Source organism: Lolium perenne, chromosome 3 (genome assembly GCF_019359855.2).
Source record: "Lolium perenne isolate Kyuss_39 chromosome 3, Kyuss_2.0, whole genome shotgun sequence".
In the NCBI taxonomy this organism is placed as follows: domain Eukaryota; kingdom Viridiplantae; phylum Streptophyta; class Magnoliopsida; order Poales; family Poaceae; genus Lolium; species Lolium perenne.
In genome coordinates this window covers 215828409-215899842 of record NC_067246.2, presented here as the reverse complement: position 1 = coordinate 215899842, position 71434 = coordinate 215828409, and the positions used below count along the sequence as shown (strand labels likewise).

General features: G+C 45.2%; 4 protein-coding genes and 1 long non-coding RNA gene across 5 annotated transcripts; 2 read left to right on the top strand and 3 right to left on the bottom strand.

Annotated features, from left to right (window-relative positions):
- Positions 1-318: 318 nt before the first annotated feature.
- On the bottom strand, positions 319-2535 carry LOC127338530 (uncharacterized). Its single transcript, XR_007874402.2, has 4 exons — positions 2133-2535; positions 1809-2044; positions 1623-1712; positions 319-1118 (listed from the first exon to the last, which is right to left on the bottom strand). It is a non-coding gene; the product is annotated as an uncharacterized lncRNA (long non-coding RNA).
- A 49106-nt stretch (positions 2536-51641) lies between these two features.
- LOC139838094 (long chain base biosynthesis protein 1a-like) lies at positions 51642-53193 on the top strand. Its single transcript, XM_071827445.1, has 4 exons — positions 51642-51747; positions 51816-51957; positions 52020-52111; positions 53099-53193. Exons 1-4 carry the CDS (start codon positions 51642-51644, stop codon positions 53191-53193), a joined length of 435 nt encoding a protein of 144 aa, XP_071683546.1.
- Positions 53194-53532: 339 nt separating this feature from the next.
- Positions 53533-55673, top strand: LOC127343339 (large ribosomal subunit protein eL43z). Its single transcript, XM_051369455.2, has 5 exons — positions 53533-53655; positions 54564-54603; positions 54685-54773; positions 55257-55339; positions 55423-55673. Exons 1-5 carry the CDS (start codon positions 53653-53655, stop codon positions 55484-55486), a joined length of 279 nt encoding a protein of 92 aa, XP_051225415.1. The 5' UTR covers positions 53533-53652; the 3' UTR covers positions 55487-55673.
- Positions 55674-56845: 1172 nt separating this feature from the next.
- Positions 56846-58817, bottom strand: LOC127343338 (peroxynitrite isomerase Rv2717c). The gene is made up of 4 exons (XM_051369454.2): positions 58553-58817; positions 58295-58435; positions 57544-57612; positions 56846-57119 (listed from the first exon to the last, which is right to left on the bottom strand). Exons 1-4 carry the CDS (start codon positions 58715-58717, stop codon positions 57000-57002), a joined length of 495 nt encoding a protein of 164 aa, XP_051225414.1. The 5' UTR covers positions 58718-58817; the 3' UTR covers positions 56846-56999.
- Positions 58818-60519: 1702 nt separating this feature from the next.
- LOC127343337 (aspartic proteinase NANA, chloroplast) lies at positions 60520-64644 on the bottom strand. Its single transcript, XM_051369453.2, has 2 exons — positions 63854-64644; positions 60520-61542 (listed from the first exon to the last, which is right to left on the bottom strand). The coding sequence occupies exons 1-2, from the start codon at positions 64396-64398 to the stop codon at positions 60681-60683; spliced, it is 1407 nt and encodes a 468-aa protein (XP_051225413.1). The 5' UTR covers positions 64399-64644; the 3' UTR covers positions 60520-60680.
- Positions 64645-71434: the final 6790 nt, after the last annotated feature.

Sequence of the window (71434 nt, the reverse complement as noted above, 5' to 3'; positions counted from 1 at the left end):
CACACGCCAGTCCTGGACAGCAAAGCACTTTTCTGGCGCCGTTACTACTGCTCATATACATTCATACCACCTGTATTTCACTATCTCTTCGCCGAACTAGTGCACCTATTAGGTGTGTTGGGGACACAAGAGACTTCTTGCTTTGTGGTTGCAGGGTTGCACGAGAGGGATATCTTTGACCTCTTCCTCCCTGAGATCGATAAACCTTGGGTGATCCACTTAAGGGAAACTTGCTGCTGTTCTACAAACCTCTGCTCTTGGAGGCCCAACACTGTCTACAAGAATAGAAGCACCCGTAGACATCAGCCACCTAACTAAGTTAACCCGTTTCGGAGCCCGATCGAAACTCCGACGCGGACTTAGCTGTTGCGAGAACGGCTAAGAGGATCAGAGCCCACTACAGGATGACCTCTTAACAATGCGGACCGCACCTACGAGCGTGCAAGAGACAACGGGGTTACAAGGCACTCACGGCTTCCCCAAAAGTAACATCATATCATCTGACCACAAAGAAACATGCTTGCACGCCCGGGAGAAACAAAACAAACATCCAAACTAGTTGTGGCCACTGGACAAAGATGTAGATTCCGGCAGTGGTCGAGGGGAGACCCGGTAAGCATACCCACGTGTGGTTAGAGCGCTCAGTCTCGGAACAGATAACAAGAACTCGGGGTCCTAGTTTATTTAGGAAACACAAGTGAGCCATCACAAAACAAGCAGCTGACCCACCGATGCCTCCGCTAAACAATTATCAACAACTAAAGTAACCATGATTCTTCCCAACATATAACCCGATAAGATAACAATAACGGTAACGAGATAAAACAGCACTAGCATGCACTACGACTCGCAAGGCAGACCCGATAACCAAACAATAGCTGTAGGAGGTAGTGGTGGCAATATGGGCTGCTTGAGGTAACAAGTGGAAGGGACACATGACAAGAACGCAACTCAAGGATAGCATGAGGGAGAAGGCAAAATAAAATAGGTGAGCGTCTCCTGCAGGGACAGGAGTATAAGGGAAAATGCTTGCCTGTTAAAGCCCGCCGAGGAACCTCCGGAGAACTTGTCGTATCTCACCACACCACTTCGCGATCCTATCCGGGAAGAAGCAAATGCTGGAACACACAACGTATGCAAGTCTTACTACTACGAATAAAGAAGATCCATCATGATCAAGATGATATGCATGACATGGCATAGATGGTGCAATGCATTTTATCCAATTTAATCGGAGTCGGAACCCCGGACACATAAATTAGGTTGGAGTTGCATTTTCTATCGTCAAATTTAAGGGTGGATCAGCATGGTACAACATGGCAAGGGTGCGCTACTTCAAAGTTAAACGGAGCGGGGAAACCATAGTTGGCGTCCGAAATACTCCGCATATTATGTGAGGTGAAATGCACAAGCTATCACGACGCGACATGATGCGAGATGCAAACATATGGATGGATGGCATATTCATGATCCTTGCATTTTTCTGATCAATTTTCATATAAAATACTTTTTATTTCGAGTTACAGATTAAAACTTATTAATTATCCAAGTTTTATGCATTTCTGGAATTTCAGCAAAGACAGAGAAAGGTGTTGGGCCGCATCTGAGGGGTGGCCTGCTACCTGGCGGAAGCGGTGGTGGATAGAAGCTGGGCGCGCGGAGCAACGGCCCGCGGCGTGAAGATCTGGGCCAAGGCCCATCAAGCGCCGGATCTGGATCAAGGAAACATAGATCAAAAATGATGGCTTAAATTAGCCAAAGTGGGGATTTGATCCCAGGATCTGTTGGATAGGCAAACGCGGGGTTACCACTGCGCTACTGATCGATTGTTGTACGGAACTGGGCGCGTCTCCCTTTGAAGCAGATGAAGCGGAGCTTAGGCAGGTCGGCCATGGCGGTCTGAGATCCAATCGACCACGAATCCGACGATTTAAGGCGAGACGGGACGCGCGAGATGGCGCATTCGACGCGCGGGTTCACGGTGATTCTGCTAGTGGTGGTCTTGGCGTCGGGGATGTACCGGAGATGCACCGGCGACGAGCACCTGCGGGGAGAAACGGCCGTCACCGTCGGTGGGACAAACCAGGAAGGGAGGAGGGAGAAGGATGGGTCCAGGGGATGCGCAAGGTTACCAGGAAGGTGGAGGAGGCCTCAAAATGGGCGGAGGAGACGTGACGCGGCCGGAACTTTCGCCGGAGCACCGCAACCATGGTGGAGAAACGGCGATGGTGGAGAAGGCTCTGTGCGCCCCAGCTCGATTCCTTTGGGGAGGATGGAGAGGACGACGAGGCGGTTCTGGAGATGGCCTCAGCTCGGAGAGGGGCGGCCGGGAGCGGCGGCGCCATGGAGGGGAGGGTGCGGGTAGCTCACAGGCATCTCTCGTGGGGTTTTCTCTGTTGGTCGTTTCCCTGGAGCAGAAGAAAAGGGAAAGGAAGGAGAGACGTGAGCGAGGGGAAAAAAGGGGGTGCTGGTCGCGTGGGGCTGCAGCTCGCTCCACAAAAAGCAGAGAAATGGGAGGTTCATCTAGTGAAAGTGGAGCTCACGCCGGGAGGGGAGATGGATACACACATGGTGGTTGAGGACCATGGCTCACGCTCCTCTCGTGGGAGAAGAGGACAAACGAGCGTACCACATCATTAAGAAAAAGGATCGGCTGGACTTGGGCTACAGAAGAAGGGCCGCCGGTTAGAGAACTGGGCCAGAAGGAGAAGGTCTAGGAGGAGAGGATACAGGCCAGAAAAAAAGATGGAGGCCCGGGATTTAGGTTTGGGGTTTTATTAGATGGAAAGGAGAGAGAGGGGTTTATCAAAACCATATGAGAGGGAAAGATGGATACTAGGGTTTATAAAATAATTTTATTTGTTAAAAACATGGATGATATGCTGCATGATGCATGATGATGCATAAATTAAAAACAACAAGCAATTCTATTTAGGGGTGCTACCCTGGGCCGTTACAAGGAGTCTCGACCATGTCTGCATAGTTCACGAACCGTAGGGTGACACACATAAGGTTGATTTCATTTTAAGTAGATATGGAATATGAAATGGAGTTCGAATATTTGTTCGGAGTCTCGGATGGGATCCAGGACATCACGAGGAGGTTCGGAATGGTCCGAAGAATAAGATTCATATATGGGAAGTCATTTTCCGGGGTTCGGAAGAAGTCCGGTGTTTTGATCGGAGCTTCTAGAAGGTTTTGGAAGGACCGGAATAGTCCGGAATATTATGGAAGGTTCCGGAAGTGTCCGGGACGACCCGGGATGTCTAAGGAAGTCCGGAGGGTTCCATAATAGGTGCAACCACGTTGCCTTAAGGGGAAATAAGTCTTTCCTTAATGCAATTTCGGAATTGGCAAAAGAGTCCGAGAAGGAGTAGGTTTTCGGAACCGAAAACCTATCGGAACTCAGTCAAACTTGGGGGCAGGTTTATGGACGACCCAAGGGGCTTGGCCACCTATTTAAAGGGATCAAGGGGCACCCCAAAGGAACCTCAAGTCGCATCCCTAGCTCCCCAAGTCGTAGCACCACCCTGCGCCCAAACCCTAGCCTCTCTCCTCCTCCATCTTCTCCCACAGCGCTTAGGCGAAGTCCTGCCGGAAATCTCCACCACCACCGACACCACACCTTCATGTTGTCTGGATTCCGAGGAGGATCTACTACATCCGCTGCCCGCTGGAACAGGGAGAAGGACGTCGTCATCAACACCGAACGTGTGACCGAGTACGGAGGTGCTGCCCGACTGTGGCACCGTTAAAATCTTCTACGCGCTTTTGAAAGCGGCAAGTGATCGGCTACATCAACAACGAGATCTAATATTGTAGGCTTTGGAAATCTTCGAGGGTTAGTCTCATGATCTTCTCGTTGCTACCATCTACTAGATTAGATCTTGGCTTGTTATATGTTCTTGCGGTAGGAAATTTTTTGTTTTGTATGCTACGAATCCCTACAGTGGTATCAGAGCCGTGTCTATGCATAGATTGGTTGCACGAGTAGAACACAATGTTTTTGTGGGCATTGATGCTTTTGTTGTTTTTAGTTAGTGTACTTTGCATCTTGCGGGATGGTGGGATGAAGCGGCCCGGGCTAACTTTACATGACCGCGTTCATGAGATTTGATCCACGCTCGACATGCAACTTGTATTGCATAAGTGGCTTTGCGGGTGTCTGTCTCTCTCACCATAGTGAAGATTCAATCTACTCTTTCTATTGACAACACTAGTATCACCGTTGTGGTTCATGTTCATAGGTAGATTGGATCTTACTCGAAAACCCTAAACCACGTAAAATATTCAAACCAAATTAGAGGCGTCTAACTTGTTTTTGCAGGGTTTGGTGATGTGGTATGGCCATGATGTGATGATGAATATGTATGAGATGATCATTATTGTATTGTGGCAACGGCAGGAGCCTTATGGTTGTCTTTATATTTCATGTAGTAGTATTATTTCAAAGTAGTTGTAATAGTTGCTACATGTGGTCAACAACCATGAAGACGGCGCCATGGACCTTGACGCTACGCCGACAATGATGGAGATCATGCCCGTTGATGATGGAGATCATGTTCGTGCTTTGGAGATGAAGATCAAAGGCGCAAAGACTAAAGGGCCATATCATATCACATATGAATTGCATGTGATGTTAATCCTTTATGCATCTTATCTTGCTTAGATCGCGACGGTAGCATTATAAGATGACCCCTCACATTAATATCAAGATAATAAAGTGTTCTCCCCTCGTATGCACAATTGCTACAGTTCGTCGTTTTGAAGCATCTCGTGATGATCGGATGCGATAGATTCTACGTTCACATACAACGGGTGTAAGCCATGTTGCACACGCGGAAATACTTGGGTTTGCTTGACGAGCCTAGCATGTACATACATGGCCTCGGAACACAGAAAACCGAAAGGTTGAACACGAGTCATATGGATGATATTATCAACATGTTGATGTTCACCATTGAAGCTACATCATTTCACGTGATGATCGGTTTTGGTGTAGTGGATATGGATCGTGTACCACTAAACAACTATGAGGGATGTTGTATTAAGTGGGAGTTCATTAGTAATTAGATTAAAACATGAACTAATTATCATGAACATAGTCTGAATAGTATTTTGAATTAAATTTGTAGTATTGACATCTGTTATCTACCATGCGCTAGTCTTGTAATTGAGATAGAAATACTGTTAAATTTGACAAGAAACTTTACGGACTGGTACCGTATTGTTAAAGAATCAAGAAATGATTAAGTCCTATTGCAAACTTTTAGTAAACCTCACATTGTTGATTCAAAGAGCAATGGTTTCAATTAGTACCTAAAGTCATCTTGTCTCCGTGAAACTTGAAGTTCAAATCCGTTTGAAAAGTAAGGAGCTGGAAATTTTGTTTTCAGAAATAAGCAAGGTATGAGATATATGTGATATCTAAGACCTTATGGCAAGATGATAGAATATAATTTAGTGAGACTACATAAACTCATAAGTTTTATGGGAATGTATGAAGGTTGAAGACGCCAGGCGTCCCAATCCTCCAACTAGTTGGGCACAAACAATATTCACATATCCATGAAGTGATCGTCCTTAGTATGCACCGTTGCTAAGACTCGTCGTTTCGAAGCATCACGTGATGATCAGGTGTTATAGATTCTACGTGTGCATACAACGGGTGCAAGCCATATTTGCACATGTGAATACTAAGGTTAAACTTTACGAGCCTAGCATGTACAGACATGGTCTCGGAAAGTCGTCATGATTTGATGGATACAAATTATGAATGAAATTGTTCATCACATTAAAAGGCTACTAATAGTGAAATTTGGAACACTTGTCATGTGATGATCAACTTCAAGATAAGAACCTCAAGGTTATTAGTATTTGACCAATGGACCTAGAAGTTATTGAAGGTGAAGTGTTTTCTGAGAATGAGGAAAGCTAAAAGAGAAACTACAAAAGATTTTGGCAAAAGAAAGTAAAGACTAGAAAGTCTAGCTCAGGTGTATATAGATGATATACATGTTATGAATGTATTCTTTGATTGGTCACACAATGAAGTTCTTGGGTATTTGTACCAGATTGGTTGGTATGAGATGTCATACAATACAACGCAGTACAAGAATACGATGGCCTAAGTGACTGATAAGGAATATGGTAATAATGCACGTCTGGAACATAATAAAGTGTTATTATGTTTGTCTTTGGCATTCTACCTAGCCCTTAGGATTTATAATCAAGAACTTAATAATTGTTATTTTGCTCTGGTCAAATGAAAACAATGAGTTGTTCAAATTATGACCTTACTCCATATACGATGGATAAGTTATTATAAATCTTAATGGTGAAACACACATACATAACATTGACGCTAATATGTCGTAAAGCAAATGATTTGAATTCCACTTATTAGTGGAACCGCCATTTAGGTCATGTTAGAAAGGAACGCATGAAGGAACTCCATGTAAATGGATTTTTGGAGTCATTTGATTTTCGAATCATTTGGCGCTTACAAATCTCTTCTAAAGAGAATGACTAAAATACCGTTCATAGGCCAAGAGTTGAACGGACAACTAACTTAGTGGAAACATACATGATGATGTATGTGGTTCACTGGGCATAGTTGTGTGCGGGAGATTCTTCTACTTCATGAAAACTTCTAACAATGAATTGAGTATATATATGTGGATATATTTATTCGATAAGGAAGAAGTTTGAAACATTTGAATGGATTCAGATAAATTTCTGCATGAAGTGGAAATCATCGTAATAGAAAAGTCAAATATCTATGATTGGATCATGGTGGAAATATTTGAATTACGATTTTTAGCGAACATCTAAGAGAGTTATGAAATTGTTCTACAACTCATGTTTCTTGGAGTATCATAGTGATGATAGAGTATCCGAGAGACGTATCCAAACCTTGTTGGATTAATGATGAGATAAAATATATGATGCCATTATATTTTGTGGATTATGCTTTAGAGACTACCGCTTTTACACTAAATAGAGCATCATCATAAATCTGTTGAAATGACACCATATGAGTTATGGCATGGGTATAAACCCTAATACTCCTTTCTTACACGAATAGTTGATCTATTGATCAACGAACAAACACAAGTTCATAGCGGAAGCGTAAAGATAAAGGGACTCTCTAGTCCATAGGCCAACGCTTGACGTTGGAAGACTCCTAGTTGTCGTAGGCGTCCTGCTGGTCATCTCCTTGTTCATCTTCATACTCTGGCCATTTGAATAGCCAGGGACAAAGCTGTGAGTACTTCAAGTACTCGCAAACTAATACTAGTGTAAGTGCTAGACAATTCTAGTAAGGGTGCTAAGCTCTAGTTTATTTGCATAAAGCCAATTTTAGTTCACAAGTATTTGAGAAAAGCCTTATTCATGTGATAACTAACTCAAGTGGGAACATTAGTGTCACTCCCACCATTCAAGTGGTGATTTCAATTCAATTCACCACTTCACCATTCATTTTCAAGAATTTGACATTGGAAACTGTATGGCCTTTCCAACCGTCTGTAACCGTGGACGCGGCTATTCGAATAGATTTACACTCTGCAGAGGTTGCACACTTGTGCCACAACATTTGATTTCATCCGTCGGGATTACCCCGAATCATCGTAACACAGTACGCGGATCATCAGCCATAACCTTTCACTTACAAATCCTAGTATAAGCACCTCTCCCCATGAGCTTGGCCTCCCAGTGAAGACCAACTGTCAACCTGGGAACTGCGCAGGGCTTGGCCGTACAATTCACCTCAATTCACATCATTTCTCAACAACGGAGGCAGCCTCGGCATAACCCCTATGATGTGTGTTCAGAGGGAACTCATACTAAGATGCATAAATTTCCAGTTAAGCCCTACCCATAATCAGGTATTGTGGGGGTACTCAAAATTGGAAAGGTATCGCATTCAAACCAATATCAGTTTTATCAAAAATCACCATCTTCTCTTGGTCATATTCACCTTCAAAATTCATTCAATGGAATGATTCATCATTCCAATGTTTCAAATTCATTTCAAGTCACATGTTCCCATCTAGAGTAGTCAAGTTTTAATAATTAGCACTAGCTCTAATCATGAGGGGTGCTATCTTGCTTTGCTAGTTTGAAACTAACTTTACTACTCTAGTAACCTTCTTTCACTTTGACCAAAGTTAACTATAAAAGTAACTCTTTGAGAAAACAAGTAAAAACTTGTAAGGTAGAAACTTGGGGTAGGCTTATGGTAAGAAAGGTAAGACTAAGAGTGCCTTGCCCCAAAGGGCTTTGCACTTTGCAAGAATATTAGCTTGCCTTGGTAGTTCTCAAAGTTCTCCTCCTCCTCCTCCTCTTGGTAGCAACCTTCTTCCTCCGGGTATTCTCCGGTGCTAGCGTCTAAATTTGAATACGAGTATAATCACTCAACTAATTCAATGGCTATTCCAAACATCACATATATTCACACCAACTATTCTAAGCACACAATTAATATAATTAGGGTGCATTGGTGGTGTTGCTTGAGAAAATTTAATTCCCTCTTATTACATATGTAAATGATAGTTTCCATAGGGTTCTTGAGAAATAATTTCCTCTCATTGAAATCTTCTTAAGATTTAATTTCTCAAACAATCATGCATGAATTTATATTGACCTAAGTCAACCATTCATCATCATCATTTGAGAAAATGATTTAAATGAGGTAGACCACCTCATACTATTTAATAATGCCTATTATGATTTAATATCTCCAAGCATTTCATATGAGATTATTTGACCAGGTGTCCAACTTCATATGAATGCATTTGAGACAAGATTTAAATGAAGTATAACACTTCATATCATTTGCATAATAGTTTTGGACAATATCACTTAAGTAAACTAGCCATATTGCCCACTAATTAAATTAGGGCATGATCATGCAAAGTGACCACACCATTTTATTGCAGAAACAATTAGTGTAAGTTAAATGTGAGCTGCTGGAGTTGGAATTAACTCAATATCTATTTTGGTTGATTTTCAATATTTATTTGAATGTGAAAAAGTCCCTGCCTTCATCTTTTTATCATTTTAATTCTACAACAGATCTCAAGATGAGACCAGTGGCATGTTGTAGATCTTTTTACTAGCTTTCCAACAATATAAAATTTGCTAAATTTGGCCAAGCCAAACAGATTCTATTTAATTTCTAAGTTGGGTCCAGTATTGATTTTGAATTGAAATTATTTAAACTAGATTTGAATTAACAGGCCGGCGGGAAAACGAGGTGGGCCGAAACGGTTCAAAATAGAGCAAAACAGCCCAGCAGCGCATCTCGTGCGAGTGGGCCGCCTGACAGAGTGGGGGCCACTCGTCAGCGACTATTCAAAGCCGAATCGGTATGGATCAACGAGAAGCATTGGATTAGATCCTGATCGGATGAACGACAGTCGTCGTCTTCTCCGACGAGAGCCCGACGCTCTGGCGGCGAGCCTAGGGGGTCGGAGGGCTAACCGTGGGTCCGGCGAGCGGCGGCGGTGTTCCGTTCGAGGTTGTCGATGAAGGGGAAGAAGCCTGTAGCAGTGGCGCAGCTCGAGGAGGCCTGGATCAGTGGCGATTTCACCAGGGCTTCCGCGGCTCCGATCGTCCGAATGGGCTTGCTCCGGCTTCGATTCGATGGGTGGAGTGGTGGTGGAGAAGCAAGGATGGGAGGAGAGGATGGTGCGATGCTTGGATTGCTCAGGGAAGGCCTCTATTTATAGAGACGTAGGTGTGCTGCGGGGCAAAGTGAGGGTCGACATGCGCGCGGCGATTCCGGCGAGTGTTGGGGCTAGGCGATGGTGCAGCAGTGTTCTACATGTCCAGGCGAAGCTAATGGCGGCGACAACTTGGTCGGGCGACGTCTGGAGAGCTCGCTTTTCTTCCGTGTCTGCGGCGGCGTCTACGGGATCTTGCGCGTCGTCTCCGGCGGCGGCGGTCCAGGGTCTGGTCGAGCGCGGGTCTGGTGGCGTCGTGGTGGCGCTGCGGTGCTCAACTCGTTGCTGGAGGGGCCAGAGCGAGGGCGTGCTGGTGGGGTGGCGCGTGGCCAGGGCGTGTCCACGACGTGCATGGGCGCGACGCGAGCGGCATGCTGGCGCGTTTCGGGCGCGCGTTCTCCGGCGTGGCTACGGCATCTACCTCGATGCTGTCGGTGCTAGGCGATGTAGAAGAGCACGGTGGCAAGCTTTGGCACTAGGGCCAGTGGAGGAGAGGAAGGGGAGAAGGAGAAGAAGAACATGGCCGGCATGGTGGCATCATGGCCATGTCTTGGTCTCCCTAGGGTTTCTCTTAGGGGTGCTGTGCTATGGTGAGAGAGAGGGGGGTCAGGGAACCAAATGTAGTGATTTGGGGCAGTAGCTTAGTGTAGATCACTATTTGCTATAGTGTTTCTATTTATTACATATTTGTAATTTGCAACTTTTGCCCAAATTTGAATGAGTTCAAATGGTTGCAAAATTTGGAAAGTGTGGGTTTGGTTGAGTTGTATTTGACCAGAGAGAATGATGGGTGGTGGTGGAATTGTCCAAATCAAAGAATTGCAAAATTTGCTAAGTTGGAGATTGTTCCACTTATTAAAAAGTTCCAACTTTACTTGAGCATAGAATTTGATCTAAGGTGAATTTGGCATGCTGGTCTTTACCAAAGTTGTTCGCCTTGATGTGCTCTTGGATGACGTGCAAAGAATTGAGCAAGTCTAGTTTGAAAATTTTGAATTGCAAGGGCTCAAAGTAGGGATCAGACTATAAATGGCAGATTTGACCATTATCATATGTGATCCCATTTTGAGTTTGAATTTGATTTGATTTGTGCCTCTTTGATTCCAAAAGTTGTAATAAGTGTTTAGTAACATTATTCAACTAATGGTGAAGACCAAAATGGTCTAGGGTAATAATTTATAAAAATGGCATAAGCCATATGTGAGGGTTTTAGGGTTTCAATTCTTATTTGATTTCTTTCTCTTTTTGATTTATTTGGTTTGTGATCTTCACTTGATCATATTAGGGTTTTAGGGTTTATCACATAAGCATAGTAACAATCATCATGGCATATCACTCAAATGCACAAGTCCTATGCAGGGTACTATATGCAAATAAAAGTTTTTATTGGCTCTGAATTTTAAATTCTGGAATTCTTCTAACTTTCTTTTTATCGAAATTTGGATGTTACAAACCCTTCCCCCTTACAAAAGATCTCGTCTCGAGATCTAATAGAAAGTTAGGTACTAAAGAGATCTGGGTACTCCTTCTTCATGAAGTCTTCGCGTTCCCAGGTGGCATCATCTTCAGTATGATTGCTCCACTGTATCTTCAGAAACTTGATGCTTCGGGTGTGGGTGGTTCGGTAAGTTTCCTCCAGGATGCGAATCGGCATTTCGCGGTACGCCAGATCCTTGTTGATATCCACTGATCGGTGATCGATGTTCTTGAACACTTCGGTCTTCTTAGGGACTTCAAGGCACTTCCGGAGGAGTGAGATGTGAAACACGTCGTGCACAGCCGACATCTCTTCAGGTAGCTCCAGTTGATAAGATACTTCGCCTCGGCGACTCAGAACTTTGAAGGGTCCGACATATCTGGGTGCGAGCTTTCCTTTCAGCTGAAATCTCTGCATTCCTTTCAAGGGGGATACCTTGAGATAGACGAAGTCTCCGATCTCAAAAGTCATCTCCCGGCGTCTCTTGTCGGCGTAGCTCTTCTGTCTTGACTGCGCCGTCTTGAGGTACTCGCGGATCTTGTGTACCTTCTCTTCGGCTTCACGAAGAACATCTGGGCCAAAAACTTGGCTCTCTCCGACTTCCGACCAATTCAGAGGGGTACGGCATTTCCTTCCGTACAAGGCTTCAAAAGGGGCCATCTGTAGGCTGGCTTGATAGCTGTTGTTGTAAGAGAATTCTGCATAAGGCAGGCAGTCTTCCCACTTGGATCCATATTCCAGTACACATGCTCTCAGCATGTCCTCCAGTATCTGGCTGACTCTCTCAGTCTGTCCGTCAGTCTGAGGGTGATAGGCGGTGCTGAAATTCAGACGGGTTCCCAGTCCTTCGTGCACTTTCTGCCAAAATCTTGAGGTGAATTGTGATCCTCTATCTGACACTATCGACTTCGGGGTTCCGTGCAGGGCGACTATTCTGGAGATGTACAGTTCAGCTAACTTCGGGCCTTGGTATGTGGTCTTGACGGCGATGAAATGGGCTACCTTGGTCAGTCTATCGACTACTACCCATATTGAGTCATTGCCTTTGCTGGATTTGGGCAAACCTGTGATAAAGTCCATTCCTACGGAGTCCCACTTCCATTCTGGTATCTGCAGTGGCTGTAGCAGTCCTGCGGGTCGCTGATGTTCTGCCTTGACTCTCTGACAGATGTCACACTTGGCGATGTAGCTGCCGATTTCTCTCTTCATTCCATGCCACCAGAATTGCTCCTTCAAGTCTTGATACATCTTGGTACCTCCGGGGTGAATCGAGTAAAGGGTGTCATGGGCTTCTTGCAGGATGACTTGCTTCAAGTCTGAGTCCGATGGTACGCAAAGGTGTTCTTTGTACCAAAGAACTCCGGCTTCATCTACGGTGAATCCGGGGGCTTTTCCTGCGGCTATCTGTTTCTTGATTCCGTCGATGCTAGCGTTGTCTTTCTAGGCTTCCTTGATTTGGCTAACCAAGGTGGGTTGAAGCTCTATGCTGGCTAGGAATCCTTCACTAACAAGTTCAAGTTGAAACTGTTCAAACTCCTGATACAGACTGGGCTGCTCGATTGCGATCATGGAGTTCAACTGACACGGCAGTTGACTCAAAGCATCCGCTACCACATTGGCCTTGCCGGGGTGGTAGTGAATCTCCATGTCGTAATCCTTGATCAATTCTATCCATCGGCATTGTCTCATGTTCAGCTCCTTCTGGGTGAAGATATATTTCAGGCTCTTGTGGTCGGAGTAGATCTCGCATCGATTACCCATGAGGTAATGACGCCAAACTTTCAAGGCTAGGACAACGGCTGCGAGCTCAAGGTCATGGGTTGGGTAGTTCTGCTCATGTTGCTTCAACTGTCTTGAAAGGTAAGATATAACTTTGCCTTCTTGCATAAGTACACATGCAAGACCAATCTTGGAGGTGTCGCAATATACGTCAAAGGGCTTGGTGATGTGAGGCATGATCAGGATTGGGGCTGAGGTCAGTCTACTCTTGAGCTATTGAAAGCTCTCTTCACATTTGTTAGTCCACTCGAACTTCTTGTCCTTCTTCAGCAGTTGGGTCATTGGTCGAGCGATGCTCGAAAAGCCTTCTACAAATTTGCGGTAGTATCCGGCTAATCCAAGAAAAGCGCGGACCTCGGTTTGGGTGGTTGGGGCTTGCCATTCCATAACAGTTTTGATCTTGGCGGGATCTACGGCAATTCCTCCTGCAGACAAGATATGTCCCAGGAATCCTACTTCCTCCAACCAAAACTCACACTTGCTGAACTTGGCATACAACTGGTGGTGTCTAAGGGTTTCTAGGACAGTCTCCAAATGCTGTTCATGTTCCTCTTCGGACTTGGAGTAGATAAGAATGTCGTCGATGAAGACAACGACAAACTTGTCCAAAAAGTTCATGAAGATCTTATTCATGAGATTCATGAAATAAGCGGGGGCATTGGTTAATCCAAACGACATGACGTTGTACTCATACAACCCATATCTGGTGGTAAAGGCAGTCTTTGGAATGTCGGTGGCGCGAATCTTCAGCTGATGATAACCAGTCCTAAGGTCTATCTTTGAGAAAACTTTGGCTCCTGTCAACTGATCAAACAGGTCTTCTATTTTGGGTAGGGGGTATTTGTTTTTGACGGTGACATCGTTAAGCTTACGGTAGTCCGTACATAAACGAGTGGCACCATCCTTCTTGTCCACAAACAAAACTGGTGATCTCCAGGGGGATGCACTAGGTCGGATTAAACCTTTGGCTAACATATCATCTATCTGCTTCTTCAGCTCCACAAGCTCTGTTGGGTTCATGCTATAGGCTCTCTGCGCTATAGGTCCAGTTCCGGGGATTAACTCGATGATAAACTCGATATCCCGATCTGGGGGCATACCGGCTAGATCATCCGGAAACACATCAGGATATCAACAGACGACCCTGATTTGATCCAGAGTTGGCTTGGATACACTTTGGTTGCAGGTGAATTTTCTGGGTAGTCTTTTAGAGACATGTTCTACTAGGATACCGGTGCTGCTAGTCATGGTGATGGCTTTCTTGGCACAGTCAATCAATCCATGGTGTTTTGACATCCAGTCCATTCCTAGTACGACTTCCAAACCTTTGGTTCCCAAAATGATTAGATTGGCATAGAAATCTACATCATGGATTTTGATGGGTACATTTTTGCAAAATTTTCTGGCTTTGGTGGTTGATCCGGGGATTTGAACTATCATAACATGCTTCAAACTGATAGGTTGAATTTTACTTGTTGATGCAAAGTCTTCAGTGACAAAAGAATGAGATGCTCCGGAATCAAACAATACTCTGGCAGGGATGTGGTTGACAGAAAACATACCCAGTACAACATCTGGTGCTTCCTGGGCTTCTTCGGCGTTCATGTGGTAGAGACGGCCGTTGCGGTTATTGGGGTTGTTGGGGGCGAACTTCTTGCCTGTGGAGACACGGCGTTGCTGCTGAGCAGGTGCAGCGGTGTTGCCTGCGAGCTTGGCGAGCCTCTTGGGACACTCGTTGGAGTAGTGCCCCACTACACCACACTCATAACAAGTGATGGTGGCCTTGTCCTTGGTCGCAACGGGGATGGCGTTGCTTCCGGTTCTGGGGGCGGTGTTGGTGTTGTTGTTGGGGGCTCGGGGCGGAGCGCGGTTGAAGTTGTTTTTGTGGTTGTAGTTGTTGTTGTTGTAGCCTCCTGGCTTGGAGTTTCCTCCACTCCGGTTCTGATAACCGGGGCGCGAGTTCTGCATCTGGGACTTGTTGCTATTTCTCGGAGTGAAACCTCCGCTTGAGCTGGGGCGATATTTCGGGGCGTTGCTAGGCCCACTCTGGTGCATCATTCGGCGCTTGCGGTTCTCATTGGCTTGGTTTAGCTTGCCCTCCATCTGGATGGCGGAGTCTACAAGGGCTTCAAGGTCGGCGAAGGGGATGTTGACGAGGACAGTCTGCATCTCATCATGCAGTCCGTTCAGGAATCTCTCCTGCCTCTTCTCGGTGGTGTCGGTCTCATGGGGGGCGTACCTTGACAGTGTAAGGAACCTGTCACGGTATTCTACCACCGTCAAGCGACCTTGCTTCAGTTCACGGAACTCATCCCTCATCTTCTTGATAAGACCCGGGGGTACATGGTACTTGCTAAACTTGAGCTTGAAGTCTGCCCAAGTCATGAATTGACCTCCGTTCATGGCACGGGTGCTTGTCCACCAAGCGCGGGCTGGTCCAGCAAGATAGTGGGTTGCAAACAAGACCATCTCGTTGGCTTCCACTCCGGCTACCTCCAGGTTGTTCTCCATAGTCTGGAGCCAGTCGTCGGCGTCGAGTGGTTCTTCAGTCTTGCTAAACACCGGAGGATTGGTGTTCTGGAAGTTCTTGAGCTTGGATCCGGGATGATCATGATTGCCATGGCCTTGGTTGGCAAGGTTTTGCAGTGCTGCGATGTTGGCTTGGCGTTCAACTCTTTCAGTCTCCCTGTCAGCAAGCAGGGTTTGCAGCAGTTGCATCATCGCATCGTTGTTGGTGCGATTGGGAGGGGCCATCTGAATATAGAGAAGATCATGAGATAAGAGGGGAATTTATATGGTTTATTTTGAGTAAGTTCATAAAATTTGAAACTTGAAGTCTTTTCATGACAAACACAACATTCATTCATTCATTCATTCAACACACATTACAAACTAACACACTCATACTCCAATGGTTTTAAGAACCATTCTCATGCTACGATAGAAAGGGCGGGATACAACTCACACCTACATAAGTGAAACTAGTGCAACTACTCCTCATCCTCGACGTCGATCGGGACGTAGTCGTCAGGTCCTGCCTCCAGGAACTCGTAGTCCTCCTCCTCGGTGAACTCGTCCTCCTGAAAGTCGTCGTCGTCGCTCAGGAAGGCTCCCCCTCCCTGAAGGTCGATACCTTCGTCGTCCTCCTCCATCTCTCTCAGCTGATCCTCCTAGGCCTTGACAGTGGCCTCAAGAGATGCTATCTTGGCGCGAAGGCGCACAATCGTAGCGTCCTTCTTGGCACGCTGCTGGCGAAGGGCCTTGCGGTCGTTGTTGAGGAGCTTGATCGCCTCACCCTGCTCGATGATGTGAGCGTGGGTCTGGTTCGCGTAAACGCGAGTGGCGTCGAGGTCCTTCTGAGTCTGGTAGAGCATGAAGTCAAGGTGCTCAGCATGGTGCCTCAACTGCGGGTGCGGCTGCAGCTCCATGGGCACTCCCATGGCATCACGCCTCACGAGATGCGCGAAGCGAGAGGCGAGGATGCGCACCACGTTCTGTCCACAGAGACGCGCAAGTGCCTCTTGAAGGCCACGTGCGAGTCCGTCGAGCCAGTTGCTCTCGCGGAAGGAGAAGAGGATCCTCTCTGAGGTGGGAGGCTCCATCTTGCCCCTCAAGTCGGTAGTGATGATCCACTGCAACTCTCCTCCAGGCGTGTCGTCCACCTGAATTCCGTGGAACTCAGGGTGTGGGCGCTCGAGGAAGTCCGAGATGGCGTTGAGGTCGTGCTCGAAGATCAAGCTTCCCCCATTCCCAAGCTGGTAGAACTTGGTGTTGATGGGTTCATTCGGCTCCATCTGAAAGCGAAATGGATGAGTAAGTTAGAGAGTGAACAAGTGTGGCAAAATTTTAAGTAGATTCAAATAAGAAAGAGCATGATTCATCAAATTTTGAAAAAGTCTCAAAGACAAGAGTGTAAGTAGCTATTCACAAATATTCTCTTCATTTGATTTCAAAGTTAAGTTTTTTCTGAACGTCCATTCTAACTAGGGTCTTCTAAGGTAAAACAATGGCTCTGATACCAACTTGTCAACACCCAGATTTTTAAGTCTGGATGCCTATTATGTCATACATCGCAATCCCAGGAATATTGTTGTTGCGAGGCATAATAGTTAAGTATCACCGTCATCTTTCATTACAAATCATAATGTCTTACAATTGGAATCACATGATCCATATTACACGAATAGTTGATCTATTGATCAACGAACAAACACAAGTTCATAGCGGAAGCGTAAAGATAAAGGGACTCTCTAGTCCACAGGCCAACACTTGACGTTGGAAGACTCCTAGTTGTCGTAGGCGTCCTGCTGGTCATCTCCTTGTTCATCTTCATACTCTGGCCATTTGAATAGCCAGGGACAAAGCCGTGAGTACTTCAACTACTCGCAAACTAATACTAGTGTAAGTGCTAGACAATTCTAGTAAGGGTGCTAAGCTCTAGTTTATTTGCATAAAGCCAATTTTAGTTCACAAGTATTTGAGAAAAGCCTTATTCATGTGTTAACTAACTCAAGTGGGAACATTAGTGTCACTCCCACCATTCAAGTGGTGATTTCAATTCAATTCACCACTTCACCATTCATTTTCAAGAATTTGACATTGGAAACTGTATGGCCTTTCCAACCGTCCGTAACCGTGGACGCGGCTATTCAAATAGATTTACACTCTGCAGAGGTTGCACACTTGTGCCACAACATTTGATTTCATCCGTCGGGATTACCCCGAATCATCGTAACACAGTACACGGATCATCAACCATAACCTTTCACTTACAAATCCTAGTATGAGCACCTCTCCCCATGATCTTGGCCTCCCAGTGAAGACCAACTGCTAACCTGGGAACTGCACAGGGCTTGGCCGTACAATTCACCTCAATTCACATCATTTCTCAACAACGGAGGCAGCCTCGGCATAACCCCTATGATGTGTGTTCAGAGGGAACTCATACTAAGATGCATAAATTTCCAGTTAAGCCCTACCCATAATCAGGTATTGTGGGGGCACTCAAAATTGGAAAGGTATCGCATTCAAACCAATATCCGTTTTATCAAAAATCACCATCTTCTCTTGGTCATATTCACCTTCAAAATTCATTCAATGGAATGATTCATCATTCCAAGGTTTCAAATTCATTTCAAGTCACATGTTCCCATCTAGAGTAGTCAAGTTTTAATAATTAGCACTAGCTCTAATCATGAGGGGTGCTATCTTGCTTTGCTAGTTTGAAACTAACTTTACTACTCTAGTAACCTTCTTTCACTTTGACCAAAGTTAACTATAAAAGTAACTCTTTGAGAAAACAAGTAAAAACTTGTAAGGTAGAAACTTGGGGTAGGCTTATGGTAAGAAAGGTAAGACTAAGGGTGCCTTGCCCCAAAGGGCTTTGCACTTTGCAAGAATATTAGCTTGCCTTGGTAGTTCTCAAAGTTCTCCTCTTCCTCCTCTTGGTAGCAACCTTCTTCCTCCGGGTATTCTCCGGTGCTAGCGTCTAAATTTGAATACGAGTATAATCACTCAACTAATTCAATGGCTATTCCAAACATCACATATATTCACACCAACTATTCTAAGCACACAATTAATATAATTAGGGTGCATTGGTGGTGTTGCTTGAGAAAATTTAATTCCCTCTTATTACATATGTAAATGATAGTTTCCATAGGGTTCTTGATAAATAATTTTCTCTCATTGAAATCTTCTTAAGATTTAATTTCTCAAACAATCATGCATGAATTTATATTGACCTAAGTCAACCATTCATCATCATCATTTGAGAAAATGATTTAAATGAGGTAGACCACCTCATACTATTTAATAATGCCTATTATGATTTAATATCTCCAAGCATTTCATATGAGATTATTTGACCAGGTGTCCAACTTCATATGAATGCATTTGAGACAAGATTTAAATGAAGTATAACACTTCATATCATTTGCATAATAGTTTTGGACAATATCACTTAAGTAAACTAGCCATATTGCCCACTAATTAAATTAGGGCATGATCATGCAAAGTGACCACACCATTTTATTGCAGAAACAATTAGTGTAAGTTAAATGTGAGCTGCTGGAGTTGGAATTAACTCAATATCTATTTTGGTTGATTTTCAATATTTATTTGAATGTGAAAAAGTCCCTGCCTTCATCTTTTTATCATTTTAATTCTACAACAGATCTCAAGATGAGACCAGTGGCATGTTGTAGATCTTTTTACTAGCTTTCCAACAATATAAAATTTGCTAAATTTGGCCAAGCCAAACAGATTCTATTTAATTTCTAAGTTGGGTCCAGTATTGATTTTGAATTGAAATTATTTAAACTGGATTTGAATTAACAGGCCGGCGGGAAAATGAGGTGGGCCGAAACGGTTCAAAATAGAGCAAAACGGCCCAGCAGCGCATCTCGTGCGAGTGGGCCGCCTGACAGAGTGGGGGCCACTCGTCAGTGACTATTCAAAGCCGAATCGGTATGGATCAACGAGAAGCGTTGGATTAGATCCTGATCGGACGAACGACAGTCGTCATCTTCTCCGACGAGAGCCCGACGCTCTGGCGGCGAGCCTAGGGGGTCGGAGGGCTAACCGTGGGTCCGACGAGCGGCGGCGGTGTTCCGTTCGAGGTTGTTGATGAAGGGGAAGAAGCCTGTAGCAGTGGCGCGGCTCGAGGAGGCCTGGATCGGTGGCGATTTCACCAGGGCTTCCGCGGCTCCGATCGTCCGAATGGGCTTGCTCCGGCTTCGATTCGATGGGTGGAGTGGTGGTGGAGAAGCAAGGATGGGAGGAGAGGATGGTGCGATGCTTGGATTGCTCAGGGAAGGCCTCTATTTATAGAGACGTAGGTGTGCTACGGGGCAGAGTGAGGGTCGACATGCGCGCGGCGATTCCGGCGAGTGTTGGGGCTAGGCGATGGTGCAGCAGTGTTCTACATGTCCAGGCGAAGCTAATGGCGGCGACAACTTGGTCGGGCGATGTCTGGAGAGCTCGCTTTTCTTCCGTGTCTGCGGCGGCGTCTATGGGATCTTGCGCGTCGTCTCCGGCGGCGGCGGTCCAGGGTCTGGTCGAGCGCGGGTCTGGTGGCGTCGTGGTGGCGCTGCGGTGCTCAACTCGTTGCTGGAGGGGCCAGAGCGAGGGCGTGCTGGTGGGGTGGCGCGTGGCCAGGGCGTGTCCACGACGTGCATGGGCGCGACGCGAGCGGCATGCTGGCGCGTTTCGGGCGCGCGTTCTCCGACGTGGCTACGGCATCTACCTCGATGCTGTCGGTGCTAGGCGATGTAGAAGAGCACGGTGGCATGCTTTGGCACTAGGGCCAGTGGAGGAGAGGAAGGGGAGAAGGAGAAGAAGAACATGGCCGGCATGGTGGCGTCATGGCCATGTCTTGGTCTCCCTAGGGTTTCTCTTAGGGGTGCTGTGCTATGGTGAGAGGGGGTCAGGGAACCAAATGGAGTGATTTGGGGCAGTAGCTTAGTGTAGATCACTATTTGCTATAGTGTTTCTATTTATTACATATTTGTAATTTGCAACTTTTGCCCAAATTTGAATGATTCAAATGGTTGCAAAATTTGCAAAGTGTGGGTTTGGTTGAGTTGTATTTGACCAGAGAGAATGATGGGTGGTGGTGGAATTGTCCAAATCAAAGAATTGCAAAATTTGCTAAGTTGGAGATTGTTCCACTTATTAAAAAGTTCCAACTTTACTTGAGCATAGAATTTGATCTAAGGTGAATTTGGCATGGTGGTATTTACCAAAGTTGTTCGCCTTGATGTGCTCTTGGATGAGGTGCAAAGAATTGAGCAAGTCTAGTTTGAAAAATTTGAATTGCAAGGGCTCAAAGTAGGGATCAGACTATAAATGGCAGATTTGACCATTATCATATGTGATCCCATTTTGAGTTTGAATTTGATTTGATTTGTGCCTCTTTGATTCCAAAAGTTGTAATAAGTGTTTAGTAACATTATTCAACTAATGGTGAAGACTAAAATGGTCTAGGGTAATAATTTATAAAAATGGCATAAGCCATATGTGAGGGTTTTAGGATTTCAATTCTTATTTGATTTCTTTCTCTTTTTGATTTATTTGGTTTGTGATCTTCACTTGATCATATTAGGGTTTTAGGGTTTATCACATAAGCATAGTAACAATCATCATGGCATATCACTCAAATGCACAAGTCCTATGCAGGGTACTATATGCAAATAAAAGTTTTTGTTGGCTCTGAATTTTAAATTCTGGAATTCTTCTAACTTTCTTTTTATCGAAATTTGGGATGTTACAGTAGGTATGGTTTACTTTGTGATCAAATAAATGATTTGTGAACAAAGGATTGATTTTGAAAAATGATAAACCAACTACATACAAAGAAGTTGTGATGGGCCCTGACTCTGTTAAATGGCTAAGAGCCATAAAATCCAAGATAGGTGAATACTTTTTGAAAGTAAATGTATCTATAAAATTGATGGACTTAGATGGAATATCCTTGAAGAAGTTCGACTTGTCGAAAAGTTGTTTATGACAAAGTTCAAAGAGTTGACTGCGATAAGATTAGATCTTCAGCAGCGATGCTTATAGTCTATGCGGATTGTTCTACTAATCGCTACATATTTATTTTATGAGATATGCTAGTAGGATGGCAAAATACATTACTTAACAGAAGTGTGTATTAAAGGTGTATACAAGATACAAATGAGAGTTTTGCTAGTCCGTAGAATACTAAAAAGATATAGAAACTTCACTGGATGAAGTGAGTATCACGGAGTTGGAATCTTCACCGGATGAAATGATCAAAGAGTTATGATTTCATTAGAAACGATGAAGAAGCTTGAATTTGCATGAAATTAAGTGGGAGCGCTGAGGTATATTTATAATACTTTATGTAGATGACATATCGTTGATTATAAATAATGTAATCAAATATAAATAGTTAAACTCTAAAAGTCGGGCATGAGACAAACTAAACAGAACAACTTAGGGCATCTCCAGCGGCGCGACGCAAACGGACGCTGAGCGACCGTTTTCGTCCGCCGTGACAGGAAATGCGTCTGGGGCCTGCTCCAGCGGGGCGACGCAAAGTGATCGGGCCGTCCGCGGAGACGCAAACCTGGCCCAAATATGCGCCAGGTTTGCGTCTCCGCGGACGCTCGGCGGTCGGGGAATGTGTCCGCGTTGGGTACATCCGGGCCCGGTCGGCAGTGACTAGGTAAGCAAAAGATTTTTTTTCATTACTATTGATTGGCCAAAAGGACCATCTTTACAGAGATGGTTAGTCGAGTCAACTTAAAACTACAACGGCCGTACCTACTCGCCGTCGTGCGGCCTACACCGGCCTCGGTTACTCGCAGTCGCGCGCCCTACTACTGGCCGCCGGAAGGGCCGACAGCATCGTCGAAGCGGGAGCGCTTCACGCACTCCGGTGACTGGACATCTCGTCTAGCCGCCTGCGGCGTTCGAGGGCCTCGGCCAAGGCGCTGTCCCACAGGGCCGTCGCCAGGGCCTCCTCCGCCGCCTCCCATCGCGCCTCGATCGCCGCCGCCCGTCCCTCCTCCTCCTCCGCCGCCTGGACCGCCGCCTCCGCCGCCCGGGCCTCCTCCTCCGTCGCCGCCTGGACCGCCGCCGCCGCGTCCTCGTTCGCCTGGACCGCCGCCTGGATCGCCGCCATGTCGGCGACGAAGTGGGCCCTGTCCCTAGCCCCCGCCGCCACCGCTTCGTCCCTGGCGGCGATGGCGGCCTCCAACTCGCGGTTCTCCTGCTCGACCCGCGCGGGAGAAGGGCCCCTACGCTGGAGCGAGTCCAGGTCGGAGCACATTAACCCCTGAGCCATGGCCATCGCATAGCTGTGGGCTTCCTCCTCCTCCACCCAAGCCTGACGGCGTTGGGCGTCCCCAGCCAGCGACTCGAAGGACGCAAGGAGAATCCGCTGCTCGCCGGCGCACTCGAAGCGCATGGTCACGGGCACGTCGTCGTCCGCGATGTCGTGGATGACGGCGCCGGCCGGAGGGGCCGCGATGGCCGCACGCGCCTCCGCGAGCTCGGCCCTGGCGTCGGCGAGCTCGGCCATGGCGTTGGCGATCTCCGCCATGGTCGCCGCGAGGCTCCCTTCCGCGCGCTCTGCCGCCTCCGCCTCCGCCTCCGCAACCTCCGCCTCCGCCGCCGCCACCTCCAGGTCCAGCTGCTGGGCCTCAACGCCGCCGACGGCTACCTCCTCCTCCTCCGGGTGGAGCTGGAGGCACATGTGAACAACGTGCTCCCAATTCATGTGGTCGGCCATGGATGGATGGTAGCTTGAGGTGTGCCCGTCGCCCCCGCCGGTGTCCACCATATATAGCCACGGCGGGGCGGGAAACAGCGTTGGCGCGCAGGGCGTTTCCTGCGCGCGCGAAACGCCGGCGAAACTTGCCAATGTATTGGGCAAGCGCGGGAACGATCGTCGTCGCGCGGTAACAGTTAATCGCCAGCGGCAGTCCTCGACGGGACGTAAAACGCCATTAGCGAGCTTGACGCTGTCCCCGGACAAAAAATGCATCGGCACCGTTGGAGGTACCCAAGACGCAAACGGTCGCCCTAGGCCACATTGCGTCCGCGGGCCGACGCAAACGAACATTTCAAACGTCCGAAATGCGTCGGCCCGCTGGAGATGCCCTTAGGGAGGGAAGCGCAAGGTTGCTCAAGGGCAGCAACCAAAAAAGTTATTGATTGTGTTCTCCGATTCACCGGGCAACATCTCTCTTAGAGCATCTCCACCAAAATAGCAATTTAGGATCGACGGTAAAATTAGGCTGACATCGGCTTGTTTAATAAAGCACTGACGTTGTTTCGAGCACAATTAAACTACCAACAACCCCGTGTCAGCCCATTCGCGAGGGGTGGGCGCGCCGGCGCCTCACGCCACGTAGGAAAACGCCCATGGGCTAGCCATGTATGCGACTCAACGGCCGGTCCCTTTATAAATGTGATGCCTTGTATGCTCTACCGCCAGTTGCTAATGAAGCCATCGGTTTTCCACGCGCAGACGCCGCTGTAAATGCGATGCCTCATATGCTTTGCCGTCTATTGGCTTCGCCTATTTATGCCGCACTAGCCTCTCCTCACCACCACCTAGTAGCCCCTCCGCCCCACTAGCCTCTCCTCTCCACCACCGATGCTCTCCTCTCCAGAACAATGCCACGGCGGCTGGCGACCACGTACTCCATGCTTGGCTGGAACGGCTGTGCGCTGCAACCACCACCGTAACCACAGCCGCTGCAGCATGAGCCAGTGGCCCCGCCGCAACCCGACGCCGACTTTGAGCTACCGGACTTCAACTTCGATGACTCCCAGTTCGACGAGTGGAACGAGGCGTTCATACTTCATAGAAGATGCAGAAGCCGAGGCGGCAGAGGAGGTGGCGCAGTGGGACGAGGAGTAGCAGGTCCACGGTGACCCGGAGCAGGCGGCGATCCTGGCCTCCTTCAACGCACAACGCTTTCGGAGGCTGCAAGAGGAACAACTCGAGTACGTCAACGACACCAACTTCGAGCATGCCGTCAAGATCTTGTGCAAGCGGGCGGCCATGAAGGAGGCGGGCCGTCTTCTCATGGTGGCGAGCGACAGAAACTGCTTGAGCTCAATGCTCAGCACCAAGCCTTAGCGGCCGCCCGCGAGCGCCCAAAACGAGGAGTCTCCAGTGGCTGGCGGCGCTAAGGGGGCAGCGCCACCGGCAAGCTCCAGCGTCACCAGTGGCCATGCTCCACCGCCATATGCGGGAGGCAATGGCAGAGAGGTGGACACTGCTACAAGCGATAAAGGGGAAGAACGACGAAGAAGAAGGCCCATCGCGCGCCGCAACCTACGACCAGTAGATTAGGGTTAAGTCTAGTTTGTAGTTCAAGTTTTATTAAATTTTATGTAAATTTGAATGAAATTCCGCGGTTTAATTATATTTGCTTGTTCAAAGTTATTTTCGGGGGATTCTTTCAGGTTGCTAGTGTGTGCAACCGCTCTTCAAATTGCGAGTAGGTGTCGGCGACCCCCTTATCGCGCTGTCGACGCACCTACCGATGCTTATTTAGGGGGCGCAGATGGAAATGCTCTTGGCGCGAGTTTTGCCTACTTAGTTGCCATCCGATTTAGATGTAATGACAAGTTTGCTCCATATTTTGAACTCAAAAATCAAATGATCTACCATAAAAAATTAAAAGTTTACATCAAGTCATATATGTTCAACTATGTACTATGGGAAAGTTTCGTTTCATTTGAATAATAATTTTATCTTTTCAACAGTTTGAATTTATATTCAAATTTTGATTAACCATGTCCATTAGAGCACCTCCAGCCGTCTCCCCGACGAGGCCCGACAACCCTTTTTTTCATCCGGACGGCGTTATTCAGCCCAGCCGTGCCCCTGGTTCCTTATTTCCCCCCAAAAAAGGCCCTTAATCCATCCGGAGAGCCCAGGCCATCCCCGGCCTCCCGAGGCCCGCTCGAGGACTCCGAACGAAATAAAAACGTGTGAAACATCGAGCGGGCAAACGGTGTCCACCACAGAAAGGGTAGTTCCCTCCATTTATTTTGTTTTCCCTCCAAAATGCGTCGCATATACCCATTTTCGCCGCCGAATTTTGGAGGAGCTACTGCCATTCCCCACAGTTGCAGGTCTTCCTCTTCCCTTCCACCACCATGCCGCCGAAGAAAATCGCCGATGATGGCGCGCCGAAGGCGAGGAAGCCGCGGGCACCAAAAGAGAGGCCGCCGGGTTGGACAAACGCAAGGTGGGCGGCGAATATGGATCGGCGGCAGGCCGAAACTCGCGGCAGGGCGGAGAGGGAGAAGAAGCTCGTGGCGAAGAGGGAGGCAGCGGCGGAGGATGAACAGGCGAGGCAGGTCTTCATGTCCATGAACATGGGTCTGCCGCGCATCGGCCTATTCCCCGGTCCATGGCCAATCCAAAGGTACGATTGACTCTCCTTCGACTTTCTCGCCGGCGTCACCGACCATGTTCCACGATAGCTATGTCGCCGGTGTGTCGAGGTTTACACCGTCGTTGCCGGAGTACGACAGTGTGATGCGCGAGGGCATCTCGCCTGCCCTGCGCCGAGGTCCGCTCTCCTTCTCCAACCCTGGGATGCCGCCGCCGAACGACGGTGTGATGCACTAGATGGTCACGTTGGGCTCCATGGCTGCCTCGTCGAGCTCGGGTTTCTTCACACAAGAGGAGGCAAGAGCGATGAAAGTCGTCGCGTTGCAGGGTGCTGTCGACGATCAGACCGACGAGTTCGGAGACGACACCCAAGACGTTGAAGAAAAAGAAGAAGAGCAGGCCAACGGCGAGGACGAGGATGCGCCTAATCCCATGATGACGGGGAAGGGAAAGAAGAAAAGGAAGAAGAACTCACAGCCGACAGAGCCGCAGATTAGATGGACGGGCAAAGAAGAGGAGTGCCTCGCCCAAGCTTGGAAGACCGTTGCAATGAACGGCATTACCGGCGCCAATCAAAACTATGAGACGTATTGGCAGCGGGTCAAGTTGGCGTTCGACGAACGCAAGATCCTCGATCCCTACTTCAAAAAAACGGTGATGGTACGTAGCGACAAGGCCATGGGAACCCATTAGGGGATCATGCATGCAATGTGCAGCAAGTGTCACGACATACAAGAGGAGATTGAAGCTCGCCCGGTGAGCGGCCGACTTCGAGCAAAACACTCGTCGTGACGTCCGTCGATCATGGATCGCTGAGGTTTAATCTTGATTTGTCGGCCTGTCTTTGCAGATGCGTAGTGCGTTCGACATGTACAGTGATGACACCGACAACCAGATGTTCAAGTACCTCAACGTCTTTGCCCGCATCGAGAATTGCGAGAAGTGGGCGGATGTACGCCGGAACATCGTGAAGAATAAGGACGAGCGGTACGACCCCGACCCTTAGCCCCTGCCGCGTCGACGGGCCGCCCCGAGCTCGGCCAGAAGAAGCTAAAAGAACTGAAGAAGGCAGGCCATCCAGCCGAAAGGTTGCAAGCATCCTTCGACAAGTGCGGGGCTGACGCGAGGGCGCACGCCGTTGGGAGGGATGACAAGTATGATGTGCGGTGGAAGGAGATGCTCACCAACCAGGGCGTCCGGACCGCCTTGCTGAAGGCAACCTCCACGACGAAGAAGAGGAACACCGACCTGGCATTCCTGATCGGCGGCAACAATGGCAAGATGTACGAGGAGACGAGGGCTTGGTATGACGCCCATCGCCAAGACATCCTCCGACCTCCATCGAGTGCTTCGTCCTCTCCTTCGAAGTGCACTCCCGCCGCTGTGACACCGGTGGCCAACGATGCATCGCCGCCTGAATCCATGGTAGACAAGGCGCAGGAAGGGACCGCCGATGTGCATGTTATCATCTAGTTTCTGTTTCGATCGCTGGTATGTGGCTGATCCGATCGCTGAACTATTGGACGATGCTTTTGTGTAGCGGGAAGACAATATTTTGAAAAAATCGCTGCTGGTGGGCGAATGCTGGGGTGCGACTGGAAAATTGTCGTCCCCATGCCCTATTTTCATCCAATCCGGCATTTGTTTCATCCGGATGTCGGCGTGGGGCCTCAAATGGCTGGAGGTGCTCTTAGAGCATCCCCAGCCGTTGGGGTCCCCCAGGCCGAAATCTGGCGCTATTTAGCGCTGGATCGATGTATTTTTTTTTGGCCCGGGGAGGCCCATTTTCCCAGCAGCGAGCCCATGGTCGCCTGCTGACGCTCACCCACCGCGTGCATAGCGACGGTGCAGTCACCGGGAAGGGGAACCATCGGAGTGGCCTCGACGCATTGAACCACTGTAATGGTCCACGAAGTGGTCTGGGGAGCCCAAATGCCTCGTCAGGAACGGTCGAAGTGGCCTCGAAGCGAGAACCGCCCCTGTAATGGAGCACGAACTCCGCGGAAGAGCAACCGCCGCTCTCTTTGTCGATAGACCTACATATACGGTTTCCGACGGCCGACACCATTCATCTCTTCTCTCCTCACCATCCTCTGTCACCATGAGAGATCTCTCTTTTCCATCGGACACCGACATCGAGGGAAAATCGCTTGGATGGCGCCATTGGTGGGACCGAGCTGCATCGTCCAGCGATGACGATTCCCCACCGCCGACCAACGAGGAGGAATGGGATGACGATGAGGAGGAGGACAAAGAGGCCAAGGAGCAGGGTGAGGAAGAGGCTGAGGAGGAGGAGGAAGAGGCTGAGGACACGGTGGCCCGAGCGAAGGTGAAGGCGAAGGCGAAGGAGCAGCTGGCAAGCACCTTCGACGACGAGGAGGACTTAACTTCCTCCGACACGTCGAAGGACACCGGCTCTTCGGAGGAGGTGACGAGCCTGAAGCGTCACCGTCAGGATGATGAGGCAGGGCCATCTAGGAAGAAGAAGTAGTTTAAGTTTGTTTTAAGGTTTTTATATGTAATTTTTATGTTTATTCGAAGTTTTATATGTAATTTGTCCATGCTGCACCACTTAGTTTGTTCAAAGCTTTCGTTTGATGAGGGTATTGCCGTAGAATTACAAATTTCCTCCCAAACGCACGCGTGCCGTATATCGGGAAGACGAGGGTGTTACTGTAGAACCTAGGCCTTTGTCGCCGACAGGTCGGGGCCACCAGACGGTTCCCGCGCTTTTCTCTCGTCCGGAGTCCCGAAGCGCTCCCCGGGGATCCGTGGATGGCCTGGGTTCGCCGGACGGATGAAAGGCCTAATCCGGGGGGAAACGAGGAACCGGGGGCACGACTGGGCCGTTTTCGTCCATCCGGATGAAAAAAAGGCATCCTTGGAGAGACGGCTGGAGATGCTCTTAGAGCAAGTACAATAAGGTATAGTCAGTGATGACCCACAAGTATAGGGGATCGCAACAGTCTTCAAGGGAAGTAAAACCCAAATTTATTGATTCGACACAAGGGGAGGTAAAGAATACTTATAAGCCTTAACAACTGAGTTGTCAATTCAGCTGCACCTGGAAAAGCACTAGTAACAGGGGTGATGTGAAAGCAACAGTAATATGAGAGCAGTAGTAACAGTAACACAACAGCAGTAACAGTAACATAGAGGCAATGGCACCAGAAAATAGTTGATACTACTTCCAATGATATATAGAAACAAGTATATGATGATGAGAGATGGACCGGGGTTCCCAGCTATCTACACTAGTGGTAACTCTCCAATAACAAGTGACAAGTGTTGGGTGAACAAATTACAGTTGGGCAATTGATAGGATTGAAATAGCATTAAGACAGAACATCAAGATTATTAATTATGTAGGCATGTTTTCCATATATAGTCGTACGTGCTCGCAATGAGAAACTTGCACAACATCTTTTGTCCTACCAGCCGGTGGCAGCCGGGCCTCAAGGAAATCTACTGGCTATTAAGGTACTCATTTTAATAGAGCACCGGAGCAAAGCATTAACACTTGGTGAAAACATGTGATCCTCATACCTACGCCTTCCCCTCCAGTTATCCCAGTTGCTGTCACTCTGGGGCCTTTGGTTCCGGACATAGACATGTGCATACAACTTGTAGATACAATCTAAGCAATAAGTATAGAGCTTAAATCTAAGATCATGCCACTCGGGCCCTAGTGACAAGTATTAAGCATAACAAGATTGCAGCAACAATAACTTCACAAACTTTATAGATAGACTAATCATAATGTATCATCCATCGGATCCCAACAAACACAACACCGATTACATCAGATGGATCTCAATCATGTAAGGCAGCTCATGAGATCATTGTATTGAAGTACATGGGATAGAGAGTACCAACTAGCTACTGCTAGAACCCGTAGTCCATGGGGGAACTACTCACGAAGCATGATGGAGGCGGTGGCGTCGATGGAGATGGCTTCCGGGGGCACTTCCCCGTCCCGGCAGGGTGCCGGAACAGAGACTTCTGTCCCCCGAATTGGAGTTTCGCGATGGCGGCGGCGCCCCTGGAGTCTTTCTGGAGTTTCGTCAACTCGTCTCGCGTTGTTAGGTCGAAAGGGGTCTTATAGGCGAAGAGGCGGCGCAGGGAGGTGCCTGGGGCCTCCTCACCATAGGCTGGCGCGGCCAGGCCTGGGCCCGCGCCGCCTTATGGTGTGGTGGCCCCTGGCCCGCCTCCGACTCCCCTTCGGTGTTCTGGAGCCTTCCGGGAAAAATAAGATACTAGGTCTTTGTTTCGTCGAATTCCGAGAATATTTCCCGAACAGCCTTTCTGGAACCAAAAACAGCAGAAAACAGGAACTGGCACTTCGGCATCTTGTTAATAGGTTAGTTCCGGAAAACGCATAAAAACATTATAAAGTGTGAGCAAAACATGTAGGTATTGTCATAAAACAAGCATGGAACATCAGAAATTATAGATACGTTGGAGACGTATCAGCATCCTCAAGCTTAGTTCCTACTCGCCCTCGAGTAGGTAAACGATAAAAAGAATAATTTCTGTAGTGACATGCTACTAACATAATCTTGATCATACTATTGTAAAGCATATAAGCTGAATGCAGTGACTCAAGGCAATGATCTATAGTTGCTAACAAATAGATAACATATAGCAAAACTTTTCATGAATAGTACTTTCAAGACAAGCATCAAAAATCTTGCATACGAGTTAACTCATAAAGCAATAAATTCAAAGTAAAGGCATTGAAGCAACACAAAGGAAGATACAAGTTTCAGCGGTTGCTTTCAACTTTCAACATGCATATCTCATGGATAATTGTCAACACAATGTAATATGATGAGTGCAAATAAGCAAGTATGTAAGAATCAATGCACAGTTAACACAAGTGTTTACTTCTAAGATGGAAGGAAGTGGGTAAACTGACTCAACATAAAGTAAAAGAAAGGCCCTTCGCAGAGGGAAGCATGGATTAAATCATGTGCTAGAGCTTTTTAAGTTTTGAAATCATATAGAGAGCATAAAAAGTAAAGTTTTGAGAGGTGTTTGTTGTTGTCAACGAATGGTAGTGGGCACTCTAACCCCCTTGCCAGACAGACTTTCAAAGAGCGGCTCCCATGAAATTTTTATTTTTGGGTGACACTCCTTCCAACCTTTGCTTTCACAAGCCATGGCTAACCGAATCCTCGGGTGCCTTCCAACAATCACATACCATGAAGGAGTGTCTATTTATTTTAGTTTTATTTAGAGATGACACTCCTCCCCACCTTTGCTTTCTCAATTCATGGCTAACCGAATCCTCGGGTGCCTTCCAACATTTCACATACCATGGAGGAGTGTCTATTTGCAGAATTATGAAGGTTAATTAATTGGGGCTGGGAACCCCATTGCCAGCTCTTTTTGCAAAATTATTGGATAAGCGGATGAAGCCACTAGTCCATTGGTGAAAGTTGCCCAACAAGATTGAAAGATAAAACACCACATACTTCCTCATGAGCTATAAAACATTGACACAAATAAGAGGTAATAACTTTTGAATTATTTAAAGGTAGCACATGAAGTATTTACTTGGAATGGCAGGAAATACCACATAGTAGGTAGGTATGGTGGACACACATGACATAGGTTTTGGCTCAAGGTTTTGGATGCACGGGAAGCATTTCCTCTCAGTACAAGGCTTTGGCTAGCAAGGTTATTTGAAGCAAACACAAGTATGAACCGGTACAGCAAAACTTACATAAAAACATATTGCAAGCATTATAAGACTCTACATTGTCTTCCTTGTTGCTCAAACACTTTTACCAAAAAATATCTAGACCTTAGAGAGACCAATCATGCAAACCAATTTCAACAAGCTCTACGGTAGTTCTCCACTAATAGGTTTAAACTACATGGTGCAAGAGCTTAATCATGATCTACTTGAGAGCTCAAAACAATTGCCAAGTGTCAAATTATTCAAGACAATATGAGGCATTTTCTGTTTCCAACCAAATAACAATAAGTGCAATAGCTTCCAACTTTTGTCATGAACATTAAAAGTAAAACGAAGAATACCAGTGTTCATATGAAAAAGCGGAGCGTGTCTCTCTCCCACACAAGGATTGCTAGGATCCGAATTTATTCAAACACAAACAAAAATAAAAACATACAGACGCTCCAAGTAAAGCACATAAGATGCGACTGAATAAAAATATAGTTTCAATAGAAGAAACCTGATAAATTGTTGATGAAGAAGGGGATGCCCAGCTTAGACGCTTGAGTCTTCTTGAAATATGCAGGGATGAACCACGGGGGCATCCCCAAGCTTAGACTTTTCACTCTTCTTGATCATATATCATCCTCCTCTCTTGACCCTTGAAAACTTCCTTCACACCAAACTTCTCATAAACTTCATTAGAGGGGTTAGTACTCAAAAAACTTTAATCCACCTTGGTACTGTAGTGACACATTGCAAGAACTCAATAAAACATTAGCTACAGCTCTCCACATCTAGAAAGCCTTGCTTAAAGTCCACAAGAGACAATGCAAAAAATAGAGACAGAATCTGCCAAAACAGAACAGCCAGTAAAGACGAATTTTTAGGAGGTACTTCCGTTGCTCAAATCAGAAAACTCAAAACTAATGAAAGTTGCGTACATATCTGAGGAATACGCACGTAAATTGACAGATTTTTATGAGTTACCTACAGAGAGCCCTGCCCAAATTCGTGACAGATAGAAATCTGTTTCTGCGCAGAAATCCAAATCTAGTATCAACCTTCTATTAGAGACTTCACTTGGCACAACATTGCAATAAAATAAAGATAAGGAGAGGTTGCTACAGTAGTAACAACTTCCAAGACACAACAAAACAGTAGCAAAATAAGGACATGGGTTATCTCCCAAGAAGTGCTTTCTTTATAGCCATTAAGATGGGCTCAACAATTTTAATGATGCACTCGCAAGAAATAAGAGTTGAAGCAAAAGAGAGCATCAAAAATCAAATTCAAAACACATTTAAGTCTAACCCACTTCCTATGCATAGGAATCTTGTACACAAATAAATTAATGAAGAACAAAGTGACAAGCATAAGAGGATCAAACAAGAGTAACTTCAAAAATTTCAGCATATAGAGAGGTGTTTTAGTACCATGCAAATTTCTACAAACATATTTTCCTCTCTCATAATAATTTTCAGTAGCTTCATGAATAAACTCAACAATATAACTAACACATAAAGCATGTTTTTCATGATCCATAAACACATAATTTTTATCAAGCTCAAAAATAGTGGGATTAAACCTTTCAAACCGACTTTTATCATTAACATAACAAGATGATTGATCAATCTCAAGAGATATGGAACTCATAGATAAAAGTCTAGACTTCTCCAATCCCATTTTCATTAGTAGTACAATTAATATTATCAAGTAACATAGGACCATCATCTAGAGCTTTATCATAAACATTTGCTAAGCAAAACTCTTTAGTACCATGCATTTCGACATCAGGCACAAACAAAGCATTATCATAAGATTTATCAAAGTAGCATGGATTATCATAGATAACAGTAGCATAATTATTCTCACAAGTTTTACTCATAGGGAATATTTCAAGAGAATCCACAGGAACATAACATTCAACCTCCTTTGGTAAGCATGGAGGACAATCAAATAGTGTAAGAGATAAAGAGTTACTCTCATTAGAAGGTTGGCATGGGTAGCTAATCCATTCTTCCTCCTTTTGTTCATCACTCTCCTCTTCATTTTCATCCAGTGAGCTTTCAGGTTCATCAATTTCCTCCTCTTTTTCATCCAATGAGCTTTCAGGTTCATCAATTTCCTCTTTCACAGGTTCCTGCAAATTGTGAGTGCATTCTTGTGCATTAATGAGTCTCTCTTTATAATCGATGATATAAGGATTATCGCTGTAACTTTCTATGCAAAAAATTAAGGATAGAAGAGACATAATCTTTAAGGTCCTTACAAACAACACAAGTTTCGTAATATTTAACCATGAAGGATTCGATCTCAGAGGCTCCCATAAATATGACAAATTGTTCTACTTCTTCGAACCCAAGATGAATATAGCTATTCCAATTATAGTTCTTAATTAAAGCTTCTTCACTAAAGCCACATTGGAATTTAAGATGTTTAGTATCCTGTTGAGAGCAACAATTTATATCATGGTGTTTAAGCAAGATTTTAGCAATTGTATTCAATTTTTCTATCACAGCACTCATGACTTTACCCGTTCTTGATTCTCTATAATTATTATATATTTCAATAAGTTCCAAATAGGTTGTGGGTTCTCCCATGACAGCAGTTTTTAATTTTTTGTTTTTTCAATTTTTTATGGATTTTTGGGTATATGAGAAAAATAAAACAAAACAAAAAGAAACTAAGCAAAAGTAAACTAAGCGAAACAAAATAAAAACAGAGAGAGAGGTAGAGTGTACTCCCCAGGTGAACTTATGAGTAGAGCTATGCCTCCCCGGCAACGGCGCCAGAAAATAGTCTTGATGACCCACAAGTATAGGGGATCGCAACAGTCTTCAAGGGAAGTAAAACCCAAATTTATTGATTCGACACAAGGGGAGGTAAAGAATACTTATAAGCCTTAACAACTGAGTTGTCAATTCAGCTGCACCTGGAAAAGCACTAGTAACAGGGGTGATGTGAAAGCAGCAGTAATATGAGAGCAGTAGTAACAAGAATACAGCAAAGTAGTAACAAAGAATACGTAGGCAATGGCACCAGAAAATAGTTGATACTACTTCCAATGACATATAGAAACGAGTATATGATGATGAGAGATGGACCGGGGTTCCCAGCTATCTACACTAGTGGTAACTCTCCAATAACAAGTGACAAGTGTTGGGTGAACAAATTACAGTTGGGCAATTGATAGGATTGAAATAGCATTAAGACAGAACATCAAGATTATTAATTATGTAGGCATGTTTTCCATATATAGTCATACGTGCTCGCAATGAGAAACTTGCACAACATCTTTTGTCCTACCAGCCGGTGGTAGCCGGGCCTCAAGGGAATCTACTGGCTATTAAGGTACTCCTTTTAATAGAGCACCGGAGCAAAGCATTAACACTTGGTGAAAACATGTGATCCTCATACCTACGCCTTCCCCTCCAGTTATCCCAGTTGCTGTCACTCTGGGGCCTTTGGTTCCGGACATAGACATGTGCATACAACTTGTAGATACAATCTAAGCAATAAGTATAGAGCTTAAATCTAAGATCATGCCACTCGGGCCCTAGTGACAAGCATTAAGCATAACAAGATTGCAGCAACAATAACTTCACAAAATTTATAGATAGACTAATCATAATGTATCATCCATCAGATCCCAACAAACACAACACCGATTACATCAGATGGATCTCAATCATGTAAGGCAGCTCATGAGATCATTGTATTGAAGTACATGGGATAGAGAGTACCAACTAGCTACTGCTAGAACCCGTAGTCCATGGGGGAACTACTCACGGAGCATGATGGAGGCGGTGGCGTCGATGGAGATGGCTTCCGGGAGCACTTCCCCGTCCCGGCAGGGTGCCGGAACAGAGACTTCTGTCCCCCGAATTGGAGTTTCGCAATGGCGACGGCGCCCCTGGAGTCTTTCTGGAGTTTCGTCAATTCGTCTCGCGTTTTTAGGTCGAAAGGGGTCTTATAGGCGAAGAGGCGGCGCAGGGAGGTGCCTGGGGCCTCCTCACCATAGGTTGGCGCGGCCAGGCCTGGGCCCGCGCCGCCTTATGGTGTGGTGGCCCCCTGGCCCACCTCCGACTCCCCTTCGGTGTTCTGGAGCCTTCCGGGAAAAATAAGATACTGGGTCTTTGTTTCGTCGAATTCCGAGAATATTGCCCGAACAGCCTTTCTGGAACCAAAAACAGCAGAAAACAGGAACTGGCACTTCGGCATCTTGTTAATAGGTTAGTTCCGGAAAACGCATAAAAACATTATAAAGTGTGAGCAAAACATGTAGGTATTTTCATAAAACAAGCATGGAACATCAGAAATTATAGATACGTTGGAGACGTATCAGTCGGCTGGCTATAAAAAATAAAATATTGTATTTTTGCTTAGTTGGAAAAGAGAGATTGGGAGAGAGAAGGGAAGTGGGATCTCATGCAAGAGTCAGCTCTAGCACGTGCTCCTAGGCACTTTGTGGGACATATGTTATCAAAGTATTACATTTTTATAACCCACTATTGTACATGCTAGCTATATGTTGAATATAAATGACATGGCAACCTACTATAACCGGCTGCCGGCTACACTATTATTCTTGCTCTTAGATACGGTGACCATGGATGCACCAGGCCAGGAGCCAGGACATAGGACACCTCACTCCCAGTCATCATCCCCTCAAAAGAATAACAATGAATGAAAAATACTAAATTAAAAATAAATTCTAGGGCATCGGAATCCCTGCACTGCGCTACTGACCCTTCCACGCCGCCTCCCCTGCGTCGTCCTCTCTCAGTAACGGCATCAATGGCGGTGATCCTGCGGAGACGGCAATAACATGGTCGAGTTGGGCGATTTACACAAAAAATAACCCTTTTCTGGAAGAAAAGCACAGACTGACCCTCCGGCGAAACTATTTCACCCATCTAACCCTTTTGTGTGGCACCCCTCCCATCGGCTCCACACCTCACTGTGTGACGCCCGTGCCGGCGGTGCCACTTGCCCATCTGACGTGGCGCGGTCGACGCTGATGTGTGCTCCGCTCTGACGTGGCAGGATGTGTGGCGCCGCTCCCATCGGTGCCACACATCCACTTATAATTACCCAAAACATAATGTAAGACAATTCGCCTGAGACATGTGTCCGGAGCCCCTGGATGTTTTCGACATATAAATTGACATGTGTGGCGCCCATGGCATCGGCGCCACACAGTGAATTGTGGCGCCCATGGCAAGGGCGCCACACGTTGACTTTTGCTAAACCATGAAAATTCCTACCTTATTTCAACAGTTGTCAATACAACAATAGCAATTTCATACACACATCATACACATAGCACACATCATAGCTCACATCGTAGCACATAGATTCAAACAACACGTAGCAATGACGACATGGTTCAAAATGACATAGAGTTCACAACACGTAGCAATGAAGATAGAGTTCACAACACGTAGCAAATCCATCTATCCTCGACGTCCCCTCCTCACGGGTTGCTTCCGGACGGCCATCCTTTTCGTCCGCTGCCGTTGCTCTTGTTGTTGCTGCACCTCATGCTCCTCCTCCTCTAAAGATGACGGCTCATCGTTCCTCATCCTCCTCAAATCGGATCTCCGCGTCTGCTCCTCATCAGACTCAACCACAACCTTCTTTCCTCGGTTGACATAATCGCCCGGAGTGTAACGGTTTGGAGCCTTGCCCCTTGGCTTCAACTGGTACGCAAATCGTGTGGCTTGCTTCTTGCCTCGACTAATGCTTTGACTCAGAATGGTGTCGTCAGGAATCTTCATAAACATGAACACATGAGATTACAAAAGTTGAAATTACTATGCACATGTTTGAGGGCAACAAAATAGTCCAAACCTCCGGCTCTTCAGAAGAGGATGACACAATTTCGCCTTCGCGCAACCTAGCAAGTAGGCTAACCGCCACATCTTCCGTGCAGTGTTCTGCGTCATGGAAGTCATGGTTACAAAGCCACCCGAACATAATAGCTTACATTCAAAGTTGGTGATCATACCTTAATGAAATGCCGCATCGGTCCGATAGGCTTTTCATCTCTATGGCTCTGATCCCAAACAACCTCGCACTCCTCAGCTGTTTTTTGGATCTCGGTCCGCTGTGACAAACATATTATACACAATTTGAGAGAGCACATGCCAATATAGATGATGTACTAGCTAATGAGAGAATGGCTTACCACAGAGTTTAGAGAGGAAGCAATAGAAGTCGATCTCCCCTGTCGAGCAGTCCTGTCGTACTGGCTTTGCGGAACCTCATCGAATGCGATGTGGTCGTCCAAGATGTCGTCATCATATGCGTGGTTCACTAACTCGATACGCGTGCTTGCATGAAACCATTGGATATAGTTGTTGAAAGTGGCCAAGTCGTGATGGAAAATCTCGACATGTCCTGCATTCCGTGTTGCTTCCAAACAGTGTTGGAACGCTGTCACGTGAATCCTATGATGGACATGCCAATTCGTGATCTTCCTCTGCCGCTGCCTATCAAGCCTGCAAGTTGAGCACAATGGATAAACTTAGGTTCTATCCCTACCTATGATCAACAAGTTTCCATCGCATGATTCAAGAAGTTTACCTATGGAGTGCGTGGTCCGTGTCTTGCCACTGAGGTGGGGTCTCCTGAAACAACCCAAACTGTCTCATCACTCTGTGCAGCTGGTGGTATTCAACAAACCACATGCATATGAGTGGGCACCACATACGCCAGAAACGCGCCTCCTCTAAGCACTTGGGGTTGAGGTCAGCCATCGGTGCGCCAATACGGCAAAAGGTACCATATGGCTCCCAATCCACCTGCAGCATACAAATATTTCAAAATTTACAACATGACAATGAAACTTATGAAATAGGATAGCAAAAGAGTGATGGCTTAAAATCGGTTACCTGCTCAGAGGTAAAAGTGTCCAACTCCTCAGTGTAGTGAAAGATCAAGATGTCGCCTAGAGGGGGGTGAATAGGCAATTAAAAACTCTTACGGATTTGTCTTGCAATAATGCGGAATTAAACTATCGTTTAGTTTACAAGCACAAACCCTAAATATGCTAAGCTCAACTAAGTGTAACAATAGCAACTAGAGCTAAGCAAGATAGGCACAAGATATATGTAGCACAAGTGATAACAAGATATATGTACTTCAAGCACGATGGCTATCACAAGGAAAGAGGGCTTGGGTATAGAAACAACCGAGGCACGCGGAGACGAGGATGTATTCCCGTGTTCCCTTCCTTTGCAAGAAGGTACGTCACGTTTGGAGGAGTGGAGGTCCCACGAAGGATTCCCCGTGCCACGAAGGCTCACCCTATTCTCCGAACCACACCCACGAAGGATAATGGCCCTTTCCTTATGGTTAGCTTTTCCTCCGCTCCGGAGATGGCAAGCTCCACAACCACTTCACAAGCTCCACGAAGGAGAAGCCCGGGCCTCTTCACAATCTTCTTGAAGAGATCACCGGAGCACCAACCACCAAGCCAACTAGGAGGTCTCCCTCCAAGAGTAACAAGCTCACGGTCTCTCACTCGAACTAATCGTGGTGGAGAGCTCAACACTATGCAATGATGCAAAGTAAGAACACTAGAGGTGTTCAAGTCCTTCACTCTCAAATCCCACCCAAGCAACAAATGCTAAGATGAGATTGGAGAAGAAGAACAATGGGGAAAGTCAACAAAAGACTCCAAGATCTAGATCCCAAGAGTTTCCCTCACTTAGAGGAGAAAAGGATTGGTGGAAGTGTAGATCTAGATCTCCTCTCTTAGATCCCTCAAGAAATAGCAAGAGTTATGGGAGGAATCAAAGGGGAGAGCAAGTTCTTCAAGATGCAACAATGGAGGAGAGAGAATGGGAAGAACTAACTAGCTCAAGGTGTAAGAAGGGTTATTTATAGCATGGGAGCAAATATAACCGTTGGAGAAAAAGAACCATTAAAAACGCAGGAAAAACGGCCCAGCCGGCTGCCAGGCCGGCCGACCGGATTTGGCGCTGAGGAGCCCAGCAGGGCGTCCGGTCGGGCCGGCCCAGCAGTCGGACAGGGCGGCGCGCCGCACTGGGCGGCGGACAGGCAAGGGCGCGCGGGGGCGATGCGGGGAGCAGGCTGCGTGGGCGGCGCGGTGTTGAGCGGCCCAGTGAGAAATCCGGCTGGGCCGGAGAGCGCGCCGGGCAGGCCGGTTGTAGACCGAGCCTTCGGCCGGTCACAGGCCCAAAGGCTACTGGACGCAGCCCGGATGGCACCAGTGCCAACCCCGGCGCGGACCGGGTGGGCCGGTGGCCAGTCCGGTCTGGCCAGCCGGTCCGCTGGCCCCTTTTCTAGTTTTTTTATCCTTTTCCCTTTTTCCTTTTTCTTTAATAACAATTGCTCCCGAACTCCGATTCGAATGAAACCAATTTTGTTTGGAAGATAACAAAAAATGCTATCCTATAGAAAGTGCAAACTCAAGAATCTGTAGGAGGGAATTTTATCATGAATATAAAAGGTAGAACCTTATATCATGAATAACCGATAAAATCACCCAACCTCGAAAACGCAATAGAAGGTGCATGCGAACTCCGTTTTCGATGAACTTGGGCTTGTTGTAAAGCTAGCAACAAGCTCAAGAACCTTACACATAGAAACACCAAGAAGCAATAAGGATATGCAAAGTATGCAAAGGATTGAGCTCCCTAAGACGATGTGATCAAGTTACTCAACCGAAAGCCCCTCTTGATAGTGCGGCTATCTATCCTATAATCCGGTCTCCCAACAACCACCTTGAGACCGGTAAAAGGAAAACCTAGCAAGGCCATACCTTTGCCTTGCGCATCCCGCTTGATCTTGATGATAGCTCTTGATGCTCCACTCAAGCCGGAATGCCTCGCTTGATCAATGTTGCTTCGTGAAGACTCACAAATGCTCCCCCATACACTATGATGGGAAAGCTCCATTGATGCACATCTTCACAAGTCCATTATCACCAAATGGAAGGCAAGCTTCAAGCATGTTATCCACTTGAGATGCTCATCTTGAACTTGCCCAACTTAATCTTGTATCTTCTCATACTCTCATAAGATAGAGCATGGCTAATATTGAGTTCCACATAAGAACTCCATCTTCATTTCTTCTTCTTGATCATATCACATATGTATCTTTAAATCGATGATCTTGATGCCAATACACAAGGTGTATCTTTATCTTCATGGCACCCATACTTGAATCCAACACATGGAATACAAGAAGTACCTATGGAATATTCCTTCATATAAACTCAATGAAAACATTAGTCCATAGGGGTTGTCATTAATTACCAAAACCACACATAGGGGCAATGTACCCTTACAATCTCCCCCATTTTGGTAATTGATGACAATCACAATAAGAGGGTTTATATAATGAATATTAGAAACAAGTACGCAACTTATCCGAGAATAAGTTGTATACAAGAGGTTGTATTTGATATGGTCAAGTAACACAAAGCTACTAGCCCATATCAAAACCGGCTCTACTCACACAACTACAACAAATGCAAGGGATGTGAGTAGAACCAATATATATAGAGAAAACTCCCCCACAATGTATGCTCGTGTGATGAACATGAATTCATTGCATACATTGTCAAGATTAACCTTTGGGATAGTTTCCACTATATATATACAACCATGCAAGACATATAGATATGGAATGCATGAGAGACAAAACACTTAAGCACAAACCAAACTTAAGTATAAAACCGTTCCCTTAAACCCTCTAAACTTCTCCCCCATTGGCATCGAGTGCCAAAATGGGTGAAAAATTTAGAAAGCCAATATAATGTGAGTCCCTCCCCAAGGTGTGCACTTCTCATAATTTGAGTGGAATCAAATGCACATATCCAATGATGAATACTTGAAGGGAGTCAAACTATATTGAGGATCAAAGATTGCATAAAGATAACATGGTGAAGTGAGTTTCAACAAATAAAGCAAGCAATCAAAGATCCAATTGGACAAACAAAGATATCATGATAAGAGAGATATAGTGCTCTAAATAAAATAAGAAAGCTCCCCAAGGTTCGTGCACAATTTATAATGTTTGCATTTGAATACAATATGCACAAACATGGAATCCTCACTTTCTATATATCATTTAGAACACAACTAAGATAAAGAGAATATGCTTATCACGAACAACTTGAGTCCAACAATTACGAGATAGGAGTGCATGAAGAAAAACAAATAAACCAAGCACTCATAAATCTTCTTTACCAACAACACTAAAATCAAAAGGATAAGAAGATGGTTGGCAAAGAACAAGGATATCAAGGTGATGGATTAACGCTCTCATGTATATGAGTTTCTAAAGTGGACAAAATGATCCATAAAGAAACATGCACACACAAGAGGTTAACAAAATAGATAAGATATGATATCCAAGATGAAGTAATAACATATACCAAAGGATGTTTGCTTAAGAAGCATATATATCCTATGGCTCCAATTTTCACTTATGGTATATGAATGAACTTCAACCAAGTTAAATCTCAAAAACATCACAACTAACAATAAGGGAAGTAAAGCTAGTTGGAGTGTTTTGAGAAAGGCAACAAGTATCACAAATAGGGATTTATTTCACAAATTCATCAATATTGCACACAAGAGCTCTTTGAGGAATTGATATGCAATAAATTGCTAGAGGGCATATTTGTGATAGGTGAATCATAAAATATGATATATATACATATAACCTATCATATGCATCTTCTCAAACTACTCAAATGTTCAATAAGAAGTTTTACTTTAAAAGGATTTTTCAAGAACCGCAATATTTTTGAAATAAATAATTTCATGCCAAGATACAACCTACAAGAGGTTGGATGCTATATGAGAGTGCATGAATAAGATACTTGTTACCGAGATAGCAATGGCATGATGTAGTAGATAAGATTTCATCGATCATCCTAGCTTGACTCCAATTATCATATGGTGACAACACTTTCCTTATAGATGAGACAAGCCTCCATTGCATCTCCAATGTACCTAAAACATAATTCAAGTACATCTTGGTCCCCAAACTCATTGGGTCCAATATGGTTAGACTAACCACAATACATAGGACACACTCCATATAAATATGTGCATATTTATAGATGAAATTTGAATTTCATTCATGCACATCTTAGCCGGTTAGGATTTGATGGAGTATACCCTATATAATGGATCGAAGAAAGAAAGCATGCTACAAATATAAACAAATTACATATAAGCACGCATAAAGACTTTGAAGATCCAAGAAAGATATACTTTGGACAAAACACAAAATGAATTGAAGAAGGCATAAAGATGTGACCAAACAAATTTGTTGTCCAAAATATATCAAAGACGCAAATCACACAAGATTTGTTCAACAAAGTTCAACAAATGAACTAAGAAGAAACCATTGAGCATAAAGGATGAAATAAAGCAAACATGCTCAAGGATTTATGTCATTCAACAAATAAAGCATAGAAGAAGGAATGAGATAGCAAAACTCCCAAAAGAGCAAGGTTCGAACAAATAAACCAAAACCCTCTACACTTTTCACAATGGCACAATGTACCGTAAGGAAAAGGTATGTATTCAAAACAAACACTTGATATGAATCAAGGGGATTTATCAAAAGATTTTTCAAAGGGACAAGGAAGACATATGGGAGCAACAAAGATTTCTTGGAAATAAAATAAGGAAGTAAGAAACAATCCAAAGCGAAGGTGATCCATAAATTCAACCATATACAAGGTTATCAATTGTCAAAGACAATGAGAATATTGGAATTAACTTCCGATGGTATATCAACAAGAATAGTAAGGATCAACTTCACAATAAAAGGCATAGGATAAGTATATAGAATTAAGCACTATGCACGGATGAAGATTCTTGATAACTTCAACTAGTCAAACAATCACGCACGGCAATGATTAGAATAACTTGAAGCAAACGGTGTCCCAAATAAGATATAGAGATATGTATTTGAGGAAAAACCGCACCAAGAATTTCTTATTCAAACAAGAACCCACAAGATGAGTAATAAAAGATTTTTAATAGGAATGGAGCTTGTTTGAGCAAACATGCCACCTAGGATCAAGATAATTAAGAGTATCAACTCTAAGTGGCAAAACCTCATATGTTCACATTTTCTAGGCTTGTGATATGTACAAAACATATTACTCCCCCATAATGTGATAAAACATTTCTTCTAAACAAGAGACAACTAAAATTCGACTAGAGATGATTAATGGACATTAGAATTTGAATTTCCCATGAGTATGACACACCACATAGTGACTAGATAATCTTGCAATATCAATACTAAGTGGTGGTACACATGTACACACATTTAAAAGAAAGAGAGATGCACAATGCATATCACTCCCCCAAAATGGGATGTTCCATTAATCACTCAAAGAGAGCCAAATAAGATATCATCAAGATGCATTAGGCTCAAAACAATACCCAAGTATATGATGAGTCAAACAAACATACTTGAATACACAAGATATGTAAGTAAGACTCAACACATACAAACACATATTTGATACAAAACCAAAATATGCAAAGGGGCGAGTAACTTACAATAAATATGAAGAGTTGAAATATAAGTTACCGCAAGGAGGAACATTGGATATAAGATATAGATGATGATCCATACGACTTGGCTTGGTCAAAATATAATATATGAAGATCCCTTAATTCTTCATGAAGTAGCCAAGTCTCCAATGACCTCCACATGCACCTATCGATCAAGTTTGAGCTTGTTGGTCCCCAACCAAGTTGGGTCCTAAGAGGTTAGTCACAATAGGCTTGGCAACCCAAATGGTCTTTTTCTTGAGACCACTTTGAGTTCGAACAAACTTAGCAAACACATTGCCATCCTTATCCTTCCCTAGAGAATAATCATCATCAACAATTATAGGGTTAGATAAGGTACCACCTAAGCAAGAAGAAGCAAAGTGCCCCTTCTCACGACATAAGTAGCAAGTGTTCCCCTTTCTCTTCTTTATTGTTTTCTTCTCTTGGGGAACAATATCTTGATTCTTCTTGGAAAGTGGCCTATCTTCAACTTGAGGTCGAGCAAGAGCTTGACCTTGACCTTGTGGCTGTTTCCCTTGTTGTTTCTCACTCAAGTGCTTCTTATTCTTCAATGGGCATGATCTAACATGATGCCCTTCAACCTTGCACTTGAAGCAAACCAACTTGGTCGGATCCTTGACTTTATCTTGGCCCTTCTTCTTGTTGCTCTTGCTCTTGGACTAGTTCTTGTTATTGGAGTTGAATCCAAGTCCACTCTTGTCATTGGGGGATTGTTGCGCACTCAACATCTTGTCAAGTGTGGATTTCCCTTCATGACGTTTTTCCAAGTCTTTCTTCAAATAAAGGACTTGGGCCTTGAGCTCTTTTATTTCCTCTACATGGTTAGTAGAAATACAAGTACTAGAGGAAGTAGAAGCTTCATTGTTAGAGCAACAAGGCAAAGTGAGTAATCCAACACAAGGTGTATCACTAGTTTGACTAGATAGATTACAAGGACTAGCACATGGCAATATAGCATTTGTAGTAGAGATTGTGCTAATGTCCACATGAGGCTCACAAGATGTTACCTTGGTGATACTAGCCTCATGAGCTAACTTTAGCCCATCATAGGAAATTAGAAGGTCATCATGAGAGCCCGAGAGCTTTTTATGACTTTCTTCCAATTCCTTATAATTGCTAGTTAGCAACTCAAGTTGAGCCCTCAACTCAACATTCTCCTTTAAGATAGATGCTTCACAAGAATTAAAGTTAGTATCACAAGCATCAACAATAGTTCTCTCATTTTCATGCATATAGGATTCAATTTTTTGTGTAAGCATAAAATTAGTATGCTTCTCATCTTTTAGCTCATGCTTGAGGAGAGTGAATCTCATTTCCCCATTTTCAACATGGGACTCCAACACCACTATGGTTTCCCTATATTTATTCAAGGTATCCATAGAATGTTCGAGATTAGCACGAGCTTCTTTATTACCATGAAGAGAAGCATATACCATTGCCATATTATGCACCAAGGTATTATATTCTTCATCATCATCATCATTCTCATCGTTAGAGGATGTGTTAGGAGTCAAAGTAGGAGATACCTTTGATCCTTTTGCCATAAGGCACATGTGCAAACCGGAGAATGAAGATGAAGATATTCTTGAATCCTCATTTGAAATCGTGTCTTGATCCATAGAGTGTTCGGTTTCCTCTACATTGCAAGTCAACAACCAACTAGAGGAAATAAAAGCATTTTGATTATGGGAACAAGATAAGGTAAGCATATCATCATGAGATCTATGTAAGCAATTTACACATGATATGCAAGAACTATCAACACAAGCATGTAGATTATTTTCAATGCTAGATGTGTCTAAGTCCAAAGAGGAAACATTGCAATGAGATAGAGACGAAGAGTCATCACTATTGAGCACAATATCAACATTGCAATTTCCCTCACCACTCACCATATCATTACCTTGTGTCTTGCAACACGTTGGTGAAGTGGAAGTAGATGATAAATCATCACGGTCGGAGGTGGAAGCAACTTGGAGCTCTTCATGATGTGAAGGGGAAGAGAGCTCCTCGGAGACACCACCGACCAAATGAGAAATGGATCCACCAAACATTTCTTTAAGCTTGATCCACATCTCATGAGACGATTTTCGTTTTATATATATAAAGAACCTACGAAAATCGGGTCTCAAAGAGAATAAAAGCTCATTAGATACTTGAGCTTCAAGATGTAAGTTTTTCTCATCCTCTAAAGATAGATTTTGAGAATCCATCGGAGGAGAAAAACCGACATCTAAAAATTGCTCTATATGTGGACACAAGGTCCGAAGTTTACAAAGTAAGCAATTTCGCCACAAAAGATAATTTGTGCCATTAAAGACAATTGTGTCATTGTGCACTATACTAGCCGACATCTTTACTCTCAAGGCGGTGAAGCCTTAAACAAGGAGAGACCTTGCTCTGATACCAATTGAAAGATCGAGATGTCGCCTAGAGGGGGGGGGGGGGGGTGAATAGGCAATTAAAAACTCTTACGGATTTGTCTTGCAATAATGCGGAATTAAACTATCATTTAGTTTACAAGCACAAACCCTAAATATGCTAAGCTCAACTAAGTGTAACAATAGCAACTAGAGCTAAGCAAGATAGGCACAAGATATATGTAGCACAAGTGATAGCAAGATATATGTACTTCAAGCACGATGGCTATCACAAGGAAAGAGAGCTCGGGTATAGAAATAACCGAGGCACGCGGAGACGAGGATGTATTCCCGTGTTCCCTTCCTTTGCAAGAAGGTACGTCACGTTTGGAGGAGTGGAGGTCCCACGAAGGATTCCCCGCGCCACGAAGGCTCACCCTATTCTCCGAACCACACCCACGAAGGATAATGGCCCTTTCCTTATGGTTAGCTTTTCCTCCGCTCCGGAGATGGCAAGCTCCACAACCACTTCATAAGCTCCACGAAGGAGAAGCCCGGGCCTCTTCACAATCTTCTTGAAGAGATCACCGGAGCACCAACCACCAAGCCAACTAGGAGGTCTCCCTCCAAGAGTAACAAGCTCACGGTCTCTCACTCGAACTAATCGTGGTGGAGAGCTCAACACTATGCAATGATGCAAAGGAAGAACACTAGAGGTGTTCAAGTCCTTCACTCTCAAATCCCACCCAAGCAACAAATGCTAAGATGAGATTGGAGAAGAAGAACAATGGGGAAAGTCAACAAAAGACTCCAAGATCTAGATCCCAAGAGTTTCCCTCACTTAGAGGAGAAAAGGATTGGTGGAAGTGTAGATCTAGATCTCCTCTCTTAGATCCCTCAAGAAATAGCAAGAGTTATGGGAGGAATCAAAGGGGAGAGCAAGTTCTTCAAGATTCAACAATGGAGGAGAGAGAATGGGAAGAACTAACTAGCTCAAGGTGGAAGAAGGGCTATTTATAGCATGGGAGCAAATATAACCGTTGGAGAAAAAGAACCATTAAAAACGCAGGAAAAACGGCCCAGCCGGCTGCCAGGCCGGCCGACCGGATTTGGCGCTGAGGAGCCCAGCAGGGCGTCCGGTTGGGCCGGCCCAGCAGCCGGACAGGGTGGCGCGCCGCACCGGGCGGCGGACAGCAAGGACGCGCGGGGGCGATGTGGGGAGCAGGCTGCGTGGGCGGCGCGGTGTTGAGCGGCCCAGTGAGAAATCCGGCTGGGCCGGAGAGCGCGCCGGGCAGGCCGGTTGTGGACTGGGCCTTCGGCCGGTCACAGGCCCAAAGGCTACTGGACGCAGCCCGGATGGCACCAGTGCCAACCCCGGCGCGGACCGGGTGGGCCGGTGGCCGGTCCGGTCTGGCCAGCCGTTCCGCTGGCCCCTTTTCTTCTTTTTTTTATCCTTTTTCCCTTTTTCCTTTTTCTTTAATAACAATTGCTCCCGAACTCCGATTCGAATGAAACCAATTTTGTTTGGAAGATAACAACAAATGCTATCCTATAGAAAGTGCAAACTCAAGAATCTGTAGGAGGGAATTTTATCATGAATATAAAAGGTAGAACCTTATATCATGAATAACCGATAAAATCACCCAACCTCGAAAACGCAATAGAAGGTGCATGCGAACTCCGTTTTCGATGAACTTGGGCTTGTTGTAAAGCTAGCAACAAGCTCAAGAACCTTACACATAGAAACACCAAGAAGCAATAAGGATATGCAAAGTATGCAAAGGATTGAGCTCCCTAAGACGATGTGATCAAGTTACTCAACCGAAAGCCCCTCTTGATAGTGCGGCTATCTATCCTATAATCCGGTCTCCCAACAACCACCTTGAGACCGGTAAAAGGAAAACCTAGCAAGGCCATACCTTTGCCTTGCGCATCCCGCTTGATCTTGATGATAGCTCTTGACGCTCCACTCAAGCCGGAATGCCTCGCTTGATCAATGTTGCTTCGTGAAGACTCACAAATGCTCCCCCATACACTATGATGGGAAAGCTCCATTGATGCACATCTTCACAAGTCCATTATCACCAAATGGAAGGCAAGCTTCAAGCATGTTATCCACTTGAGATGCTCATCTTGAACTTGCCCAACTTAATCTTGTATCTTCTCATACTCTCATAAGATAGAGCATGGCTAATATTGAGTTCCACATAAGAACTCCATCTTCATTTCTTCTTCTTGATCATATCACATATGTATCTTTAAATCGATGGTCTTGATGCCAATACACAAGATGTATCTTTATCTTCATGGCATCCATACTTGAATCCAACACATGGAATACAAGAAGTACCTATGGAATATTCCTTCATATAAACTCAATGAAAACATTAGTCCATAGGGGTTGTCATTAATTACCAAAACCACACATAGGGGCAATGTACCCTTACATGTAGTGCTTGTACATGACCATTGGATCGCTCGTCATCTCCGAGACATTGTCCCAAAGGTATGCCCAAGTGGTCTCCCGATCAGGGTTGTTCCGATAATGAGGCCATGGCCTCTCGTTGAGTATCCTGGGCCACCCAACTGATAGGCGGTCCCAGCTCCATATGGAAAGTAGGAGCAAGCATCCACCAATACCTCCCTTCCCAGTCCTGCGACAAGTTTCGTCCAACTGCGAAAATAAGACATTTGGTTAGTACTTTGTCTAGCAGACTAGTATAGAAGAATAGTACATACAACAAATCATCACCTGCCGGTAGAGGTAGGCAAGTGCCGCTGTTCCCCAACTCCACGGGTGCTCCAACACCATAAGCGCCTTGAGCCAACACCAATGGCCCAACTTCCCACCACTGTCAGCAAAGAGAGTCCTCGAAAGCATATACCACAAGTACACACAGGTGTACGTCCTGATAGTGTCCTCGTTGGCCCCTTCCGGGCATTCTCCAAAGAGAGTCCTGATCCAAGAGAAAGATGCGCCAGCGGGAGTTCTCTCCTTTGGATCTTCTGGCGCCGGAGGAGCCATGTCAATAAGGTCCTCCATCTGTCCGCGCCACCCATCAGAAGTTGTGTTCATACACAGTGGCTTGCCCTGAATAGGAATTCCAAGTATCATGGAAACATCCTGAAGAGTAGGGGTCATCTCGCCGGCCCTCAAGTGGAAGGTGTGCGTCTCCGGCCTCCACCGGTCGACAAGGGCGGTGAGTGCCGCGGCGTTCATGTTCGGCCCCCCGGCTTACAAGCGTGATGAATGGGAGAAGACCGGTAGGCTGGATGAACTCTGTGTACCTCTCGTCATACGCCATATCTACTGTGCCATGGTAACAAATCTTCAAGGGGTGAAGAACCGTTCTCTTCTCCGTCATATGAAAAGCCCGGTGATCCTTGTCATACTTATTATCTATGAGATACATCATCCTACATGTTTACATACAACACCATATTATGAGCCATTCCTAACAAATATGAGTTATTCCAACGCAAATACTAGGCATATGTAACACATTTGAATGCATTTGCTAAGCAAATATTAGACATTTCAACACATACATACATAGGGTTTCAACACATACATGTAAAATTTCATATCTAGGTTCCAACAAATCTATGGTTCAAACACATGTATACATGAGGCTATGAATTTCAACACATACACTACAATATAGAGTCCACCAACAAAAAAATTCATGCCTAGGGTTCATGTCCAAATCTAGCAAGATCTATGAAATTAGTGGACGAATGGAAAGGATTCGATGGGGATTACCTTGAGAAATGGATGGGGAAGAGATTGGTCGGGCAGATCTGATGATTTGGTGGTGGATTTGGTGGGGGAGAGAGGGGGGAGGAGGAGGAACCGCCGGCCGCCTCCTTCCTTCACGCGAAACAGAGAGAGGAAGCCCTGGGTCGGGCTTGGGCGGCTCGGGCGCCACACATAAGTGGATGTGTGGCGCCGTGGGAGCGGCGCCACACATCCTGCCACGTCAGAACGGAGCACACATCAGCGTTGACCGCGCCACGTCGGATGGGCAAGTGGCGCCGCCGGCACGGGCGCCACAGAGTGCGGTGTGGCGCCGATGGGAGGGGCGCCACACAAAAGGGTTAGATGGGTGAAATAGTTTCGCCAGAGGGTCTCTGTGCTTTTCTTCTTTTCTTCCAGGAAAGAGTTATTTTTGTGTGAATCGCCGTCGAGCGTGAAAACAACGTCAACGATACCCGTGGTATTTTTTTTTGCGAACGGAAACGGAAACTGACGGAAACATGCTTTATCGTTTTTGTTTCCCTCTATCTTGTCGGAATCGAAAATGGAAACGGAATCCCCGGAAACGAATATGAAAACGGAAATCATCGGATATGAATACGGAACGGATATGTAGCGGATACATTACGAAAACGAATATTTGCCACAACACAATGCGGCATGATACCTTGGTTTGTAGACCAAAAGACACATATAAAGAAAAGACAATAAAACAAGATATAACATTTAACTTCGACATGCGGAAATTCACATAAAGTAACACACATAGTTTAACAGCTGCATGCACACGCAATTATACAGAGTGATTAGGGTTGGAGTACTTAGTGGACTTGATATGTGGCCAAGCCCGGTTTCATGTGTAAATGTAGGTCTGCTAAATGCACGGGCCTTTCTAGGTTATATTTCTGGAAACTTTTCGTATTTATTTTTCCGGAATTTCCTCTACCGTTTCCTTTTCCGTCGGAAAGGGCTCCCTCGTTTTCTTCTCCGTTTCCGTTTATGCTTTTGCCGTTTCCCGTTTCGTTTCCTCAAAATGTCGCTTCCTTTTTCGTATTTGGCTCTTTATTTTCTTTTTCTTCGAAAAGGGACGGAAAGTTTCCGTTTCCTTTTCAACCCTAGTGGCATGTTGCTCCTCTGTCGTGCCTGCAGCGAATCATGGGAGCGAATTCGAACCCCGACCTAGATTGACCAATCGAAATTAGGGTTCAATCGTGGTTTGAATGATATGTTCCGACATCGGATCCAGCTTTTCCTTGGTCGATGTTGTTGATGAATGAGCAAATCAATTTCTTGTTTGGCAGATTCAGACGCTGTAGTTGACTAGTTCCCAGTAAGGGCCCTTTCCATTACAGACAGCTCGCTTCAGAGTTTGAATATGGACATGGCATTACCGATTGTGAATGCCACAGCCGCAGTGCTTGCTCGTGTTACATCTGCATTCAACGCCCCTCTAGCCCGTGCGGTCGTCTTCGGGGTTCACATTGATGGTAAGCCCATCAACTAAGAACTTACTGTTGGATGACGGTAACGTTTTGGGGGTAATGGTATGTTTCAGGACACTTGGTTGTGGAAGGGCTTCTTATTGCAGTCATACTGTTTCAGCTTTCCAGGAAGAGCTACAAACCACCAAAGAGGCCACTTAGTGAAAAGGTGGAGGGCTTTTCTGCTCATGGCTCTCTCTTTGTTCATGTTAGGAAGTACTGATTTTGTTCATTACTTCATGAATTTTCTTGTGAATCTTTACATTTAAACTCTGCAGGAGATTGATGAGCTATGTGATGAATGGGAGCCAGAGCCTCTATGTCCTTCAATCAAGCAGGGGGCCCGAACAGACACGCCAGTGTTGGAGAGGTTTGTGTGATGACCTGATTTCTAATGGTATATAGTCCCCCACCTTGTGAACTCACAGTGACCCGAATAGACACACCAATTTGATACTTCAATTCAGTAGTCGATGCAGTGATGTTGGAATATTAGAACTCTATGTTGTTTCTAGCTGAAGTAGATTTAGTTTTTCAGATCAATTTTAGTTGTTGTTTCCGAAGAGTTTTTTTAGCACTATCGCAGGGACTTACGATATTATCAGTAGTCGAAATCATGGGGCAATTCTTGCTAGAATTACAATGTGAAAAGGCATGAAAACATGATTTCTATGTTAAAATATGTAATGTAAAACTTTGCTTAGTTTAAAGAACTGCAGAGCATTGTGAACACTTGCAGTATAATTTTAACTCCCTTGCTGCCTAAATCCCTCTAGATTTCAAACTCCTAGGGCGGAAACTCTGCACAATTTATTTTGTCATTGATTTAAACATGTCTAATAAAAAGAATTGATATATCTAATAAAAAAAATACTTAATTGATGATGCCAGATGGTGTCTTACTAGCATTATCTCAACAAGCATGTAAGTTCAATTAGTTATCACTTATCGGTGATATTTCTGCGCCTATGTTACACTAATAATGGACATTACTTCATGAGTTAAATGTTTTCTATATCTTCTCTAGTGTGTATGTTAGAATGCCTTTTGCTTTAAACTTTTAGGAATAACTCCAAACTCCCAATCACAGCGTTATTTTTTCTGAAGCAATTTCCATTGGTAGAATATTCCTCTGTTGTCATCTGTATAAGTTGCTATTTATGTATGTGCAAATGATATTTAATTTGTTTGAGTGATGCTCATTCTATAGTTCTAGATTTATGGAATATGAAACATAGGCAAATATACCACTTGAGCAAGTTATCATTACAGGATATCTACGGTTGCTGGGTATATATAGTTTGTCCTGAGATCTGCTGTTCAGAATTAACACCTATTCTGTTTTTCTATTCTACAGTTGATGGGAAAGAAGTTGTGAACTTTGCATCAGCAAACTACCTCGGTTTAATTGGCAACGAGAAAATTCTTGTAAGGCAGAACTCTATTGTTTGACAGCATTCTCAACAGTTGTATTCTTCTGGAATATCTGATCAAAGTTAGTGAACTGTAGGATTCTTGTGTTGGTTCGCTGGAGAAATATGGTGTCGGATCATGTGGTCCACGTGGCTTTTATGGAACAATTGGTCTGTATGTTGTCTCTTCACAGTATTTTACTGGTATTGCAAATATAGCCGATCTTATCTTCTACATGCGGAACACATGCAGTTTGTACTACCTCTGCGTGCACTGCAGTGTAAAGTAAGTAGGCTGTAGAATGTGAAGCCCACATAACGATCCACCTGATCCAGCCCACATGTAATAGCCCAACTGCCCAGGCCTTATTTCACCGAAACCCTAGCCCCCGGTATATAAACCGCCTCGAGCTCCCCTGCCCGAGCCCTCGCACGTGCGCCGCCATCTCCCCGTCCACGCCGCAGCCGCCGCCGCCGCCGCCCGCTCGCCACCGCCGAGATGGTACGCTCCTCTCCTCCAGCCCTTCCTTTCGCTTGCGTCGTTATCTGCGGTTGGAACTCGTTTCCAGTATTCGATGCGGTATTTGTTGGGATATATCCTGCTAGATCGTAGAGTTTCTAGGAGCTAAATCAGAGGAGTTTTCCGCGACCAGGTCATGTGCAATCACATGTTGAGCTCTCTCGAACACCCCCACCCCCGTCGATCATCTGTGTTAGGCTGAGTTGAGCTTGCTTCGGGCCTATGCACGCGTTCTTCAAGTCGCATAGAACCTGTAGTTGTAAAGGATGCGTCGCAGGTATCAAACCAGGCCCTTAGGGTAGGTAAAAATGCATTTCTATGGTGTCCTAGGCTAGATGTAATACTCTCAACTTTGTCATCTTATAATGTCTTCGGTGTTTGGTTGATTCTAAGCTTTCCATAGCTAATTGCCTTAGGAATCTAATATGTTGGAGATACTCTCTCTAATGTCTAGTACTTGCTCTACTGATTCTGAAAAATTGTGATCACTGCCGTTTGTCAGAGTAATATTTTTGTACACCTGTTCTAAATTATGATGATGCATGAGTTTTTCTGAACATTTTAAACCATTCTTAGTAAAAAAAAGTTTTTCAGTCAAATTCATGTGTCAGGTATTTTAGAATGGAATCTGTATGTAACAGGTGTAATAAGGGCTTGTATAGCTGAATGGTTTTTCTTGTCCTTGAGTTTCAAAGCAAACTGGGTAGTATTCATTCCCTACTGTTGTCAAGCTTACCACTTGTTGTGTGGTGCACCTGTCTATTGTTAATCATTGAAGCAAATTGTTGGAACTTTATTCTTAGGGTTTTGCAAATTGATTATACTGTACTGTTCTTTATTCTTTATTATTTTGCTGTTGTGTAATTTGTTATTTTGCAAATTCTGTTCAGACGAAGCGCACCAAGAAGGCTGGGATTGTTGGCAAATACGGTATGCACTTCTAACATTTTAATCATTTCCATGTTAACCTGTTTTTGCTATGTTCTGAAATTAGACTTTACATTGTTACAGGTACGAGGTATGGTGCCAGTCTGCGTAAGCAGATCAAGAAGATGGAGGTGTCTCAGCACTCCAAGTACTTCTGTGAGTTCTGCGGGAAGGTATGACTTCTGTTACCTACTTGTTGCACACTCCATTGGTCTGAATAATATCTCCTTGCATGATTTTTATAGTTAACTAGTATGCTGTATGTTTGACTAATGAGTGCAAAGCTTTCTGTGCACTATGTTTCCTTTTACTTATTGATGTTGCTTGCATTTCTTTACCTGCCCAGTAATGTTTGTTTTCTGTAAAAGTTGTATTTATGAGTTATGACCTTGTGCTTGTAATACCTTTTGTCAACCCATGTTGTATCACCTCTTGACTAGCACCAAATACGTCTACTTCTATTATGTCAACAATCTCTTGGTACTTTTATCATACACAATCTTATTGCACATTGTTGTTGTTTTGAATTAGTTTTGCACATTCAAGAAAGTTACCTTAAGAAAGCTGACCTGTTATAAAGTATGCATTTGGTAAGATGACTGGAAAATTGTGATATTTTGTCTGAACTACCTTTTGGTTTGTTATTATATTACCAGTTCGCTGTGAAGAGGAAAGCAGTTGGAATTTGGGGATGCAAAGACTGTGGGAAGGTCAAGGCTGGTGGTGCTTACACCATGAAGTATGTTTCCGTTTGCAAGCTCCTACTAAATGTCCTGTTCATTGTCATATCCTTCTATGCTAACCTTGATCTACTTATTGCAGCACTGCTAGTGCCGTCACTGTCAGGAGCACAATCCGTCGCTTGAGGGAGCAGACTGAAGCTTGATTGCACTACTGTTATTGGAATCTTAGGGATGGGTTTGCAGTGAAAGTCCGAGAGTTGCGAATCTCTGTATTTTGGCTATTTAGCCCTGGATATCTGTTAGTAATTTTGGTGTCTGATTTAGGATCTCCTTGAAACTCAAAAGCATGTTGCTACAGTTAACTTTTATGCTATCTTCTGTTGTACCAAAGTTTGTCTTGTTTTACACTTGCTGAATGTGGCCGGAGCTCAGGGTTCTCTTGAGCCAATCACTCAACTGTCTACATAACTCCTGGACATTTTAGGGAATGCTGTTGATAGATGAAGCTAAGCAGTATTTCATTGCAACTCATGACAGTATGCAACCTATATAAAAATGCAGCACTAGTTCACCCATAGGCAATCCTTTCAAGCCCAGCACTAGCATATTAGTACACTACCGTATACTTAATTACTTGGTTCAGATGTCGTATGACAGCAGAACCTAGTCCATAGAACAGAACACGGATAGAGGAAAGAGATGATCCAACCTAACCAGGGGCATTAAACATACAAGTGCTGCAGATTAATCATTTGTAGTTGCAACAAAAAGTGCCTCATAATAGGCCTGGTGTGTCCAAGATCATTCACAGTAGGCCTGCACTTCATGCAGGCCATTGGGATCTTGCCCTCAATTTTTCATTCGATCTTGTTTAGAGTAAAAGTATTGAGAGATGAACACTTGATTTCATTGATGATTGAGGGGTATATATACCCAGCGAACAGGCACCAATAAAGGCGGTTTACAAGGTTGTGTCCCTTCGAAGAGACACGGCTGTTGGACAAAAGTAACTACCTAGTTAGCTTAAGACTTAAGCTAATCCTATTTCTAACAGATCTAACCCTAAACATTCCATATCGCCAAATTGGGAAAATGTATCCATAAATCAAACCGGATAGATCTGCTAATTACCAGCCTATGGACATAGTAGAAGGACAAGAAAGAGCATATCGATCACTTGCTATTCCCCACTCGCGCAACTGCGTGCGCATGGGCCTATCTCCCCCGCTAGCCCCACTCATGCAGCCTGAGTGCTCATTTTATGCTCGCATTTGTCTGTCCCGCCGCCGCAAACAGAGGATTCAGGTGTTCCTCGCTGGCTAACTTTTGGCCTGCTTTGAGAAGCATACAATGCACAACCAACTCATAGCTGCTCTGAGAAGCATACAATGCACAACCAACTTTTTTTTTTTTTTTTTTTTTTTTTTGACCTGGGGATGTACAACCAACTCAGAGAAGGGACAACCAAATACCCGAAATTCAGTCGAAACAGGCCCCTCATTCCTCTGTTTGGAGTGCGTATCCTCGTTTATGTGAGTTTGCTGTTAGTCAAACAACTGGCCTCATCAAAATTATCCTGAATATTGGGGGATGCAGTTATTTTTCTTATATCGATGATACAAACAAGCTTGTTGAGTTCTAATAATGGACGAAAGTACAACACATATTTCTCTCTTCAACCTATGCTGCCTTGGCAATTCCTGTCGAGAAAGTTGTTCATATCATTTTGAGAAGGGCTTTCAGATGTGGCTGTAGACTGTTTGTGATTGTTGCCATCTGAACGATGTAAGATAACTCCCCGTTCACCACCTGAAATGACCTAGCGATCTGCTTCACCTGACGAGATTACACAGAATTTTTAGAGTGCAATTTTCATGTTGGAAATTGATGCGATCAAGTTATACACACATCGACATCGGTGACAGGGAGCTGCAAGAATGTAAGCTAATTAACAGAAAGTGCGTAAGCACTTTGGACAAATGATACCGCACAATATGGATAGAGTTGATCACCGAAGAGCAATATTTTTTATATTTGCTTGGAGAATGAAACAGAAACAAAATCTTAATGCTGCAGTTCTTTTCAGGTAATTAAATGCTGCAATTAAGCATGCCTCAGCATACTAGAAGTAGCATCACACAACCAAATCAAAAGTAACCATCCGAACATCAAAAGTAACCAACCAAATCAAAAGTAACCATCAAAAGTAACATCGATAAACAACTCGAAATAGACCCAGCAAGAGAATTCTGATTAGTACCTTTGATGCATTGCCAACAAGTTCGCTTTGGAGTGTCACTGTTTTCTTTTCAGCGTCATATGAACCCTTCTGCATATTTTAGAAGCAAAGTCGCATCAATACATCAAGACTACAGTTTAGAAAAAGTAAAGGAATATAAATAAGTAAACACATCGATTTATTCATTCCTTACAAATTAAGACCTCTTTGCTTAGTGACAGAGGATGAATACTGGTTCCTACAATGACCTATGTGCCCATGCCCCATGGCAACCTTTAAGCAACCTAAAAGAGGACAGCTATTATTTGGATATGTGATCTTCATTTGCCAACAAGCTTCAAGGATTGGTTCTTGGTATTTTAAGTATCAGCTGTTTAATTAGAAATAAACAACAAGGGAGGGACTACAATTGTGCAATGAACTTGAGAAAGAGAATATCACAATAAGTGTAGTACTTTATGGTACGGAAGTTCCCCTTATCGTTGGATATCTTAATCACATAAGTGTAGTACTTTACGTGTCTGATTTCGAAGTTATCAAATTCAGATTCCACATAAACCACGATAAATTTCAATGAGATCAAGGCTACTCTGTCTCTTCGTTGCTCACCTTGGCAGATCAGCTAAAAAGGATACTTAAAATCTGCCTATCTGGTGCAAGCAACAAAGCTAAACTGTGGTTCAGTATCCAGTTCAGAATATTCATAACCAGATAAACCGCGCTATGCAGACAGTAAACAGAGTCTGGTCATGTCCAGGAAGGAGGAACACACCTGGACCTCGGCGAGGCCTGTGCTCTGGGCGATGACCACCTCGACGGAGCCGTCGGGGCGGGGACGCCAGTACCCACTCTCGGCGTGCATCGGCTCGCCGGACGCCGCCTTCCACGTCTTCTGCGTGTAGGAGATCACCGGCTGCGCGCACCCACCCACGCCAAGCCCGGCAAAGGCACGCAAAGCTCTAAGAATCGGCTAGCCAAAGAGAAGATTTTTGCGATGGAGGGACACATATGGGATGTGCGTACGGCATACCTTGGAGGGGTGGTGGGAGAAGAGGATCTCCTCGCCGTAGCGGAAAGGGGCGATGGTCGGGAAGGTCCCCTCGCCTTCCCCGCGCCACTTGCCCAGCAGGAACGACAGCGGCGCAACCAGCGGGTGCGGCGCCGGCGGCAACGTGGGTGAGCCGGCGGCTTCCATTTCTTGGGGTCTCCGGTTGGATTTTCAGATTTGTCTGCCGGTCAGGACTCAGGAGTCAGGTCAGGACCCCTCTCTCTTTGTTGGCGCGGCAGTTACTATGTGAGCTGAACTGACGGTGTCAAACCCTGAATCTGCATTGTGTTATTTTGTGGACTACCATAGAAATTTGGGGCACGTTTACCAGGTTTAAAAGCAACGTTACATTTCAGGCCCGCATTGAAGGAATTCTACAGAATTTCAACCCGTAGAATTTGTTTTTCTATAGATTGCCTTTGCATATTGAATCCATGAAATTTCTATGTAATATATTTCTATGCTCTCCATTTCATGAGAACATGATCTCAAACCTTATTTTATTTTCTCTTTGAGAAGTTCAATGCATTTACACTCTATCTATCTACTCTCTCATCAGTATTGTACTCCCTCTAATTCATATTAGTTGATTTCTAGTATAGATGTATCTAGATACATCAATACTAATGGCAAGTGACATGAATCGGATGGAACAATATTATTCCCTCCGTCTTTATATATAAGTTTGCCATGTAGTTTGGGGCTTTGAGGTATAGCTTTGACTAATAATTTAACTAACCTAATATGAGTTATATGTTACCAAAAGTATAGCATTGGATTCGTATCTGAAAGTGTTTCGAACGATCATGGAGAGTCGCTATATATAAATTATTTGTATTTGCACTACCATGGAGAGTCACTGGATACCATTGGATTCGTATTTAAAGGTGTTTCCAATAATACTTTTTTTGCGTTATTTAACTTGCTTTCTATTAATAAAATTGCTAGTCAAAGTTTTAGCTCAGAATAGTTAGTGGCCTTATGTATAAAAACAAAGAGAGTACCATGTTTGTTTCCTGCGCACCATCCAAAAGCAACTCTTGCAAAATTTCTGTGTTTTAATCATGTAGTATTTTGAAATACAAAACTTCTCAATTCTGTTTTTTTCCTATTCCTTCGATTTGAAAATCATGCAATCCAAATATGCCCTCAGTCTAATCGCAGACGGGAGATTCTAGATAGCTCGTTTCATCTTCTTATGGTAAAATTTCGATTGTTTTCATTTGTGACACATCAGTGATCAGTGTCCATACAATCTGATGGATCATGTAAATAGTGAAAAACGTTCTAACTTGAAAAAACCCGCACTATCAGGAGAGTCACTGAATGATGAGACTAAGAGCATCTCTAGTGGCTCCTCTATATGATCCTCTAAATGTGTATAGATGACCATTAGCTGAAAAAACGCTTCCAGTGGCTCATCTAAACGGCCATTTAAATATAGATGATCATCCATTTCCTCTACTCATCCTCCAAATCTGGAGGACGGAGCGAGGACCATCCAAAGCAATATCCTTCCCCGCGCACACGTTTCCACGCTCATCTGAGATCAAGAGGTCCACTTGACAGTGAAAAAATCAAAAATATATATAGACGGTCTAGATATAGATGTTCCACTGAAAAACTCAGGACATCTAAAAGAGAATCTTTATAGATGGTCATCTATATGGAGATATAGACGTCCTCATTTAGAGGAACACACGGTAAGATCATCCGTGTTCCAGGTCACACGACAAACCATCGCCTGGCCACGTTCCGTGGTGTCAACATGGTACTAGGTACACCGGATTAGGAGTTGCTACGTGCTGTGGAATAAAGTGACAACCGATGCACAAATCTGTATCAAGTTAACAGGGAGCTCTGGACTATACATATTCACCGAAATAGAACATGACATGGATGAATGAATCAAAAAAAAGAGGACGGAAAACTGATTACAGCTTATGATATCTGCAAGGCACATTTCTCATTGCAGCATTAGTGTAGATCTGAACAGGGGGCAAAAACAAACAATAATCAGATTTCAGAGAGACCACCACCACCACCACAATGAAAAAAAACACAACGAGTGGTTGTTTGAACGATCGGCGCCGCCGCGCGCAGCAATGAATCAGTGCGTGCACCGTGATCGTTTGAACCGGAGCCGCCGGTTCTTGAGGTCGAACTCCCACAGGTGCTCCTGCTGCAGGATGTTGCCGATGACGGAGATCCCGGGCCAGGGCCCCTCCTGCACGCCGATGCACTTCACGCCGGGGGCCGCGTCGATCACGTAGCTCTTCCCCGGCGGCTCCAGCCGGGCGGAGCCGGCGAAGTGCACGGCGAGCTTCGGCAGGTCGACGACGGAGGGCGAGGTCCAGTTGTAGCAGTACTCGAAAGGGTCCATGGTTACCCTCGGCAGGGCAGCGAGTTTCTTGTCCAGGGCCGCCACGACGGCGCGGTAGGCGGGTTTCGCGAGGACGGTGAGGCTGGTGCCGGAGTCGAGGATGACGCCGCCGCCCGCGTCGACGTCCCAGACGGCGCGCGGGATTTTGAGGAACTCGCCGTCGACGGAGATGGCCTTGATGGAGACGTCGTAGAATGGGCGCATCCGGGCGTCGAGCACCAGCGGCGTCTCCCGCGCGCGTGGCTTGGCGGCGCGGGGGCATGAGGAGGAGGAGGTGTGGGAGGAGACGGCGGGGTTGGGGCCGAAGGTGAGGTAGCTGGTGGCGTTGCGTGGGGCGAGGTGGTCGACGAGGCAGTAGGAGAAGCGTCCGGCGAAGCGGGAGGCGGCGTGGGAGGCGAAGGAGATGTCGCTGTAGCCGAGGCTGAGGACGCCGTCGGAGGCGTCGAAGCTGGGCCCGCTGTAGGAGGTGGAGCAGCCGAGCACGAGGCCCTTGAGCTTGGCCTTGCTCGGCGCCGCCGCCGGCCCCGACAGCGCGATCGTCGCCGACTCCGTGCCCACCGTGCCCAGCGCCGCCGAACCGTCCTTGTACCTGTAAGATGCGCGGCGGTTAGTTTACGCGATTGATCGTGCGCGGCACATGGCGCGATTCGAGGATCTCTCTCTCGAGCTGCTGCTACCTCGGTTTCGGTTAGTAGTACGTGCTGAACTAGTAAAAAAAATGGTATCGCAGATTAACAGACAGCTGGTTGCATGTACGTACGTACTCTCGTCAAAACATCTCCTGAATACCAGGTTTGACCTAGCGGCGTTGCCTGCCTGTCCACGAGAACCGTGCAATTTCCACTATGAAAGATATGATATGCCATGTACGCCCACATAGGTAGTAGTATAATATCACAAGTGTTACAACTCAAAACAGTTATAATTATTAAGCCAACACGACCGAGCGATACGCGATAGTAAGCTACCCCTTTGACAAAGCACATAAGTAAGTCACACCGAATGCCTGAACTTCAGGAATGCCTGAACTTCGGGCCATGCCCTAGGTCATCTAAGCTCCCGACTGAGTATGGTAGAAAATTAGAAATGCAACTAGTACATGGGTTTTTGCAAGTGGTGCACAAGGACCGGCTTGCAACCAAATGCAAATCCTCTGGGGCACAATCATTTAACAGGTGGAAAGGGTAATGCCTTTTCCATGAAGTGTATTGCAAAGAACCCCAACAAGTGGACCTCGCAGATGTATGTCCTACCTTCAGCAGTGTTGATTTTTTTTTGGCGAATGCGTGGCGACCGAGACCTGATTGCATTTGGGCTGGAGGATCAGGTAATTTACTCCAGTCAAAACAGGTACGGTCAAAGTCTCCCGGAGAAAACTCTGTGCTCGTATCCTAGAGCTGATAGAGCATTTGACTTTGGATAGCAGAACCCTGTAGAAACCATGGTTTCTCTGCAGGAACACAACATGGTAGAGGAGGCGTAGGCAGCGAGGAAAGGCAGCAATGCTGAGACCAGCCGTCATGGTTCAAAAAGAGAAGGGTTCGGCACGCCATGTCTACCTCTTTTACAAGCAGGCAGGCAGCACAACGTGATTAGCAGTACAAGAACAGTCTACGAGTACAATTCAGAAGAAAAAAAAACCCTTGTTACCGTACAAGAACGAACGGTCTACGAGTACCACATGTTCGCCATGGACGCCCATAGCCCCAAACGAGATCAACTTGTTACCGTACAGTCTCTAATGCTAATAGCGTAATGAGAAACATCTCGATCGGTGAGGACTTGTTTTTGGTGCCCCCTTTCCTACGGAATACGCCGAGTGTCCTGACACGGACGCTGATGGAGTACAACCCAATCCACCGCCGCACATGGCGAAGTCGAGTAGTATACTGCAAATGGGCTGCTGCCGCGGCGGCCGGCCGTGCGCCGTTCTGGGACGTCGTAGCTGGCCGTGCTTGGCCTTAAACAAGGGTTGCCAGGAGTGGCTAGATATGAAGGAAGAACACCCCGGCACCGTGCACATGCCGCAACAGCCCACAGATTAGGGTCCAAAACTAGATAACCTGTCCTGCGTGCGCGACATGGCCCCTTTGTGGCTGGCCGGCGGGCGCTGCTGGGATCCAATGCATATGCGCGCATGTGGTGTGATCGGTCCATCTCGGAGCTCCGGACGACATCGGCGGAGCGGAGCGCCGCCGAGCCGTTCCGGTTCATAGTCATCATCGCCTTCCCGAGCGGAGCAGAGTGACGATGGCGCGCTATGTCAGTGTGCGTGCGTGTGTCGTGATAACCAATCCGCGGGCGTAGACGCATTAACTATGCTCCCCGAGAAAGCGACGATCGTGTATCGCTGAATTAGTGTAGCAACAGCGGCAAATCGATCGGGGATTGGAATGGGAAAGAGGAAGCTCAGTCGGGCACATCTCCGTCAGACGACGAGAAGGGACACCGTCGACCCACGCGGCCCGGCTAATCATCAATGCCGCGCCCTGCCACTGCCAGCACCGGTGTGGCGAGGCAGGCCGGAGCAGAGGGCTGCGTCGTGCATCAATGGCATGACCCCGCATTAAATCATCGGACGCGCGGGCGGCCCCTCTCCGGCATTGCAAATTGCAGTCGCCCTCGCGCTGCTGCTGCTGCTGCCCCTGCGAGATCCGGCTCGGTCTCGCCCACCAACCAGGCTACTAATGGCGGCTCCTGCCTCCTGCTGCGGCTGCTCGCGTGTCATCAATGCGAGGGCCAATTAACGCCGTCCCGCCCAGATCGACTCAGCCATGGCCAATTAAACAAGTGAGCAGGGATTTTAGCACTGCTGCTGCTCGCTAATTGATAGCACTATGAGGAGTACAAGCTGGGGAGAGAGTTGGGGAATGGGGGGAGGGAGAGGGTGGCGGACTGACCGGTAGTCGTAGGCGCAGGCGGTGCCGGGCGTGGGGCAGGTGGCGAGGGAGAAGGGGAGCGACTTGACGCAGGTGTCCGACGCGCACGAGATGGGCGCCCACGTCCTCGACCTCTCCGGCCGGAACGCGCGCCCTTCCTTATCCGCCGCCGCCGACGAGGAGTTGCTGCACTTGACCCAGGTCAGGTCGCTGCCGGTGTCGGCCACCAGCAGGAACGGCTGCGCGGGGGTGCCCACGCGGAACCGCACGAAGTACTGCCCGATGCCCGTGTACGCGCCCGACCCCAGCGGCATCGCGAACGCCGCCGCCCGCGACCCCGCCGCCGTCTCGCGCGTGCGCCGCCGCGCGCGACCCGATGTTAGCCGTAGCCGCGCGGCGATGGTGGACAGCCGGTACCGGTCGTGGAACGCCTGCTGCGCGAGGGAGCCCGACCCGAGGCGGAACAGGTCGAACTGCGCCGACTTGCTCGCGCGGGCGCCGCTTGCGACCGCGAAGAGCGCGGCCGCCGCGACCGCGAGCAGCAGGGTCAGGCGGCGAGCCGCCATTGCCGACGGCGCCGGCCGCTCCCTGATCCGCAGCTAGCTAGCCCGCCAACGCGCCCTGTTGCGGCGATATGAAGCCGGCCGACCGGCGACCGTATGCGCCGAATGCGCGCGTCTCCCCCGGCTAAGCGAGCCTAGCCGCCTGCCTGCCGCTGCGAGCGCCGCGGCGGTGCTCCCTGGTGCCGGTGTTTTTGTCTGAGCTCGCGTTTTCGGGCCGCGTGTATCTTCTTCTACTATGTGTGTGCCGCAGCTTTGGAGTGCGTATTTATCTTGCTCTATTGCGTGGAGGAGGCAGCTTAGTTTTAGTTTTAGTCCTAGTACAGGATTAGTTTTAGTTCAGGGTGCCGCGCTTGGCATGTTGGCTCCTGGTGGTGCGACGCGACGCGCTTCTGTGCGGTTGCTATGTGCGCGCCGTGCTGGCCACTGCTCCGCCTGCGCGCGCGCGGGTCAATGTTTTCCGGGGAGTACCTTGACTGCACGGTTGGGTCCCCGGGACCTCTTCATTGCTGCTGTTCAAAATGCTAGCTACAGTGGGGGCCCGAAACCCTAGCCCCTCCACCCACTATCACCTTCCTCCATGTGCAAGAACTCGTCGCCGGGCTAAGCCCGTGCGGTGGACAGGTGCGGCGGGGCTTCTCACACGGTGGTTTCCTCGGTGGTTCAGATGGTGGCTGATACGCGTACAGCACGCGTCCGTTGGGAACCCCAAGAGGAAGGTGTGATGCGTACAGCGGCAATTTTCCCTCAGTATGAAACCAAGGTTTATCGAACCAGTAGGAGCCAAGAAGCACGTTGAAGGTTGATGGCGGCGAGATGTAGTGCGGCGCAACACCAGGGATTCCGGCGCCAACGTGGAACCTGCACAACACAAACCAAGTACTTTACCCCAATGAAACAGCGAGGTTGTCAATCTCACCGGCTTGCTGTAACAAAGGATTAGATGTATAGTGTGGATGATGATTGTTTGCAGAAAACAGTAGAACAATATTGCAGTAGATTGTATTTCAGTATAGAGAATTGGACCGGGGTCCACAGTTCACTAGAGGTGTCTCTCCCATAAGATAAATAGCATGTTGGGTGAACAAATTACAGTTGGGCAATTGACAAATAAAGAGGGCATGACCATGCACATACATGATATGATGAGTATTGTGAGATTTAATTGGGCATTACGACAAAGTACATAGAACGCTATCCAGCATGCATCTATGCCTAAAAAGTCCACCTTCAGGTTATCATCCGAACCCCTTCCAGTATTAAATTGCTAACAACAGACAATTGCATTAAGTATGGTGCGTAATGTAATCAATAACTACATCCTCGGACATAGCATCAATGTTTTATCCCTAGTGGCAACAGCACATCCATAACCTTAGAGGTTTCTGTCACTCCCCCAGATTCACGGAGACATGAACCCACTATCGAGCATAAATACTCCCTCTTGGAGTTAAGAGTAAAAACTTGGCCAGAGCATCTACTAATAACGGAGAGCATGCAAGATCATAAACAACACATGGACATAAATTGATAATCAACATAACATAGTATTCTCTATTCATCGGATCCCAACAAACACAACATATAGCATTACAGATAGATGATCTTGATCATGTTCGGCAGCTCACAAGATCCGACAATGAAGCATAATGAGGAGAAGACAACCATCTAGCTACTGCTATGGACCCATAGTCCAGGGGTGAACTACTCACTCATCACTCCGGAGGCGACCATGGCGGTGTAGAGTCCTCCGGGAGATGAATCCCCTCTCCGGCAGGGTGCCGAAGGCGATAACCTGAATCCCCCGAGATGGGATTGGCGGCGGCGGCGTCTCTGGAAGGTTTTCCGTATCGTGGCTCTCGGTACTGGGGGTTTCGCGACGAAGGCTATTTGTAGGCGGAAGGGCAGGTCAAGGGGCGACACGAGGGGCCCAGATGACAAGGCCGCGCGGCCAAGACCTGGGCCGCGCCGCCCTGTGGCCTGGCCGCCTCGTGGCCCCACTTCGTTGACTCTCCGGTCTTCTGGAAGCTTCGTGTGAAAATAGGCCCCTGGGCGTTGATTTCGTCCAATTCCGAGAATATTTCCTTACTAGGATTTCTGAAACCAAAAGCAATAAAACAAAGAATCGGCTCTTCGGCATCTCGTTAATAGGTTAGTTACATAAAATGCAAAAATATGACATAAAGTATGAAAAAAACATGTAGATATCATCAATAATGTGGAATTGAACATAAGAAATTATCGATACGTCGTAGACGTATCAGCATCCACAAGCTTAGTTTCTGCTCGTCCAGCGGTGTAAACGATAACAAAGATAATTTCTGGAGTGACATGCCATCATAACCTTGATCATACTATTGTAAGCATATGTAATGAATGCAGCGATCAAAACAATGTAAATGACGTGAGTAAACAGATGAATCATATAGCAAAGACTTTTCATGAATAGTACTTCAAGACAAGCATCAATAAGTCTTGCATAAGAGTTAACTCATAAAGCAATAATTCATAGTAGAGGTATTGAAGCAACACAAAGGAAGATGAAGTTTCAGCGGTTGCTTTCAACTTGTAACATGTATATCTCATGGATAATTGTCAATGTAAAGTAATATAACAAGTGCAATATGCAAGTATGTAGGAATCAATGCACAGTTCACACAAGTGTTTGCTTCTTGAGGTGGAGAGAGATAGGTGAACTGACTCAACATAAAAGTAAAAAGAATGGTCCTTCAAAGAGGAAAGCATCGATTGCTATATTTGTGCTAGAGCTTTGATTTTGAAAACATATAGAGATCATAAAAGTAAAATTTTGAGAGGTGTTTGTTGTTGTCAACGAATGGTAGTGGGCACTCTAACCCCCTTGCCAGACAAACCTTCAAAGAGCGGCTCCCATTTTATTTTTATTTTTGTATGGCACTCCTTCCAACCTTTCTTTCACAAACCATGGCTAACCGAATCCTTCGGGTGCCTGCCAACAATCTCATACCATGAAGGAGTGCCTTTTTATTTTAGTTTTATTATGATGACACTCCTCCCCACCTTTGCTTTCTCAAGCCATGGCTAACCGAATCCTTCGGGTGCCGTCCAACAATCACATACCATGGAGGAGTGTCTATTTTTATTAATTAATTTGGGACTGGGAATCCCATTGCCAGCTCTTTTTGCAAAATTATTGGATAAGCGGATGAAGCCACTAGTCCATTGGTGAAAGTTGTCCAACAAGATTGAAAGATAAACACCACATACTTCCTCATGAGCTGTAAAACATTGACACAAATCAGAGGTAATAAATTTTGAATTGTTTAAAGGTAGCACTCAAGCAATTTACTTTGGAATGGCGGAGAAATACCATGTAGTAGGTAGGTATGGTGGACACAAATGGCATAGTGGTTGGCTCAAGTATTTGGATGCATGAGAAGTATTCCCTCTCGATACAAGGTTTAGGCTAGCAAGGCTATTTGAAACAAACACAAGGATGGAGCGGTGCAGCAAAACTCACATAAAAGACATATTGTAAACATTATAAGACTCTACACCATATTCCTTGTTGTTCAAACTCAATACTAGAAATTATCTAGACCTTAGAGAGACCAATTATGCAAACCAAATTTTAGCATGCTCAATGTATTTCTTCATTAATGGGTGCAAAGTATATGATGCAAGAGCTTAAACATGAGCACAACAATTGCCAAGTATCACATTATCCAAGACATTTTAGCAAATTACTACATGTATCATTTTCCAATTCCAACCATATAACAATTTAACGAAGAAGAAACTTCGCCATGAATATTATGAGTAAAGCCTAAGGACATATTTGTCCATATGCAACAGCAGAGCGTGTCTCTCTCCCACACAAAGAATGCTAGGATCCATTGTATTCAAACAAAACAAAAACAAAAACAAACCGACGCTCCAAGCAAAGCACATAAGATGTGATGGAATAAAAATATAGTTTCAGGGGAGGAACCTGATAATGTTGTCGATGAAGAAGGGGATGCCTTGGGCATCCCCAAGCTTAGACGCTTGAGTCTTCTTGATATATGCAGGGGTGAACCACCGGGGCATCCCCAAGCTTAGAGCTTTCACTCTCCTTGATCATGTTGTATCATCTCCCTCTCTTGATCCTTGAAAACTTCCTCCACACCAAACTCAAAACAACTCATTAGAGAGTTAGTGCACAATCAAAATATACATGTTCAGAGGTGACATAATCATTCTTAACACTTCTGGACATTGCAAAAAGCTACTGAAAGTCAATGGAATCGAAAAATCTATCGAACATATCAAAACAGGCAATGCGAAATAAAAGGCAGAATCTGTCAAAATAGAACAGTTCGTAATGACGAATTTTATTGAGGCACCAGACTTGCTCAAATGAAAATGCTCAAATTGAATGAAAGTTGCGTACATATCTGAGGATCACTCACGTAAATTGGCATAATTTTCTGAGTTACCTACAGAGAATTTTGCTCAGATTCGTGACAGCAAAGAAATCTGTTTCTGCGCAGTAATCCAAATCTAGTATGAACCTTACTATCAACGACTCTACTTGGCACAACAATGCACAAAACTAAGATAAGAAGAGGTTGCTACAGTAGTAACAACTTCCAAGACACAAAATAAAAATAAAGGTACTGTAGTAAAAACATGGGTTGTCTCCCATAAGCGCTTTTCTTTAACGTCTTTCAGCTAGGCGCAGAAAGAGTGTATCAAATATTATCAAGAGACGAAGTGTCAACATCATAATTTGTTCTAATGATAGAATCAAAAGGTAACTTCATTCTCTTTATAGGGAAGTGTTCCATACCTTTCTTGAGAGGAAATTGATATTTAATATTACCTTCCTTCATATCAATGATAGCACCAACAGTTCGAAGAAAAGATCTTCCCAATATGATGGGACAAGATGCATTGCATTCAATATCCAAGACAACAAAATCAACGGGGACAAGGTTATTGTTAACGGTAATGCGAACATTATCAACTTTCCCTAAAGGTTTCTTTGTAGAATGATCAGCAAGATTAACATCCAAATAACAATTTTTCAATGGTGGCAAGTCAAGCATATTATAAATCTTCTTAGGCATAACAGAAATAGTTGCACCAAGATCACATAAAGCATTACAATCAAAGTCATTGACCTTCATCTTAAGGATGGGTTCCCAACCATCTTCGAGCTTCCTAGGAATAGAAGCTTCGCGTTCTAGTTTCTCTTCTCTAGCTTTTATGAGAGCATTTGTAATATGTTTTGTGAAAGCCAAGTTTATAGCACTAGCATTAGGACTTTTAGCAAATTTTTGTAAGAACTTTATAACTTCAGAGATGTGGCAATCATCAAAATTTAAACCATTATAATCTAAAGCAATGGGATCATCATCCCCAATGTTGGAAAAAAATTCAGCAGTTTTATCACAAAGCTTTAATGCTTTTAGCAGTTTCATGCAGTTTTTCGCGCTTTGCATTTGAAGTGGAAACATTGCTAACACCAATTCTTTTACCATTATTAGTAGGAGGTGCAGCAACATGTGTAGCATTAGCATTACTAGTGGTGGTAATAGTCCAAACTTTAGCTATATTATCTTCTTTTTCATTTTCCTCTCTTTCCCACCTAGCACGCAATTCAGCCATCAATCTTATATTCTCATTAATTCTAACTTGGATGGCATTTGCTGTAGTAACAATTTTATTATTATGATTCTCATGAGGCATAACTTTCGATTTCAAAAGATCAACATCAGCAGCAAGACTATCGACTTTAGAAGCAAGTATATCAATTTTCCCAAGCTTTTCTTCAACAGATTTGTTAAAAGCAGTTTGTGTACTAATAAATTCTTTAAGCATGGCTTCAAGTCCAGGGGGTGTGTTCCTATTATTTTTGTAAGAATTCCCATAAGAATTACCATAGCCGTTGCCATTATTATAAGGATATGGCCTATAGTTGTTACTAGAATTGTTCCGATAAGCATTGTTGTTGAAATTATTATTTTTAATGAAGTTTACATCAATATGTTCTTCTTGAGCAACTAATGAAGCTAACGGAACATTATTAGGATCAATATTTGTCCTATCATTCACAAGCATAGACATAATAGCATCAATCTTATCACTCAAGGAAGAGGTTTTTTCGACAGAATTTACCTTCTTACCTTGTGGAGCTCTTTCCGTGTGCCATTCAGAGTAATTAATCATCATATTATCAAGAAGCTTTGTTGCTTCACCAAGAGTGATGGACATAAAGGTACCTCCAGCAGCTGAATCCAATAGGTTCCGCGAAGAAAAATTCAGTCCTGCATAAAAGGTTTGGATGATCATCCAAGTAGTCAGTCCATGGGTTGGGCAATTTTTAACCAAGGATTTCATTCTTTCCCATGCTTGTGCAACATGCTCATTATCCAATTGTTTAAAATTCATTATGCTACTCCTCAAAGATATAATTTTAGCAGGGGGATAATATCTACCAATAAAAGCATCCTTGCATTTAGTCCATGAATCAATACTATTCTTAGGCAGAGATAGCAACCAATCTTTAGCTCTTCCTCTTAATGAGAAAGGAAACAATTTTAATTTTATAATGTCACCATCTACATTTTTATACTTTTGCATTTCACATAGTTCAACAAAATTATTGAGATGGGCAGCAGCATCATCAGAACTAACACTAGAAAATTGCTCTCGCATAACAAGATTTAGTAAAGCAGGTTTAATTTCAAAGAATTCTGCTGTAGTAGCAGGTGGAGCAATAGGTGTGCATAAGAAATCATTATTATTTGTGGTTGTGAAGTCACACAACTTAGTATTTTCAGGAGTACCCATTTTAGCAACAGTAAATAAAGTAAACTAGATAAAGTAAATGCAAGTAACTAATTTTTTTGTGTTTTTAATATAGAGTATGCAAACAAGACAGTGAATAAAGTAAAGCTAGCAACTAATTTTTTGTATTTTGATTTAGTGCAGCAAACAAAGTAGTAAATAAAATAAAGCAAGACAAAAACAAAGTAAAGAGATTGCGATGTGGAGACTCCCCTTGCAGCGTGTCTTG

Excerpts from the sequence above, each read along its gene's own strand:
- LOC139838094 (XM_071827445.1), top strand. The coding sequence starts at position 51,642 with ATGGCATTACCGATTGTGAATGCCACAGCCGCAGTGCTTGCTCGTGTT. Across the intron at positions 51,748-51,815 it reads CTTCGGGGTTCACATTGATG|GACACTTGGTTGTGGAAGGG; the intron begins GTAAGCCCATCA and ends GGTATGTTTCAG. Across the intron at positions 51,958-52,019 it reads CTCTTTGTTCATGTTAGGAA|GAGATTGATGAGCTATGTGA; the intron begins GTACTGATTTTG and ends TAAACTCTGCAG.
- LOC127343339 (XM_051369455.2), top strand. Across the intron at positions 54,604-54,684 it reads TGGGATTGTTGGCAAATACG|GTACGAGGTATGGTGCCAGT; the intron begins GTATGCACTTCT and ends ACATTGTTACAG. Across the intron at positions 54,774-55,256 it reads TCTGTGAGTTCTGCGGGAAG|TTCGCTGTGAAGAGGAAAGC; the intron begins GTATGACTTCTG and ends TTATATTACCAG.
- LOC127343338 (XM_051369454.2), bottom strand. The coding sequence starts at position 58,717 with ATGGAAGCCGCCGGCTCACCCACGTTGCCGCCGGCGCCGCACCCGCTG. Across the intron at positions 58,436-58,552 it reads TCTCCCACCACCCCTCCAAG|CCGGTGATCTCCTACACGCA; the intron begins GTATGCCGTACG and ends GGGTGCGCGCAG. Across the intron at positions 57,613-58,294 it reads CAGGCCTCGCCGAGGTCCAG|AAGGGTTCATATGACGCTGA; the intron begins GTGTGTTCCTCC and ends TAAAATATGCAG.
- LOC127343337 (XM_051369453.2), bottom strand. The coding sequence starts at position 64,398 with ATGGCGGCTCGCCGCCTGACCCTGCTGCTCGCGGTCGCGGCGGCCGCG. Across the intron at positions 61,543-63,853 it reads GCCTGCGCCTACGACTACCG|GTACAAGGACGGTTCGGCGG; the intron begins GTCAGTCCGCCA and ends CGCATCTTACAG.